This window comes from Phoenix dactylifera, chromosome 15, assembly GCF_009389715.1.
Source record: "Phoenix dactylifera cultivar Barhee BC4 chromosome 15, palm_55x_up_171113_PBpolish2nd_filt_p, whole genome shotgun sequence".
NCBI classification, from domain to species: domain Eukaryota; kingdom Viridiplantae; phylum Streptophyta; class Magnoliopsida; order Arecales; family Arecaceae; genus Phoenix; species Phoenix dactylifera.
In genome coordinates, this window is record NC_052406.1 from 2,439,725 (window position 1) to 2,510,716 (window position 70,992).

The window sequence follows — 70,992 nt, forward strand, 5'->3', positions numbered from 1 at the left end:
CAAAGTACAACCATGAAATGGATAGGTTGAACAGAGTATGCTACAAAGCAGAGGAACAGAACCAGCAAAATAAGCCTATTTAAGCATGCCATAAGAGGACGACACATCAAACAAAACAGAAAATGGCTATATTGTAGAATCACCCAAAAAAGTTCCTCCTTGAATTCATTGAAGGAGCCAAAGAATGCCCAATCAATCATAGTTTTACAAACTGCCCTAATACAGCATGTACTGGCAATGATCGAAGTTAAATGTCATCCAGAACACAATCATCTGAAGTTGCTGCAGAACTTTTTTCTGTATATGGAAAACTGAATCAACAGCCAGCAAAGCCAACAACTGATCACCATATGTAGCTAGCTAGCTCACATTTGTAGCAAGTAATATTAAGAAACTGAAATAATTCTAGAAATTCAGAAACAACCAAGCTAACCAGCCAAGTATAAGTAGATGAATTTTTAAAAATAAAATGCTGCAAAATGATTCTTTTACAAATAGTTCCTACAAGTATATGGCCGCTGTCTTCCCTGCTTTATAACAATGTCAATCTGCCCACTCTTACAATAAACTATTCAAGATCCTTACCAAAATTATCATCTATAATGCAACTTCAACTCTCTAACCACATGCAATCAATACACCAATCTTACCAGGTATGGATAGTCAACTGAGTGCTTATTGTTACATAAGATGCGTTCCCTATTCACTTCCAAGATCTCATGAAATTCTATCAATCAAATGCTAAAAGCACCATAATTTACAGAAGAGTACAGGGGATTCAACAGGCCAGAATCCTCAGATTCATCAAATTTTACCATCTCTGTAACAACAAGAGCTGCTCAAACCAAAACTCTCCTCGATATAGTTAGCAATAGATTTAAATAGTAAAAAAGGGGCACCACTGCAAAAATGGACCTTCAATCGATTCACATGTACAGAAAGAAAGATGCCGATTAATAGCCAAGTCCATAAAAAACTAACAAAAATTAAAAATATAGGATAATAATACTGAGAAATCGATCACAGGAAGTGTTTTTAAGGAAAACAAAGACGAGAATCCATAACATAATCTTCCAGAGGTTCACCGAAAGAAAAAAAAAAAGCAAAAGAAAAAAAAAGCGGCAATGAAGGAGATCCAGGAATCGATCGATTCGACAAGAAACAACACAAAGGAGAACTGCTTTCGAAAGGAAACGAAATCTAAAACTAGGGTTAGGGTTTTGAGCAGTACCTCGGTGGAGGTCCGTTCTCCCTGCTCTCTCTCTCTCTTTCGACTCGGCTTAAAACCCGACGTCGGGATTGGGTCAGACGGTGTAAGCGACGGTGGGAGCGTATTATAGAGGCCTTGATGTAATCTTGGCCGCCCGCCTTAGATAAATGGTTTTGTGGCCGTCTGATAGAAGAAATCTGAGCCGTCGATTTACGCAGATGGTGGACTTCCGAAGATATTTTTTGTTGGCTTTTGTTTCGTGCTCCTGGAGAACAAAATTCTTAAGCCTGTTCCGAATCCGCACGTGCAATTCACGTGCAGATAATGAGGCCAGTCACGCTTGATAAATTCTGAACTCTAAAACAGTTTTTATTGAGTGTTCAGGGGTTAATGAATTTGTTTGGTTGCGAGAAAAGTTATTTGATTAATTTTAAATATAAGATAAATATTTTAAAATTTTTGAAGGTTTTTTTTTTGGTATATGGTGTTATTTTTTCACAAAGTAAATATATAAACTTTTCTATACTAATAGGGTGAGGTGATCTATTCCAGAGTGAAGAATAAGTTCTTAGCCAAAAAAAATAAAAAAAAGGAAAAAAGAAAAGAAAAAAAAAAAGAAGAGAGAGAGAGAGAGGTGAAGAATAAGTTAATATTCTTACTCCATGTTAGTTTATTCCACAAGCTAATGCAATGTTTTATGTAAGAGAATTGGAGCAACAAGGAAAGGATTTTTTTTGTTAGAAATCCTGAAAAAGATAAAAAAGGAAAAATGATGCAGAAGACTTGGAGGCCGGTAATACAAGAGATGAGTCTAACAAATTAAAATTTAAAAAAAAGGAGCAAACGTAACTATCAGCATTCAGGAGATATGAAAAATGGAAAGGTAAAAAGAATAAGCATCAAATCCAGCATTCTCTTCTACACCTCTTTTCTCTAAAAATATAAGTTGCTTTAAAAGTTTGGAGAGCTCTTATGACCTGCCAAATATAATTCTCTTATAGTATACCTTAATCCATTGGACCGCATTAGTGAATCTCCCCCATGCATGCATAGGAAGCATTACAAATATAAATATTATACCTAGGGGTGCAAATGGGTTAGGTTAGACTGGATCATGAGTGACCTCGATCCAACCCAATTTCTTGTTCGGGTCCTAATATTGGACCCAGACCCAACCCAATAGAAGATCGGAACGGATCGAGTTAGGTCCACAGCTAAAAGTTTTGACCCAATAAGTCAATCGAGTCAAGTCGGGTTTATGTATAACTCAGTCCCAACCAAAAAAATTTGAGTCTAGGTCGGCTCCAGATCAGGATTGGGTCGGGTTACTATACTTGTCATTCCCTGTACTTAGTTTATTTTACAATAAGTGAAAACTTCAGAAAGCAGGTTATGCAAGGCTTTATAAGTGAAAGTGCCTAAGCATCAAGGATTAATGTCATTATAAATTAATCTAATAATTATAAGATCAACCTTATTAGCTGCAAGAAATTTTTCTATTAACGTATGCAATGCTTTTTTTTTTTAGTAGAAAAGAATTGTATCTATGCTAATCTTTTTTACTTAACAATGATATCTCTAAATTTGTTAGAATGCATCTACTACTATTACTACTAGAAAATCATATATGGGCTAAGATGAAGAATATATTTTTGATAATGACACGTGACCAAGTTTAATAGCTGCAAGGTATTCATCATGAATCCATCTTTCTTCCACATGGCAAAATTATACTCTATTTTGCCTTCATTAGTCTGAGCCTCCTTCTTAGAAAAATAGTGTTCCCATTTATTGTAATCAACCTAAGCTTTAATATAAAATTCATGTCATTTGATAGTACACAAAAGATGGTATCTTCTATTCCTTCCGTCCTCAAATACAAAAAGAGATTAGAAAAATAAAGAGTTAGAGATTTTTAAGCACCCCTACGGGCCTAACGATGTACCAGGTTTAGGACTGGACCGATTGTAAGGTAGGAAACCCAAAATTACCCCAAAAATCAAACAGATCAAATTAGGTCAAATCGAATTAGAATTTAGTAAACCCAAACCTAACTCGAAAAATAAAATTGGTCCAATTTTAGATCCGACTTGACCCCATGGATCCTTTAAATTGGATCGGATCGAGTCTAAATGAGTCGGGTTGGGCTAGGTCATAGGTCAACCCGGCCTATTTGTAGCCTTAAGTGTACCATAAGCCTTTCCAAGTAGCTTTAAGCTCCGCTGCTAACCTAGAGAAAGGGGACAAGGACTTGGAGGCTACAAATATAATTTTTTCGACATGATTCTTGATGAACGGAAATAGCCTCTTAAGAACAAGAGGCTTATTCACAAGGATTTGAATAGTCAACACCAAAGTTGGGAACCACTTTTATTTTTAAAAAAATCATAAAAATGAGGCAAGAAAAATATGTTTAATGCTATTTATTAGCCTAGTTGTTGACCGTATAAATCTTTAAAAAATCTCTCAGATTATGCAGCCAAATATTCAAACGATCATCAAAGAATATTCATAAAATTATCAAAGCATATTTCTGTAATCTATTATTGTATATTTTCTATTAAGGGATCACCATAGCATATTCTTGGGATATTTGTAGAATCCTCAATATTATGTAGAATTTCAGAGCATATTCTTAAGATCTATTATTGTATATTTCCATCAATGTATCTATTATCATTGTAAGCAGTTGTACAAAAACACTATAAGAATACATAAACTTTCTCACCAAAATAGGTTGAGAGAGAATTTCCCCACAACTCTAGTTTTTTTCAATATTGGCTTAATTGTTTACCGTATAAATTTTCAAGAAAATTCTAAGATTGTGCAGTCAAATGTTCAAAAGATCATAAAAAATACTTACGAAATTATCAAAGCATATTTCTGAAATCTATTATTATATATTTTTTTTATTCTTGGAATTTATTACTGACATACAAAGCCAATCACGGCCGCTAGTTCCTATTAGATACGCGCTCGATGAATGGAGCCTGAAGAAACTGGCTTATTGGTGGCGTGCACAACGAAGTGGTGCAATAATTTTTGGTATTGGGGATTGGAAGGGAGCTATCAACGACTTTACATAATTATCAATGGATGAGGTGAATCTCCTTTTTTTAATAAAAAATTTATAAAAAAAATATCCCAGCAATCTCTAAATATAATATATAAATAAATAGAATTGCAAGTTGAATGAACAAGTTGAACTAGCTCGAGCTTGGCTCATTTACTAAACTGGGGTGTTGAGATTCATTGTCAAGTCCTAATCCTATTAGGATTCTTATTTAATTGGTCATTAATTTTAATGATTTTAGAATTCTATTTATAGTTTTATCCTACTCAATTATTCTTTCTATAATAGTTATCCTTATTTTTTAATAGTTATCAAGTTTTATCTCTTAGTGAGTGTTGATTTTTGAATTTGAATAGGAATCAAACATCCCACTCATATGATGCTCTATTTAAAGGGATCGTTGGTGTCTCCTTTAGTATAGCGTGAAAAAAGAGAAAGAAGGAGAGAGTGAGTTGCTCTTCTTGGCAAGGAGTAAGAGAGAGCTTTTTTTGTTTGGCTCAATTTTTTAATAAAAATATTTTTTTCTCTTGTAATTAATTTGCTTCCAGCATCTCTTTTTCATTTTTTTATTTGGTGTTTGTTTTAGATCTTGGGTTGGCACAACCGATCTATTCCACATAACGTTCCATTCTATATGGTATTAGAGCCATAGGCTTAGAGATCAGTTATTTATGTGTTCGTAGCTTGGCATGGTTGAAGAGCTTGTAGTAATTCACTGTGCGACGGTGTAAGGAATTATCATGGTTTGAAGCTACTAACATCTCTAACATTGGGATTAAAAAATTGAAAAATACTAATTATGCGTATTGGAAGGCCTACATCAAATCTTATTTGATCATGCAAGAATTATGAGAGATTATTAATGGGACAGATATAGTGAAGCCAGCAAAAACTTTTAAAAATGTAGAAGTGAGAAAAAAGTGGAAGATCAAAGCTAAAAATACTGTGTTTATTCTCATGACTAATAGGAATGAAGAAAATCATCAGTATATTCAAGATATAGAGGAATCAAAAATAGTATGGGATATTCTTGCTGCTCTCTACTCAAAGTCTAATAAGGCTTGGCTTCAATTTTTAGAGAACAAGGTAATCTTACAATTTTCCTATATTTTCTTAAAAAAAAAGAAATTATTTGATGAGCTTGGTATGCTTGATCCAAACTCTCGTTATGATGAAAATAAATGCCGTAGACTAATATCTCATGATTTGAATAATGAGTATAGTGGTTATATGCTTGCTATTTTTGGATGGGCTCAACAACCAATATTACTAGAGCTAGAAAATACACTTATTAATCAAGAAGCATTTAATACTCAGATATATAATTTGACTATATCCCCTCAAAAAGAAAACATCTTATTTTTTTGGAGTAAAAATAAAAATAAAAAGTGAAATAACAATTTTATTTTTTTAAAAAAAAAGGCAAGTTGGAGAATTTGAGAAGGATAAAAATTCTAATCAAAAGAAAAATTACAAATTGAAGGGGAATTGTCATAGGTGTAGAAAGTTTGACTACAAATTTTAAGATTGCATGGTGAAGCTCAAACAATCTAATATTGCATCCTCTATTGTAGAGCATGGGGGAGAGAAGAAAACTAGTAGTTGGGCTCTCACTATTACTATTGTTGATTTTAGTTATCTTGATAGCCAGTATGCTATATTGGTTCATATGAGTTATAAGAGACTTCAAGATTTGAATCGGGGGAAACTTGATCAGTTAGATACTGGTTCAAGTTTTGAAGACTCAGGGCCGACCCAGGTGTCTCGGAGGCGCCCTCCACATGGTCTCAAACCTCCATGGTTGCTTGGAGGAAACAAAGAAAAATCTTCCTTTCCATCTGTGGATGGACGATCAACTGGCGATCTTTCTGAGAAAAAAGTACCACCAGCTGCTATTCTGAATATGCTTTTCTAAGATAAAGCACCATCAAAAAAAGAACACTGAGGCTCGGATATTCCAAAGAAAACAAAGAGAAAGAAAACAAACTAAGATCCGCCAGGAGTTCGGTACCAGCTGGGTTGGAACGAGGTTGTAAGATCTCATTAGTTGTACAAAGAAGGGGTAGAGAGGAAGACTTAGCCCAATTTGTAGGGTCTCCTTATACAAGTCGAGCCGAGAAAGATGTGGGTTGGTTACCCGATCCCTAGGGCCATCGAGCTCAAAGGTGAACTTGGGGGCACAAAATGCTGAGCTCGGATGAGGTTCATGTTTTTTGGGTAAGGATGGACGCCTCATAATCCAAGCCCGACTGGAGCTCAGACTCAGCCTCACCCAAAGGCGACGACTGCCAAGCTCGAGAGAAGTGATCAGCCGACCGACTCTCCTCCAAGGCGTTGGCCTCGACCCCGCTCATAGTGGTAAGGAAAAGATGAAGAAAAAGTCTGGAAAAAAAAAAGATTAAGGACGAGATACAAAAGAAGACAGAAGCAGAGAAGAAGACGAAGGAGAGTGGTTGAGTAGCCGAGCAGAAACCCACCAAAAACTAGGGAACATGGAAAGTGCTAGAGCCGGAGGCGAAGGACTTTGCTGGAGCACCACCCAGGGGCCTAGATGCGTTGGTCACTTAGAAGGGGTCCGCTCTTATATAGGGACGCAGACGGCTTCGCTCAAAGCGTCAGTTCGACTGTCTAAGCGGATTGAGCCATGTGTTAGTTTAGGACACGACAAGACGATCCTCTAGAATTGCTGCAGTAATGACTTCTCGAAGAAAACCTGGCAATGATGATGCTTTGGGACACCCCGGATACGACGATGCTTCGAGAAGAGCGATCGACACATTTAGTGCCCCTGACAAAGGTTTTGCTCTCGATCGAGGTGACGACTCGACTTCTGCCGCCCAAACTAAGATGCAGCTCAACCATGGAAGTAGGAGGCAAGTGATGAAAAAAATATTGGACATCTCAACCTCGAACCAGAGCGACCTTCTTGATCTGGGGCACAAATCAAGGAGAACATCTTCGGCCCTAGCCGAGCGACTTCACCTCGATCGAGGAACCCATCAACACATATCGATAAGGACTGATAATCTTAACAATCGACAGCCTTGGCAGCCCTCAGTCGTGACGACACTGCAGTTTGTGCCCGACCAGCATTGCACGCCGCCCATGCGGCCTGACTCCACCCCGTGACCGTACCATTGATCATTATCTAGCCATCAGTGTATACCACGTTAGCCCATATAACGACAAACAGACTTTCCTATATAAAGAGGCAGCCCCAGGGATCTTAGGTACGCATGCATACCATATTACTCATAGAGAATAAAACTCTGTCAAACTCTCTTCCTTCCATAATGTTGTCACTATATTCTGACTTAGGCATCGAAGGATCTTCCACCGGAAACTCTTTGGCAAGCAAACTTTTTACAGGACACTAGGGAAGGAGACCGACGCTCGACACTCTGACCAGTCTGTTCAACTTGCCTTCAACTGACCTCAAAGTCGTCTGAGCTGCACTCCGACCTCGGTCCAGATTCGGCGGCAACAATAACAATATTGGCAATGACTGCTGTAGCATTTTACAACATCGACAATTTCAATATAGTTGGCATAGACTTTGCAATGAGAAAAAGTTTGAGATTAATTGCAAAGTCCTAATCCTATCAGGATTCTTGTTTAGTTAGTTATTAATTTTAATGACTTTAGGATTATATTTCTACTTTTATTCTACTTAGTTATTCCTTCTAGAATAGTTATTTTATTCTTTATTAGTTATCAAATCTTATTTTTTTAGCAGGTATTGATTTTTTAATTTGAATAGGAATCAAATATATCACCCATATGATGCTCTATTTTAAAGAGATCGTTGTTGTCTTTTTTTTTTTAGTGTGAGGTGAGAAAAGAGAGTACGAGGGAGAGAGTATGAGTTGTTCTTATTGGTGAAAAGCGAGTAAAAATAGTTTTTATGTGATTTGATTTTTTAATTAAATATTTTTTAATTAGTTTTTTCTGATTTTTTTTATTTGGTGTTTATTTTAGATTTTGGACCCGCACGCGATCGATCTACTCCTCCGCGTAACATGCTGTTTCTGCAAAGGGTTCCAGCAGAATTCTGAGCCGAGCACAAACCAGCTCCCCTCCCCTCCCCTCGATCTTTTCGTCCTCCTCGCCGCGGAGTCGGATTCCTCGGCGGTTGCCAGCGCGATTCCGTTCTGTATTTGGGACCTCAGAATTTTTTACCCCACGAAAATTAGATGCGCACTGTCCTTCTCCGGCTATTTTTGGTTGACGGCGATATGTTCACGGCGGCTGCCGACGTGATCTTGGGTCGGATTCACAGCTCTCGATGGTGTGGTCTCGGCTTCTTATTTACGGAGAGAAAGCCTCCGTTTGCTTTCTTTCTAGCCTGCCGTACCGAAGAGAGGCAAAAATAAAATAAAATAATAAAAACAAAGAAGACCGAAGAAGGGTTCTGAAGCCAGTGCCAACGGTCCAATTTTTGTGGGCTCTCGTCGTCAACTTTATTAGAGTTCAAACTCTCGTGGGGGTGCTCTGCTCGTGTTTCAGTGTTAAATTTGAAAGACTGACTCGACCGTTGCTTAACCACCCAACGGTCACAATGCCCATCCATCCTTTTTATAACCACTGCCACGCCCCTTAAGAACTCATTCCTCTCTCTCTCTCTGATTTCTGATGGATAAAGAGCACTCAGCGCTTGGTAAACAAACTCCTCCGTCCATTGGTTCTCCAATGAACGAGAAGCCTGATGGGATCTCACACAAGGTGAATGGCTATAAGAGTATCACCCCTGAAGTCCTTCAAGTCCCCAAGACCTTCAAATTCCCTGACAGGTGAGAGTTTTGTCCTGGATCTCGCAGAAGGTTAATGGCCGTAAGGTTCTCTCATTTATCTCTCTGTTTTGGTGCTTCTACAGTAGAAGATACTTGAGCCCAACAGATCTTATCATCTCCCCTGTTTCCAAGAGGTTGCTTGCTAGGAACCAAAAGGTCACAACTCTCTCAATGCAAGCAGAAAACCCTTTCGTGGTATTAATTCTTTAACTCAATGTTGCTAATATTAGTTTTATGTTAATGATCTCCATGCCGTTCCATGTTAATGGTTATATAATTTGCCATTCTTTCCTAGCAAAAGTACAAAACTATAGTCCTTCTTATAGCATGTGTGGAAGTTGCGAGAATCTAAAATAATATTTCTAAAATGACATCAGGGGGTAGCTTTAGATATGACAAAGTAATTGGTGAACAAGGATGTACAGAGCTGATCCCAAATAGTAGTGCTTATGGCTATTTCTCCTACAAAACAATCAAGTTCTCTCTTTAACCTACTTCCTCTACTCCAGCCTCTCAATTTGCATCTATGACACTTGTTTTGCTGTATGGGTATCTCTGCTATATGTGCCTCTCTGTTTATACTAAATTAAAATGATCATTTTATTTTATTCCTTCTTTGGTTTCTAGCATTGCATTGCATACATTGTTTCAATGCTTTCAGGAATTAGGTCTCTTTGGAACGTAAGTCTCGGCATTCATGGACAGAAGAGTTCATTTGCTCCCCGTCTCAGCGAGGAGGATTGGAAAGAGATGACATCTTTCTCCTACCAAGTCGTGGGATTGTAGAGGGAGATAGAGGGAAACTCTGCCAGCTTATGTAATGGATCCACAGTGTTTTCTAGTGCTTCTTAGAGTGAATGAAATTAGAATTTTTAAATGTATGTTTACTTTGCATATAACCAAGCTGAGCAAAACTGACAATGCATTCGTTCAACATGGATCAACTGGTATCTCTTCGAGTTCTTGATCGGGTAGAAAAAAATTGGATTCTCCCTCGTCCACCATCGACCAGAGTGGAGAGGTCCAGTCTCGCAATCATCCATGGGTTGTCTCATGTATTCAATATATGAATGGCTGTGGTTGCAGGACTAAATCTGGTTCAATTTCAAACAAAAAAATATAATATTAAAATTTATAATATATATATACACACACACATATACATGTATATAAATATATACATATATACATATACGTAGATATATAGAGTATAAATTATATGTGTTGTTGTTTTAAAGAAAAACTTAAGGCAGTCAGAAGATCACATCTCTTCTCTTCTATTTATTTAACAGGGAAGCCATGGATGGATTTTTTTTTTTAAAAAAATTATAAGTGGATTACCCTTTGCAACTGGACTTTTGGAGAATTTTAGGAACACAATGAGCTATTCTTTAGTTGGGCTCTCTGGAAGCATCTGAGATACAATATATCTTTAATCTAAATGTGAGTGTGGATGATGAAGGTAATATGGAGGCAATCACTCATCTAAGATCCAGCAGATATCCACAGATGGATTTGTGATCCATCTGAAAATAAGGGTGTCAAACTACTATAAGTGATATGAGATTGTGTCAATCAATAACACTCCCATGTACAAGTGATATGCCAAACAGCAATGGTTTGAATCGAAAGGCAATTCTTAGACTCCATGAGCATATAAGCCTATTCTAGCAAAAGCCTATTATAGCTCAAAAAATGAGCATAACCCGGAAGCTATAATCCCAATACTGTCCAACCACAGCATCCTGCATGGTGTCAAGCCCATAATGTTTACAAAGAAGTAAACTACTGTGTGAAATATCTCCACTGCCCATCCTGATGAAACTAGCAAAATATCTCTGCTATGCTGTAGAAAAATCTAAAGATCGTAGTATAATTATGAACACGCAATTATGCACCACGTTTCTTCCATGTGATTACAAACATGATAATTTTTTTCTACATGAATCTAGGTATCAATACCATTGCATTACAAACATGAGATTTTTTTTTTCAATCGTCTTGCAAACATGGGATCTTTTTATTATTAATTGTTTTTTATACATTAGGAGGGCGATGAGAAGATCCAACTCAAGTTGAAGGCAGTAACTTGCATTCAGCATCTTTTCTGAGTTATTGTGGCACAATCTGTGTACATGAATGATGGGAGGCAGAGGATTACCATCTGGGCTCAAGCACCATAAGATTTCTCTGCTGAAGTCAATATATCTGTTTGGAAGAGAGATCCAAGATGTCCATCTCTTAATCCAACTATGTTTTCACAGACATGCCTTTTTTGATTAACTCCTCTTTAATGTACAGAAGCTGGTGTTTTCTTGATCATATCATTAGTTCTTGCTATTCATGGTTTCTCAATCATTTTGTTGAAGTGGTGAGGCCTTGGATCAGGATATGTATGGAGATATATTCTTTTCTCGTTGGTTAGTTCTACATAGAAAAATCTTAGATGTTCAAAGGTAGAGAGTTATCAAGCACTGCAAAGAGGATCATAGGTTAAAACAACAACAGTCTCTAGGACCTGTATCAAACAAACAGGATATTTGGCTTGGCTGAGTTTTACATTATAACAAAGAACAGTTCTAGATCCATCATTTGTGATTATTAGAATAGATGGGTCCTGGTTATTACTGTCTTACAATAAAACAGAGCACACATTTATTTGTCATTTTGTTTGCCAAACTGTTCTAGGAAACTTGAAGGGATGCCAGCTATTCCACATAGACTGGTGGTTAGCTGGAGACTAATAATAGTCCAGAAAGGAGCCAGCTGCATTGGGTTTTAGTTCTGTGCATTAACAGAGGAGTCTAGTAATCAGTCTATCAGGGTTTGCTGACATTTTCTAGGTATCAATAAGTTGGTGTGGCAACACTTTCCTTGTTCCTAGACTGAAGGTTGTGGTTCCTAAGTGAATGGGGAGAATACCTTTACCCAATTATAGTTGTAGGGAATATTATAGACTTTTGAGAACTAAAAGTCATCAACCCATTAGTGTAACTATTCAGTATAGATGATAGCAAAAAGACTCAGCTTTGGACCTTTGACATTGTTTACTTTCTAATGATGTGGGTGGTGTTTCATTTCCTTTCTTTTTCTCCAAAAAAAAAAAAAAAAAAGGTACAGCTTCTACATTGGTATCAAACTTTTCCAAGCCTCTTCTCTAAGACCCTTTAAGGAAGTATATTCAGAAAGACACTACGACGAATTAGGTAGTTTCTTATATGGCCAGTCTCTTCGGAGGCACCCTATCGGTTGGAGATGGGGAGCTGCCTAAAGCGCTCCGAAACCTTTTATTTTCCGACTTTATTGGATGTATTCATACCAAATATATATGAATCATCCGTCTTAACAAAAAAAAAAAGAAGAAATCTTCGAGGAAGTCGGCATTGGAGCTATAGTGGTCATCGGTAGGTGGAGATGGTCAAGTATTGTGGTCCCGCTCTTTAAGCAGCCAATGTTGTCATCCATCTATCAATAGACTAAGAAGCTCCAACTAAATCTTACAAGACTGGTTGCACATTGTCACATGTATTGTTATAAGTGATCTCACATGTTGGAAAGATACTTTGCTTACTCTAATGGATACATCACTTCCACCTTAGTATTTCTCATGTATATATCTTAATCTCATACTTAATTATCTACTATCAATATTAATGGATACATGCATAACGCTTTACACATTACTTTGCACATATTGTTTGCCACATACTGGCCATACTGTAGGTTTTGCATTTGCCTTTCTGGAATCTTCCATTCCCAACAACCAACTTGGTTGGTCAAGGTTCTTTTCATCACCTGTCAATTGATGGGCAGAGATGACTATTACTTTATTTTATTACTATATCCAACAAAGAAGATAATTTATTTATTTAGAATACATTAGCTCCTTGATGCCACAACCTTAGCTCTATCTCCATCGTCAAATAGAAGTGGGAATGGGGATTGTAGCTATAAGTGTGGGCCCCGTGAGATATATAAATAGAAGCAATAAGTAATAGATAAGCATATTGCGGGATAACGTGGTGGGCCTCGTGGCTCTTTGCGAGTTTATCTCATAAGATTCCCACTAGTACAACCTCGTTTTGAAATAACAACCAACCTCATAGTCATTATGTAATTGGTACATCTTACAAGCCTTCATTCTATAGTCATATGTAATTTGTTTGTGGTCACTAACAATATCATATTTGAATGTTAATTGTGGGTGGAAAAAATCGAGTATCATTAAGGCATCAATTTACGAATGCTTCGTGGAGTGTTTAATAGTTGTATTTGCACCAATAGGTGATGCATCATTAACATTTTAAATAAAAGACTTGTAATGCCTCCTTAGTCAATATGATTTATTAAATTAATGATTGATCTTCTAAGTTGGCAAAATTTTATCTAAGTAGCGTCTTTGATTTATAAAAGAAAATTCTACTAATTGATGCAATGTTAGATACCAATCTTTGCTCAATGTTAGTGCTGCTTCTTAAATAAAAAATGAAAACAAAAAAATAAAGGTGATTCACGTGGCTAATGCTAGTAGTGCTCTTCGATGCGTGAGCCTACCTTTGCGAGTAATCTTATCCTTTGTATTGGCTTTAGTGGTCCAAAATCCAATGTCCCGGACCCCTAGTCTACGGCTATACACGGGCTTATCAAACTCACGGTTCCGATCCATTCTAAATCATGATGATCAAACGTTGAATCGTTCATGAGACGGTCTGCGGGGACTCTCAGTCACGACCGACGAGGAGCTCGCCGGGCCCCACCGAATCACCGCCACGTGTATTCCGCATGGCCGTCCCTCATCCTCCGCAGGCCCGAACGGGAGGCCGCCGCCCGGTTGACGGATTGATGACAGCGTTGACCGTTTGTGGTCCCCTCCCGGGCCCACCACCCCATTTCCTCCAAAATATTTTAATTTAGACAATAATAAATAACGTAATTTTTGAAACTGGGACTGATGGTGGCCAGATCCCCACGAGCAGCAAAAAAAGAAAGCGGCATTATCGACATATCGCCAAAATGAACCCACTCTCACACCCCCTATTCTAGGGCCACATAGAAGGCATCTAGGTCTAGGGTCGGTGAATGGGTGTCAAATTGTGTTCAATTGATGGAAATGTGTTTACAAATGAAGGGAAAGGGATGGAAAAGTACCAGTAGAAGAGGAAGTGGAGGAGGAGAAGTAGAGAAGGGAAGCAAAGCAGAGAAGAGGAAGAGATGACGCATTTCCCCCCCTCAATCTCTACCCCCGAAATTTCTGATATTTAGTTTTAAGTCCCTCCTTTCGCCTCTCTTTCTTAGGGTTGTCGAGCTCGTGGGCTAGTTCTCCAGCTCCTGTGACCCGAGCTAGTTAGGGTTAGGGTTTTTCTCCTTCGAAATGCGCTGCCCGTCGGCGATGGAACGCCGCCGGGGGATCATCGCTGCAGGTACTCTAGTCTCCGCCCTCCTTTTCCTCGTCGCCGCGGCGGCGGATGACGCGCGCGCCGCCGAGAGGCAGGCTCTTCTCCAGTTCAAGGCTGCCGTCTTCTCCGACCCCGCCGGATTCCTCCGCGGATGGTCCGACGCAGCCCCCGGCTCCGACACTTGCTCCTGGCCCGGCGTCTCCTGCGACGCGGGATCCAGGGTAGTGGGGCTCAATATATCGGCCAAAGGTGGCGCCTTTTTCCCTTCTTGCGGCCGGTCGGGACCGCTGTGGAAGAGTTGCCCGGATCTCGCACGGAGGATGGCCGGAAAGCTGAGCCCCGCACTTGGGAAGTTGGTGGAGTTGAGGGTTCTTTCGCTACCTTTCCATGGCTTTGATGGCGAGATACCCGGTGAGATCTGGGAGCTGGAGAACTTGGAAGTCCTCGATCTCGAGGGGAACTCGCTGTCCGGCTACCTTCCCTCCCGCTTCATGCGCGGCTTGCGTGTGCTCAATCTGGCCTCCAATCTGCTCCAAGGTGAGATTCCACTCTCGCTCTCAAGCTGCACGCATTTAGAAACCCTAGACCTCTCCGGAAACCTGCTCAACGGCACGATCCCTGGGTTTCTTGGTGACTTTCCCAAGCTGAGAGAGCTATCTCTGTCTTTTAACCGGTTCACCGGTGCGATTCCTGATGAGCTCGGAGCTGGTTGCCGGAGTCTGGAGCATCTTGACCTGTCGGCAAATCTTCTAGTTGGTAGCATTCCTGGTGGCTTGGGGAATTGCAGTGAGCTTCGGTCCCTGTTGCTATTTTCCAATTTGTTAGATGACGTTATTCCTTCAGACCTTGGCCGCTTGAAAAAGCTTCAAGTTTTGGACGTTTCAAGGAACAGCTTGAGTGGCTCCGTACCTGTGGAGCTTGGAGGCTGTGTCGAATTATCTATTCTTGTTCTTTCAAATCCATACTATCCGATGACCACTTTTGATAACTCGAGCTATGCTGATATCGATGATTTCAACTATTTTCAAGGTGGAATTTCTGAGAGCATTACAACCCTGTTAAAGCTTAGGATCCTCTGGGCCCCAAGGGCGACGCTGGAAGGTGAGATTCCCGGCAGTTGGGGTACTTGTGAGAGCTTAGAAATGGTTAACTTAGGTGAAAATATCCTCACCGGGCGGATCCCGAAAGTGTTTGGGCAGTGCCAGAATCTTAAAGTTTTTAACTTGAGCTCGAACAAGTTGAGTGGCTGGCTGAGTGAGGAGCTTCCTGTTCCTTGCATGGATATGTTTGATATTAGTGGGAATCAGTTATCTGGCTCCATTCCGAAGTTTATCCCAAAAGCATGCTCTTCATCCCAGTTCCTGCTTGATGATCTGTTCTCTGCATACTTTTTGTACTTTTCATATGGGAGTCAAGCTGGAATCTCCTTGCTTACGAATGAATTCGATGGTGAAATTACAGTTTATCATAATTTTGGCGGGAACAATTTTACCGGTAATCTGGCATCTCTACCACTTCAAGCCGACAAGTTGGGAAAGCCAATGGTTTATGCCTTTCTGGCTGACGATAATAATCTTGTCGGGACGTTAGCAGATGTTCTTTTCAATACATGCAAGGACTTGGATGGATTGATCATTGACTTCAGCAACAACTTCATTTCTGGCGCAATTCCAACAGAAATTGGGTCCATGTGCAAATCTCTTGTAGTGTTTGATGTTGCTGAGAACCAAATTACAGGTGTGATTCCTCAGAGTATTGGGTTATTGAACAGTCTTGTTGGATTGGACTTGAGCAGGAACCATATTCAGGGCAATATGCCAGCGAGTTTGGAGAATTTGAAACATTTGGAGGATCTGTCCTTGGCCAATAACAACCTCAGTGGTTTCATCCCTGCTGGCTTGGGTCAGTTGCATGCTCTCAAGGTGCTGGATCTTTCTTCCAACTCTCTCTCAGGAGAGATTCCTAGTGGTCTTGCCAATTTTAAGAGTCTCACTGTCCTTCTTCTTGATAATAATAAACTTTCTGGAAATATTCCTTCTGGTTTTGCTAACATAACATCGCTCTCGGTGTTTAATGTGTCATTCAATAATTTGTCGGGGCCATTACCTTTAAATGCTAGCACCATTCAATGTGATAGTGTTCTTGGAAACCCTTTGCTCCAGTCTTGTCATGTATCTTCTCTCTCTGTTCCGCCATCTGACAATCAGGGGCATTCTGGGGATTCACAAGCATCTAATGATTCACCACCTGGAAGCCCACCAAGTGATAGTAGCAATAGAGGGTTCAATTCTATTGAGATTGCTTCAATAGCGTCAGCAGCAGCCATTGTTTCAGTCCTTTTAGCGCTGATTGCCCTCTACATATACACCAGAAAATGTGCACCAAGATTTGCAGGTCAGTCTTCGAGAAGAAGAGAAGTCGTGATTTTCACAGAAATCGGGGTTCCTATAACTTATGAGAGTGTTGTGCGAGCCACTGGGAATTTTAATACAAGCAACTGCATTGGAAGTGGAGGTTTTGGAGCCACGTACAAGGCTGAGATTTCACCTGGAGTTGTGGTGGCTATTAAAAGACTCTCAGTAGGGAAGCTCCAAGGTATTCAGCAGTTCCATGCAGAGATCAAAACCCTTGGGAGGTGGCGCCACCCAAATCTTGTTACTTTGATAGGCTATCATGTCAGTGAGGCAGAGATGTTTCTCATATATAATTATTTGCCTGGAGGAAATCTTGAGAGATTTATACAGGAGAGGGCTAAGAGACCTGTTGATTGGAGGATGCTTCATAAAATTGCTTTAGACATTGCATGTGCACTTGCTTACCTGCATGACCATTGCATACCTCGTATCCTACATCGGGATGTTAAGCCAAGCAACATTTTATTGGACAATGATTATAATGGTTATCTCTCGGATTTTGGTTTGGCAAGGCTTCTTGGGAATTCTGAAACCCATGCAACTACTGGTGTTGCTGGGACATTTGGATATGTTGCCCCAGAGTATGCTATGACTTGTCGTGTTTCTGATAAGGCTGACGTATACAGCTATGGTGTAGTGCTGATGGAGTTGATTTCAGATAAGAAAGCCTTGGATCCCTCATTCTCTCCTTATGGAAATGGTTTCAATATTGTTGCATGGGCATGCATGCTGCTTCGCCAGGGCCGGGCTCGTGAGTTTTTCACTGAGGGGCTGTGGGATGTAGCTCCACATGATGATTTGGTAGAAACGTTGCACTTAGCTGTCATGTGTACTGTTGATACACTTTCAACCAGGCCCTCAATGAAGCAAGTTGTACTACGGCTAAAGCAGCTTCAACCCCCAAACTGCTAGCATCAATATCACAAGAATTATTAACCCATTCATCCTTGGAAAGGGTAAAATGAGTTGTAATTTGTATTTTATTTAGTCAATTTTTCTGATCACCCCTTAGACTTGATTCTTAGTTGTAGTCATTGTCTTTATATTATAGAACATCTTCTTTTACCCCATGTCTCTCTCTGGGGTGGCTTACTTACTGATGTATCTGCAAAGGAAAGAAAATGCAGATGTATCTTAACCAGATCAGCTTAAAAATATGTCTTTACATGTATTTATGTAAATTTTATTCCATTTAGACTTGTATTTGTCATTTGAACTTCTGAGTAGTTTTCGAAGATTATGATTGATTCCTTTTGTAGAATTCTGCTTTCTTTTCTTTTTTTTTTTCACAACTGCATGTGAAGGACTTTTATTATGCAATAAAGTTTGCTAGTGATACTTTATTACTTTATTAATCAGGAAATTTGGTAAAATGTCACGTAGAAATCATGTTGCTAGGTTTTGTATTGAGAAGAGTAACTTCTTTAATAAAGAAGTTTGGAGACATGCTCCATCATGCAATTGTCAAGAGAGCAAGAAAAGAAATTAATTAATGTTTGATTTTTTTCCCCTCAAGATTATTCTATAAGAGTTAGAGACCATGCTGTTTGAAGTAAATTATATAAAGACATCTTTTCTATGTTTGGAAGAAATAGAAGGTTCTATCTATTTTGGACTTGCTATACTATTCGAAGAGCTTGTGCTTCCTTTGGATATGCATTTTGTTCCATTTTTCCACATCATGAACAAGTTTTGAATGACATGGGAGGTACTACCTGCCACTCTATGCTGACTTTTTATTTCTCTCTTTTTTCTTTTAAGTTAAGAAATGAAATATGTCCATCAGATGACGACGTTGAAGTTTTGAATGTATGGATGCAGGCAATACAGCTATGAGTTCCTTAAATTTTACTTGTTCCAAAGCAGGTAAATGATATAGAATAAGACTTTAGTCTCGCATGCATACTAAGTAGTTATATGAACATCATATATATTTTCCCCATGTTTTATTTTAATTTGCATGTTTATGTATGCATTACTACATTAAGGATTACTGACCATTTCAGTCAGTCTCTATCTCATTATAATCATTTTGAGATTCCAAAATAGCTTATATAGGATGTATGCGGGCATAATTTTGTCCACAAATAATATGTCTTAGTTAAATACTTAAAAAAATAAATACGTTGTCTGTTATTGGTTATATATGTATGGGAAGTACATGGTCATTATCTTGATTCTTTGTGCTTAACTACAGAAGCAAAAATTGACAAGTAGTCATCAAATGCGCACATTCAGCAGCCTTTTTCTCTTTACAGAAATGGAATCTCATCAAATTGACAATCATACATGGCACACATGACCTATCTCATCTGTTGATGATACCACATCACCTTTTTCTTATATTATGTCGGTCAGCTTCAACAAAGTTAATGTGGTTTTTCATCTGAAACAATGATATCAAGTTTGTTGTAGTATTTATAAGTCAATTTTGTCACAGATTTTTGTTACTAATTCGATAAGGAACTCAACAAGGCTTAATGTTCTCTTTGGCATCATAACACATGAACTGCATTTAATGCGAATGCATTTCTATTTAAGTTGATTCATGTATATGATATGTAACATGTAAATAAGTATACACTGGTATTTTTAACTCTATAGGTTTTCTAGTCAAGAATGTTTACTTGTAGATAACCTGTGGTCTAAAACCTCTATGTTGGAATATGTCCCAATCGGTGGTTTGAACCATATTGTATCATTCCAAAACCAACCCAGAATGTTTTCTTATGGGACCCATCCCAAAATGAGAAATAATAACTATGTAGTTTCCATTTTCTTTGTAGGGACCGACAAACTGGGAATTCTGGCATTTTACTGTCACTGTAATACCATAATCTAAATTCTACTTCCAGTGCAAATTTTATTTAGCAATTTTACGTGTTCCTATGTATTCCATGGAAGCTCTCTGGTTTTAGTCTAATTTCATGGAAGTTAAAAAAAAAAGAACAACGAGAACAACATACGTAAGTTAAAAGAAAAAAAATGAAAAACATAAAAATAGATGTATAGGAAAAGTTGTTAAAGATATTCAGATTAAATGATGCCTATCAAAATAAGCTTTTCTAGTTTGATGATGTTAGTGTTCATGTAAATGGAAAGGAAGAAAGAAGATAGGAAGGGGGAATTTCTTATTGGATGGGGAGTTTAGGGCACTGAACAATCTTTAACATGCGAACTTGTGAGGAGAGAATAGGTTATTATTTTCAAACCATGTTCGCTGCTACATGTAACTCAGAAGCCAGGGGTGAATTTGCTCCCTAACTACCTAAAGTGCTTAAGAATGGTTCAGAAATGGGAGAAAGAGGTCCTTCATTCATTCAGCTTTGTAGGGTCATGTTAGTGGTGTTCTTCATTTTCTCACCAGGGTGGCTGATAGGGGGTTTGCATTCTACTTTACAAATATATTTGGACTGCTGTTATCCCCCAATATCAAGCAGAAGTTTGGGATCCAGATTTCATACTGTTGAATTGGTCATGTGCACGGGATGTGCCAAGTAACATTTGTTTGGTCAATGGAATGGGAAACATCCCAAGATATTCTTTTTTGTTGATTTGTTATCTGCATCACATGCCAAGTGACATTTCACTGTTTGACAGAATCACAAGTGTCCATCCAGTACTGCATTGTCTTCAAGCAGCCACGTATTACACATAGAGTGTGATGTTTTATCATTGGATGGGATCTGACTGTTCACTAAGTATTTTCTTCACTTGTTTGGCTGATGGGCTTCCAGCGCTCACCTTAAAACTTCTGCCTTTCATGGTTGGAATCCAAGTTGTCAATTTGATACTTCATCTTTAATTTGTCATGCACACCACATGTAACAGGTAAGATATCTTTCATTCATTGATGGGATTACAACAATTAATTATATTCTTTCCTCTTGAATCAGTAATGGGCCTTGTAATTGCTGAGTAATGTATAGAAGCTATTAGAGATGGAAGTACAGGATTCAATTTAATGTAGTTTTAGTTTGTTTCCTTGGTTATGTTGGTGGTCATGGAATTGAAAATGGAAAAAGAGAGGAGCAATTTCTATTTGAATGGAAAGATTTGGGCATCAACCGACGTCAAACCTGGAGCACATATGAGAAAAGAAGATAGAAAAGTTTTTGAAACACGTGGTATTTCAGCCCCATATTATGAGTTTAATATGGACCGCCCTAGACTTTCTTGGTTACCCATATCTCATGGTTCAAATAGAATTAATGGACTAAAAGACAACCATACACACACACACACATACATACATACATGTATAGTGGAGTGGATTAATTCTAAAGAATATAACCTAATGGAAAGTATAAGAAAGAAGACCAAAGAATTCATATAAACTAAATAGAAATTAGAAAAATATGGATTATTTGGTTATGCATATTTATACAGCCACTTAAAATGATTATATGGAAAGTGCACTCATAAATATCAATTTGGCAAATCCAAAACAGATAGTTATACTCCTTATATAGAAAGAAATTTTGATTCACGCAAAATGAGATTGAGGTCGATTCCTGCTTGTAAAGTCTAAGTATCTAGATATTTGCCACCATTAGACAATTCATAAACAATGCCTTAAATTAGGTTTTCTTGGTAGTACAAGTCAGAGCTTAGCACACAAGCTTGGTACCCTCATGGAGGTTTTAGGTTCAAATCAAGAATTTAACTACCAGTGATATGGCCTATGCACCGTGCCATGCATGCTGATGCATGGCATGCGGGCATGGGCATAATGGCATTGGCATCCCAAAATTGGTATTAGAATGGTAGTACAATTCATAAACAATGCCTTAAATTAGGTTTTCTTGGTAGTGCAAGTTAGAGCTTAGCACACAAGCTTGGTACCCTCATGGAGGTTTTAGGTTCAAATCAAGAATTTAACTACCAGTGATATGGCCTATGCACCGTGCCATGCATGCTGATGCATGGCATGCGGGCATGGGCATAGTGGCATTGGCATCCTAAAAATGGTATTAGAATGGGGTCTTTTTTGGGTTTCTTTTTAAAATTTTATAGTGTAAATTCTTAGATCAGTTAAAAGGTTTTTTGTACATTGAAATTATATTTTAAAAAGCTATATATTATCATAAATCAAGAATGTTGTTATGAATGCTGCTGAATACTGTGGATACGTCTATTAAGCTATTATAACATCCTAGTAATGCATAGCATTGTTTTAATGACAATTATGGATTGAAATAGGCAGATTAATTCATAAAATTTTGGATGTAAAAGTTTTTGGAGACTAGGATTGAAAAAAATAAGGCATATATGGGTTTTGAAGTGCAGTGTGTCGCTAACATGGTATCAGATAAAAATTTGGAGGCTAAGACATAAGACTTCTCTTACCGGAACTCTTGGTTCTTAAGAATATCTAAATATATAATAGAATTTATGAACTTTTAAGATTCAAGAATTTTCCTACTATTTAAAGGTTGCTATATTGACACCACCAAAAAATCTGCCTTCGTAGATTTAAACCAACACAATTCAAAAATGGAAATTCCAAAATTCTGGAGTTTGTTCTTGAGTTGGAAATTTGACCTTCTTATTTTGATGGAATCTGAATATAAACTACTTGTATTGAAATCAAATCTGTTCCTTATTTGCATTCCACATCTTAAGCAGTTTCATTTTTTATTGGAAAACCTAAGTGAAAATTGACATAAATAATATTCATGTAAATGAGGTTTATTTGCTTTCTGAGTCATAGTCTTATCTGAACTTACACTTACCTCCATCTCTTTAAATGATGGGAGAAAAGGCCCAACCGCCTTTTAGTCTCGTTTTTTAGCAAAACCAAGCCATATTGAATTCTGCTGAATTGACGTGGCTCGGTATATGTTGATACCTTGAAATACTGAGCGGTTACTTGATACTTGCACTGACTCTATGCCCAATGCTGGCACTAGCCCAGCACAGACTGGCTATTGATGTCTATCCTGATTCAAGTTTGTGGTTTCTAGAATACCATGCAAATTTATGGAAGTGAAACTTGCAAGATGGCCAGAGATGAGCTAGCAATGGGTAAGTTCGAACATAAGGTTGAGGAGTCATCATTCTTACGAGCAGTTCACCTGGTTGCCTGAATTATTGCCTGGAATGTAGACAGGCCTCAAAATGCCTAGATGAGCATCACTTGGACCATCTATATAAGTACATACAAGAATTACCTTTATCTGTATGTATGCACTGATTGTGTATCTACGCATAGTTATGTATGCACATATTAGACATATACATGCGTGAATATTTGTGTATACATTTAATTTCATGATTATGGAAACCTGTGTATACAAACATATAAATACATACTATGTGTATAATACATACATGCATATGCTTGCCTATGTAGTATAAATATTTTCTTGTAAATTATTTTTAAAAATGACGTATTTGTGCTATAGGGAAGTGAGATACATCTGACAACTAAGATTGTGTTATAAACAAGTGAGCACAAAAGTTGACGTATTTAAAACCCTAAAGCCAAGCTTTAGCATCCAGCAAGATTGACAACCGAGGAGTTTAGCAATCTTTAAGAGAACTTATATGCCAACTTATCAGCCTAGTATATGTTATGCGATAGAATGCTTACTTGTAGTAATGAAAAATAATTGAATGACTGTACTGTCTGTCATCAGGGCAATTGCCTAGTCAACCTCCTTGGCAATCCATCACCTGGAAATGCCTGGGCAGTTTAACAACTATGTTGAAAAGATGGCTGAGCTTGAAATGAATAACTTGTGGCCTGAAAATAATTATATGTGTTTATTGCATGAACATAGAAGGTTGGTTATTGGATACGAATCTCTTGGATTATGGAACAGTCCAGATGGGCTGTTGGCAATCCACACAAACTTTAAGACCTCTTGGGTTGAATTGGTGGATTTGAGTCTTCTGTTCTAGTCTATACACATATTTTGCAGCTTACATGCTGAAAAATGAGCACAGCATGATGTATTATGCACTGTTTATTCATTTCCATAATCTATATGCATCTCCTTTCTGCATCTAATGCACGAGGCTCCCACCACTGCAGTGTCTAGGGCGTGTTGGATTTACGCAGCCTGAACCCTCCTATGTGAAGAGGCTGTTTCCGTGTTTCGAATACACGACACGTAGGTCATGATAAAGCAATCTTACCGTTGCGCCAAAGCCCTCCCTCTACCAAGCTCATTCTTCTATTGTTTGACATACAAGCATCTTCATCACTTAAACAATAAAGTTTGGAAATGACATGAAAACTAGAGAGAGAAGTACCCCTGCATGGTGTAAGTGATTTTAGCATTTAGAAGCTGTTTTATAGCTCCAAAATAAAGCTTTACAATTTGAACTTATCTGCTAAATTTCAGAAAGTTTTTTAAACAGAATTGACTTCGATTTTATGGAGGTTTTGACATCAAATGGAGAAGATAAAGTCTTATGTTCCACTTGTACAGATGGTAACCATCCCTTTGGGATTTCTACCATGATTGTCCATATAGACAACTAATTCCTTGACAACACGGTGCAGTAGTTCTGATTGCCATTTCTTCCTCTGGAGTATTAACATTTTGTCCATGAGATGATATTGAATTCCATGAATTCCACAACTTTGTATATCCTATGAATGGACAGGATTCATCCACATTATTTCAGCACCTAATTTCTTGATCCTTTTCCAGATACTAAGATTCTCAATTTCTCTATTTTCAAAACCTCCAGATTTGATACTTTGAGTTGCGCCGTTCCAGAAAAATGATGCTGCTATATTTGTAAATCAATATTCCCAAGCTCTTATCATAAGCATGTGCAGGCAAGATGCAAGATGGTTCATGGCAGCTTGTATCACCACCAAACAGCGACATGGGATGCATCCAAAAAAGTTTGGTCTGCCTGGACTTGGTAAATTCAGCAAATATCACTATTATTTGTTCCAGCTGGTACCATTAAGCCTGTGAATAATACTGGAGATATTGATTCATCGCCAATCAGCAATTATGTTCTGCAAGAGAGGACGTTCAATTGATCTCTAGGATGTAGTAGAGCAGCCTGCCTATTGAATAAAGCATTGGAGACTCTGATTGGCAATGAGAAGCAGCTGGTCTTCTGAATTGATGCTTAAGGGCCTGATTGATCAAGATAGAGAGCCATTTAAAGACTCCTCTCTGCTTTGTTATGATGAAATGAATATGGTCTGCAGCTGATTCTCTGAGGTTCTTCTGAACACTTGCAAAGGTGCTGAGCACCTTTCACAGGGGTTTGTTCATCCTGTCAGGCATATTGATATCATTCTTCACAACACCATGCTTTTATCATCTCGTGTTCTCTCGGTGTTAGACACTCGAGACTCGTTAATGGTGAAGATGGCTGCATAACGCCTCTATTATATGTATAAACAGTTCAATTATGTAAGTGCCAGTACAATTGAGGAACATGAGTTTATTGATGGCTTTGAAGCATCTTCTTTGCTGTTAACTAAAACTGGAACGAAGCATGGTGATTCTGGTTCTAAGCATTCAGAGCTCTTGACTGGTCATCATAATCCGGTTTCAGAAAAGTTAGGAGGAACGCATGTTGTGAAAACACAAATGCATTGCTATTTGTTCGGAAATTCTTGCTTGAAATCATGTGAGCAGTTGTTTTGCTCAAAGTTATAAATTTTCAAGCCAAGCTATGCAGAGATTCCCTCACTGTAGGATCCACACTAGTTGTAGTCTGGATGAATGCCAAATAAGCTGTGTTGGAATAATTAGGACAGGGCATGTGGATCAAAAGTGTGGTTTCTATTGAAGGCTCTCTTTGAACAGGAATCAGGGCTCCCTTAATATCTGTGCAACGTTCAGGCAAAAGATATCCAAAAGAAAAAACCTTTTGCTGATTAACTTTTGGAGAGGGTTTACCAAACCAGAGAATGCAGAAGCTGAAGGTTCCGATCATGGTATGCTGTACTATATCACGACGGTATGAGGTGTATCATATCGGTTTAGTATTGATATATGGGACGGAGGTATACCGATATTTTATAAGCTAAACCGATTCTATACCGTATATTAATACAGTAATAGTATAGCATAGGTATGGAGTCAGGTACCGGTATCGAGACAATGTATGATTCATAAGCTATTTTTGGTTGTAATCTCTTGAAGTGTTGCACAAACAAGAATGGTTAGAGTGAATCGAGATACCACATTGATGGCATTTGTTGGTGCTTCTCTGTTCTGCAGATATTAGGCGGGAACAAAGCACCCTTGCTAACTTGAAACGGGTATTGCTATGGCTGGCAACTGAACTGGTAAATAATGCTCTTTTGCCCGCAGACAAAAAGAGAAAATAAGCTCAAACTTTTCAAGTAAACTGCTATATGAAATAACTGATACTGGACCAACATGAAGTAGGAAAAGAGGATCTTCATTCTAGATTCTTTTGTATCTGAAGGCTCCACCACAATTCTGAATTTTGCCAATGTCACAATTGATGCTAAAAATTATACAATGAACCAAAATAACTGGAAATGGAACATCTAGTTGACTTTATGGATTATAGAAGTAACATTTCTCCAAACCTACTGGACTAGACTGCAACATAAACACTAGGTTCTAAATAAATATGTGCTCCCTTCCCTGGTCTTTATTAGTTTCAATCTGGGTTTGTAATCTGATAGCAGTGGGCGGGTCATTGATCTTTGATATTTCCATTCCAAGAGCAGAGCTGTGAGTGATCTAGATAGAGATTACCTAAGCGATGCAGATTTTGGGGGCTGGCTATATTACGATCGAGGAAAATTCCGTGACGATGATCGGCTGGAACCAGCATCGGACAATGTTCAATGCTGCTCATCTGTTCTTGCTTGATAACTGGGGGTGCTCAAGGATGTGCATCTTGGATGGCCAGACATATTTACTGTGAAATGAATAGTGTTGTAGACTGAATTACTTTTTCTTATAATGAAGCACTCTGAGAAGTGCTTTAGACAAACTTGTCAGCTGTCCAGCGATATTTTATTTTTTGACTTTATTGTATGTAGTCATACCAAGCATATATTATCCGTCCATTTTATTAAAAGAAGGAGAAGACTGGCAATGAATGTAACTGTTTTATGGGCAATCAGGTTAGTGGAAACCTAAACATTTTTCTCAAATCATATTTTAAAATCAAATAAGCTCAGACCAGAGCAATCCACACCTATTGGTGCTCAGTAGTCCTCGTCATCCAATTCAACATGGCGGCCGGAGGAACATTGTCTAATCAGGAGCCTCGTCTCACCTGCCATGCTAGTAACCATTCCAAAAGAGTCCAAATTGGAGGGCCATCAAATTATTAGAGACATTAAAGCCACTCAAATGATCCTTACCAACCTCATAGGTGATAGACCACCAGGCCCTCTGGCTTATGAACTATCTCAAAGTGCATTTCAATTATTAATAAACCATTGATAACCATCATTAAAATTATCCTTAGTTAATTGACATTCCCATAATTAATGAGATAACTTATTAAAAAAAAAGTGAAAATGGGACAAAAGAAAACTCTAATGATTGACTTTATTTCACCCTGAAATAAAATTTATCAGGTTGACTCTTAGACCGATAACCTGTCCTCAAAGCAACACATAACCAGCCAGATTACTAACTACCAAAGCAACAAAGAAACCTATGGATCAAACCAGCCTAAACCAAGGATACTCTTCTCCATGTACATATCGTTGATTAACCCTTTCTCTAAACCATTAAAAGAACCAGCAAAAGGGAGAAGACACAGAATCCATAACTCAAAGAGCAGATGTGAGAATCTCTTCATTTCTACTTTTTTCTTTCCCCTTGAATAAAAGCATCCTTCACCCATGAGGAGAAACCTCAACTCTTGCTTGCCAAAGAAGAAAAAAACAAAAAAAAAGGGAGAAAGCAACCCAGAAAAAAGAGAAAAATAACTCTCTATGGGTGGACATATTAGGGGACCATTATCACAAGAAGGCAGTTGGGGAGGGGTTCACAACAATATGCCTAAGAGGGTGGGCGACGTCGCCGCCTCCGGCGTGCCTGACAAACTCAGCAGGGGTGAGGAAGCTGCCATGGCACACACAAACTATTCTCACCTCTTCTCCATTCTTGTATTTGTAGAGGAAGCCTTCAATTCTTCTCCCATTAGGACCATCTCCCCTGGTAGACACACAAGGCATCTCTTCCATCATGTTTCTCTCCATCTCTTTCATCCCACTGGCCCTCCTTGCAATCTTCTTTGTAGGATCCTCCTCCCCTCCTCCGACGGAGCCGACAGCTTTTCCAACAATTGTTGTTGGAGGAGTGGCTGCCATTTTATGACTGGAATTTTCTGGCAATGACTGGATGGTTAAGGGACTCCTGACTTCAGTGCAGCTGCTAAACCCGGAGATGTCGAACCCTAGGAGACAGATGCAATGTTGGCATTAGTTGTTGGCAATTGAAATATAAGCACCATAGATGTGGATAAATCCCCTTGTCTTCTCATTTTTGAATTTCTTCCCACTTCAATTTTCCACAGGTAAATTTGGCAAAACATAAAACATAAAAGTGCACAAGCAATCGACCGATATGAAGACAGTAACATGTTGCAATAAAATTGTCCAACATTTGCTCTCTCTCAAGTGGGGTGGGTTACAGCACCATTCAAAAAAGGAATCCATTTTGAAGAGGTTTGCTTAATTGCTGATTCCAGCACAAATGCTCCATATGTATTTATAAGGCCACTTCAACATCCTCATTCTTGTGTATTCTCAAAAGAAAAAAAAAAAGAAGCTATCCTCATCATTATGAAGATACTTCTAAACATATCATTCCATGTTGCCAAGAATATTCCCTATATCAAGTAGTTTCTATTAGGTAAATGGTAGGCTAGAAATGAACACTAGATGCAACACTCTTGCCATTTGTGGCTAGTACTTCAGTACTGATATGAACTTGAAATGGAAAGAAACTCTGCTAATCATCAAACACATTTGGATAATAGGATTCAAAGTTAGGTCGCAGGTATAGTTAGACAGGGGGCATTGACACGATATGCCCGAGTTGACCGAAAGTTTCAATCTACCAATCTCATTCTTGATTGGATCCTCGTCCAATGGCATTGCAAAAGTCAGATATCTGTCGGAAAGTTGTCGTTCACGAATGCAACATGGAGGTGTGGTGGATCATTATCCACCAGAGCTTGCTGCATACTCTCCATTAGATGGATAAGAAGACTAAGGCCTTACAGTTACAGCAAAGAATTCTGCCATAAGTCAAACATATAAACCCTTAACTTCCCATGAAATTATGCGCAGTTTCTGCAAGAAAACAGGCAAATACTTGAAGCTCCCAGTGATTCCTACTTGAGTATCAGATCATTTGACTAACTTGAAAATTTTCCCTTCCAATCTTTTGTGAATTCAAGTGATTCACAAAGTAACACCAGACCAAATAAGAATAAAAAATAACTAGTCACTACAAGAGTTACAGAAATGTAAACCTCTACGGGCAACCAGAAAGTAGAATAAAAAGATCAGCAAACTGAATTAACGACCTCCCTCCATCAATAAATAATTTCCTAAGAAAGGTTAATAACTAGCGCATTCTATAGTAAAGAAAATCCAATTTAACAGAAGAGAAATCTTTAAAAGAATTGTGGAAGAGGGAAGTAGTAACCAGTAAAAACCTCCTAAAGATCTTAACTATACATTTTGCAAATGAAGAACAAAAATCATTTTAACAAAAAGCACCCAAAAAAAAAAAAAAAAACATTTCACATTAACTATTATGGCAGGACCCAACCACCCTCCTACATAATTCCCCATGTTGTGGGAAATAAAGCAATGAAGGTTATCTCCCCAACCCCAGTTAATTAAACAGTAGACCCACCAACCTCAGATTCCGACTGTGCCAACCTGAAACAAAGACCAATTAACTAACAGTAATGCAACACAATCATTCACCATCAACAAAATTCAAGAGAAAAAGAACCATTTCTCCTTAAGCAAATCAGCAATAACTCAAGAATCGAACATAAATTTGAAGCAAGACAAGATCTTACACCTTGCATCGGCGGGCTCTCGTACTCGGACATGCCGGAAGAGCTGCTCCCCTGCGATCCAATCGATCCCTGCGACATCGGCTGAGAAACCATCCGGCCGGATCCGGGCGCCCACCCACGCATCCCTGGAGGAGCGGCGGCCCCATTCATCACCCCTCCAAAGTGACCGCCACCGGAAAATCCATGGCACCCATTGAGCCCACCCTCAAACTTCCCCACCTTCACCACCATCGGCGCTCCCAAGCTCCGCCCTCCCTCCTCTTCCTCGTCCGCTCGCCTCCCCTGTTTCAAAGAATTCCTCTTCTCCAACCTCTTCCTTTTAGCCTCCATCCTCTTCAAGCTCTGGAGTTCCTTTCTCTTCCTCCTCACCTCCTCGGTCTCAGTTGGAAGAGAGCTCGTTCTGGTGATGGCGGTGGTCACCGGGGATTCGGGCTCTCTCGGTGACGACGAGAAGGAGGTGATCGAGGAGGAGCGGACCAGCTTCTTCCCCTTGGGGTCGGCGCAGAAGCACTCGCCGAGGGAGAGCCCGAGGCTGAGTTCGATCTCGTCGGAGTCACCTCCGGTGGCCTCCGGCTGCTCTTCGGCTAAGCTATTGCCGGAGAATCGCTTCAGGAAATCTCTCGGATAGCTCTCATTCCGCGAACAAATCCGCTCTATTTCCCCCTCTGTCGTCTCCTTCTCCATAGAACAAAACAACGGACTAAAGAACTCTCAAATATAAAAAAAAACGAGGGAAAAAAAGCGAAAGACCTGCACGATTTCTTCACCCAAAAAAGAACTACACGATTTCTACCAAAAATTTTGCCTTTTTTCCACAGGTTCAATCTTTTTACCAAAGTATAAGAATTCTTAGCTCCAGATTCGGCTTTGATTCAAGATTTTACGGGAAAGTTGAAGAAAAATGAATAAAAATCGCGAAACAGAGCGTAGAAGACATGAGACGAGATAAAAGGAGAGAAAGAGAGAGAGAAGAGATCTAAGAGTTCTCCTATCGATCGAAGAGAACGAGAAAACGATATCGAAAAGAGGAATCGAAGAGAGAAGCCATTAAAGATTTTAGAGAACGTAGGGAGATTGGAATAGAGATGGAGTTGGAGGAGGAGGGAGGGAGGGGGGAAGCCCTTCTCCTAGTGCCCCTGGGAAATTGTGGGATTCCCGAAATACCCCTCCCCGCGGCCTGCGATTTCTATCGGTGCGCCACGTGTCGATGCTGGAGGGCGCGAGAGTGGACACGTGGCGGATCCCGTAGCCGGAGTTGTCGCCGAACGAGCGGCGCCACCCTTCAGGGTCGCGAGCGGCTATCGGCTGTTGTCGGGGCACGTGTCGTGACGCCGGAGGCCCCAGTGTACCGCACACGTGTCGCTCTTTTATCCGATCGGCGTCGCAAACTGGCGACGTCTTGCACTCTTTTTTTAAAAAAAGATTAGCTGTCTCCCACCCGGAGCTAATTCAAATCTTGCGTTTATGCCACCCATAATACTTTCTATGCGGTAGAACGATCACCGTTGGATTTTCTCCTCTCAGTCCATCATGAAACGTGGACGGAGGCGCTTACTACCGTACAAAATTGTCATTCCCCTTCTAACGGTTATATCCGAAACGTGCCGGCGCCGAGTTTTGACCAGGCTCGACGAGTCGCGCCTTGAGTCGCCGAGTAGGACGGGACCCCAAACCGGGGCGATTGGCGGGGATTTAGATGGCGGGAGAGCGGTCGTATGACCCGACACGTAGTACTTCAACATTTCTGACAGGAAGTGGGGCCCACCAGCCGGCTTTTAAGGAAGTCGTGGACGCCGCATCTTCCGCCACCTGTACAGACAGGGCTCTCTGGACACGTGTTTTTCCGGGCCCGCGGGCCCCAAAACAGCTCATCCCAGTGGCCAACTTGCCCGCGGGAGTCGTACGTGTCGAGCTCTCGGGCCACAAGGACGCCCCCTGACGTCACCCAGCGTTTGTCGCCGCCCGCGCACGATGTCGCCACGAGATCTTCTGCGGATAGCCTGCCGGCCACGTCATTGATGCTGACGTGGGAGGACGGAAAGCGACCTTGTCGTCGCGCCACGTTTCGGAAAAAAATGCACGTCCCGCCTCGGCGCGCCGGTCAAGTGACCGGAATCCGGGGGAGCTACCGCCACGTGTCGCCGGTGCGTGGGAGTATAGGATCTTCTCCAAGGGTATTTTGGTCAGGAGGGTAGGCCGAAAGTAACCTCATCATCAGCCGTATAATGTCCACTGGATGGCTCTGATGATGAGATGACTCAATTCCATCTTTGGAATATACCTTCATATTCTTAGATGGTCCCCCCTTGAATTGGTAGACTAGTTTCAATGAAGTTGGTGTATGTTCATCCAAAAATGCTAGCTGGGATGGATGCCCTGTGGCATCTTCCATGCTTGTATAATTGGCGCCTTATCTTGTGTGTGATTGTTGATTGATGATGCCACCTACGAGTCTAATAAGTAGCGAGCTAGCTGTAACTTAAATCACACCCATCGCAATCGTCAAATTGCACCACTTGTATCAATTTTCTTAGAAAATGACTCGTCTTAAGGCATCCTGCATACCCATGTTGCTCATCTCGTTTGAATCCACATAGGGCAACTAATGGGTCATGTCGGGTTCAGGTCCAACTTAATTTAGATTCATTGGGGTCCAAGAATTGGATCCAAATCCAACATATCCCTTTGTGGCGCGTGGATTGGGTCAAGATTTATGTTAAGAGGATCCTCTATTGTTACATCCGATCAATCAAGTCCATTTGGTTTTCATTATAGTAGGGGTTCAGTCCCTTAAGATCTACTCTTGAATAAACTATCTAACCCATGAATTTAAATTTTAGACATGGTTTGGTTTCTAAGTTAATATGTTTACCCAATCCACTTATTCCCTCAAACTAATGTACTATTTGTCATTCTATTTTATTCAATTACCTTAGGTGCCAAAGTCATGCACTTTTGCTAATCTTAAAATGACTCCAATGATGGCATAACTATTAGACGACAAGATAAAGCTTAGAGACCGTTTTGGAGGAGAAGATTGTTAACCTGAGTTTGCATGGAAATTGAATGCAAAAAAAAAATAAACACACACACACACACACACATTGAGAACTTCATCACACAAATTGCATCATCATCATCAACCAGGACAAATAAACTTGTAAAAAAGGAAATAATTAATCAAGCAACAGGTTCTCTACATTGTCAACCAAGCAACCAAGTGGCAATTTAATTATTATTAGTTTAAGGAGAAATCTGCAGCTAATTATGCCACTTGCTTCAGTAATGATTTGCGTAGTAGATCTAATTCTGACGATCATTTGGCACTTGTGTACATGGCTCGTGTGCTTTGGTGATGGTTCTCGCATGCACATTTGCTTTAGCTTTATGTTAAAGGAGAGGGAAGGTAGGGGAGCAACACAAATGGGGAGGTTGGAGCTATTAATTTCCTTGAGCGCTTTGAAAGGGTCCATCAACGGCACAAAGTATCTGCCCCACAATATATTTGCTTGCCTAATCTTTTTTGGCAAGCGAATGATAAAGACTCACCTTCCACTCTCTTTAATTGTTCCATTTTTTTAATACTTTTTACCACTTAGACCTTTGAATATTGGATGGATGTCGGACAAATGTAACAACTAGCAAGAAAAAAGACATAAATATATCGTTGGAAGTATGAATTGCTTTTAATTGTCCATATTTAAATGAATATTTTAATCTAAATTTTAGTTTTTAAACTTGTAGCATTTTTACTTTAGCATGCTAACACCGATCCTCCCCTCACGCCGAATGGTTTTCAATGTTAAAAAAGTTTCTGCTTGTATTGGTGATATCTTTTCTGATTGTATAAATTTTGTAAATAATATTAAGTTCCATAGTATTACTTAGAAATACGAAATTTCTACATTATTAAAGTTGTAAAAGAGTCCAAAAAATTAGTTAATATAAACACATTTAAGTTACTAATATTAAATATATTAAAAAAGGCTTTATAATTGACCGGAAATGAGGAATTCATCTATAATTTTTCAAGTTTTGAAAGGGCAAAATTTTTCTAGTTTTATGGATAATATCGCAGTAGAAATCCACCAAACGTGTTAGATCATTCGATGCTAGGATTTTTATGCCTCTCCCATATATCAATGTCACTATCAAGAATATCTTTAGATTAAGATGTAAGCGGATGGAAGGACCAAAAGATTACAAAGACCAAAATGGGGTGGTTAACACAGAACGATGAGAGGAAGATGACAAGGCGAAGAGATTTTGCTAGTTTGAAAATGGTATATATAGCAACCTATCGTCTCATCAAAAAAAAATAGCCAAGAAATATTATTTATTTTTTTTTAATTTGAATAAGCATCCAAGATCTATCAAGTGCATAGCTAATGCGAAACAAAATACACAATCATACTTTCTCTATTTAAGTCCTGACATTTTCGTCAAACTAAAGATTCAAATCCATTCAAATCTAGCAACAAATACCATAAATTTAATCTCGCAAACACTATGATCAACTCATAGTCAGTGCAAAATTAAGGATCTGTGCTGCGGTGTCTCCTAATCCATATAAGCTATAGACTGGATTTGTTTTAATACAATTTGCAGCAATCTAAGATCTCATCCAAAAAGACTAGACATAAGGTGTTATTTGGATTTTTTTGATTCTGTATACGTACACAAGATCTACCCTATGCACGGTCCATATGAAACTAGATATATGTCAACATGAATCTCCACACTACAAAAAAAAAAAAAGGAGTATTCATCCACCTAAGTTGAGAGTACCCATGAATTAAAAAATTATTTATTGATATTGGTTGGCATAACTAGCTAGGTATGATGTTAATTTGGGATGATGGAAAGTGAATAACAAGGCATTATATATAATTTTGATAAGATATTGAATATGATATTAAAAAAATCCCAAAATAAAATATAAAGTAAGAAAACATCATGCCTTTGATAATATTTTCAAAGAAATAGATATAACTAAATGGAATAATCATGATATAAAATGTCTAGACCAAGCATTGCAAAGAAGGTTGATAATTTTATCAAAATTTGTCATTTAGCATTAAGTACTCCTAGACAAATAATGCTCCAAATTCTCATAGTATCTATCACAAAGTAATACAGAAATATCTTTTTTCCGACGATAAGTAATACGGAAATATCAAGGCCAAAGCCTCGCAAATTCGTTCGCTATTTCCATCTAAATTTACAAGCTAGCATTTACCACTCCTACACATGCGAGATCCACAGTTTGCGCCTCTGATCACCTGGCATCATGACCTGAACAGAAAGCCAATCCTATCTATAAATCTTGTTCTCATAGTAATTTTCTCATAACTATGTTTTATTTCTTGGAAGTAAAATATGAGAGTCATCATCGATCATCTTTCGCTTTGATATATCGTTTTCTCTTATATGATAATAAACTAAAATTGATGCAAAGCCATCGAACTTTGGCTTGTTTCTCAACTTGTGTATCATCCTGGCCATGCTAATCTACTCCAAATGGTTCCATTTCCTGGGCTTGCTGTACCTGCAGTAGCTGTCCTACGTTGGAGCCAGCGAAAAGGACGCTGGTTTTCTTTCCCTCTACCCACTTGGTGTAGGAAAATGACTGCTTGAGGACTTAATGATTTACCTGCTTAAGGTCACACACAAGATTAAGTTTAAGAAGTAAAAAGGAAATCCAACGTCAAAGATCAGCAGACAGAGGGAATACGGAGTCCATATTGCAAACCAGAGAGATCTTCATCCATGGGGAAAAGAGATGGATTACAACAGTGACTTCATGGCTCGATGGGACTCCTGATGCTCAAGGATTCGTCTTCATCAAGTTGGAAAATATAAAAGATAAAGGTCACTACTCAACAATTGTGTTTGCCATGTATCCCATCGCAACCATCTTCCAAAGCAGGAAAAAAAAAAAAAAAAACATGAAGCGTCCATTCTACCCATATCTCTTCATCCTCTTCAAGCCATCCTTTTCTCTTCATTCATCCATAAGGTTTTTCTCCTCCTCCCTGAGTCTTTTCTCTTTCTTCGAATTCCTCTCAATTTCGATGCAAACCTAGCAACAACTTAATACACACATCCAATTAAATAGGTACATACTTTTTAAAACATGATGTTCATCTGTACACGGTACATAACCAAGTGATTCACAGATTAGTTACATAGCGTTCCAATACATACTTTCAGATGAATCGATATATAGTTTCTAGAACTTCATTTTCACCAATACATTTAGTACATGACCAGATGATACATACTCATCAATTTTCTAATACATACTACAAGCTCTTTTGATATATACCCAATAATAATCTAATATACATCTCTAGATAAATCAATCAATAGTTTTCAAAACATGATGTTCACCAATAAATAGTATAAAGCTAGGTAATACATACTTAATAAATTAGTCATCCACTAACCTAATATACATCTCCAAATAAATCGATACAAAATTTCTAAAATATAGTATTTTTCAGTATATAATTCATAGCCATGTAATACATACTTAGAGGCTCGAGAGGAGGATGAAGGTCTCATGGACGAACAGTTGACAAGAAAAATGAGAAATGGACAGGATAGATGCTTCATATATATATATATATATATATATATATATATATATTGATTTTTAAAGTCACTAGATGGACGGTCTCCAGGAGTTTTGAACCATTTTGGCTCTTCAGTTTCCATTTTAAAATAGCTGTGATGGGATAGATGGCAAAAAAAAAAAAAAGAAGACTCCAGATAATCTTCACGGGTACATATAGCAGGATTTTTGTTCTTTAATTTACCTCTTAATGGATGTGCTCTGTATGAATTTAATTAAGGGACCATTTTGAGAGGCAAGCTCTTGTTCATATCACCTTGTAAGCAACCCCGCATAGGCATTCTACGGTTTCTAAGCTGAAAAATGAATAGGAATGCATTAAATGCATGTTTCAGCAAACAGATGCAAATATTTGAACTATAGCAAACTGGATATTTTAATTTTAATGATCAGATCACTTCATGTGATATGTTGACCATCCTGCAGAATGACCATATCTATTTAGAAGAATGTTAGAAAAATGTGTCTCATAGGCATATATTTTGGTGATTTAGGATTCAGTTCAGAATTTGCAATTTGCCTTCCTAACAAACAGGGTTTGTTTAGAGTACGATGAGAAAACTTATTTTTTATAATTTGTATAATTAATTATCAAATTTTGTTTTAAGTTATAGAAAGACTTTTGAAAACATTTTTAGTAGATAGTAAGTTGGCAATAAAGCTTTTTTCCGCATTCTACATTCGACCAACTATATCAGGACCTGTTCTAATCATAATAATTTGCAATTGACTCATGATTTGGTAAATATCAAGTAGCTACATTGTACGTGTCTCCCCAGTTGTTTTTCTTATATAGGGGAGCCAACCTTGTCGTTACCTAAGCTGGCGTGACGTGCAATAACGCCAAGGCTAATGGTACAGCCGCGGTGTGGCAGTCAGTCCGTGTAGGCAGAATGCAGTGCAGGTCTGACGTGGGATGTGGGGTTACCATGATCATGGACTACACAGCTGTCGATTGTTGGGGCTATTGGTTATTGGGGTTGTCGGTTGTTATCGACGCGTGCTAATTGTTCTTTGCAGCTGGTGACTCATTGGTCAAAGTCGAAGTCAATCACTAAGCCAAAGTCGTTCGCCTCAGTTTATGTTTGAGAATAGTGAGGTCGGTCAAGCACGCGGTTGGAGTGTCTAATATTTTTTCCATGGTGCTCATGAAGGAAAGAACGTAAAATTTGACACAATCTTTTGCTTGGAGCTCTAGGCCTTTCAAGTATCGTAAAGTGACACAAAACCACAAAGGACACAAAACCACAAAGGCAACTCTAAATTGATAGGATAAAATTTCTGGCTTGCTCTCTAGGTCACATCTCTTTGCTTTGCAACTACAAGTCCTAGATTGGATGGTACATCTCAAAAAAAAAAAAAAACCGGACCTGGGGATCTCCCTCCCATTCTCACTCGCTCGGGAAAAAAAAAAAAAAAACACGTACAATGCATAGATATATCAATTCTTCTACTTAAATTTTTGTTAATTTTTAAATAATATCTTCATTAAAAGAAGTCAAATAACTTATTTAGTGCAAATCTTACAAAATTGTCTACTTGCTTAACTACCTCTCTTAGACTAAGTTTAATCAATCTTTTCTTATTCAGAATTTTATCACGCTAGCTCAATTAACCATGGATAAATCTCAAAAGCTTTTGTTTCTAAGTATTTATTTACATGTGCCAATATGCTAGTATTTGAAAAGATATAAAACACTGTGGCATGCACATCTAACACTTTTTTCAACATGCGTTTTATTTCATAAAGTTGTTCATCTGATAAGAAGCAGGCAGTCCTAAATATAGCATAATACTCTTGCATATCCTTAATATTTTATGACACCAATATCTCCCTCAATGTTTGACTCATAAACTCTAATATCTTTACCAAAGTCATATATTGTTTAGACTATCTGGAATGCCTTAAAGATCGGCGCTCTTTTATGTCAATACTTTTAACATATAATTTTGCTGATGTAATAAATAACTTAATCTTGGGCGGATTTAAGTATCTCTTCCACATACTAGACAAATTTCAAAATTACAAGTTAAGATCGCAAGTGCAATGTCAAACCCATATTATGCTTGTCTCAAGTCTTCAAAATTCTTGAAAGCTTCATTTTATTCTAAACCAAGTCATAGCTTATGGATTTCCGAGTAATTAATGTGATTTTATGATGTAAAGATCATCTGAACAATCCAAAAAGAAAATCTAGCAATTGCTACAGAAGGCCGAAAATATCTCCCGAGAATGTACACCAGAATACAACTCCCATAAAAAAAATTATCCTTGAAACATTATTATTCCGTAGTTTCTGTAAAACCAAGTAAAAGTAGGCTAATTATAAACTAAAAGTACAGAACCACAGATTCAGCATATTTGAAGAGTTATTGAAAACTTGACTAAATTGAGATAAGAATGGACTGATTGGTAGAATAAGATCAAATGGTGCCTTATGGACATGTCTTCAGCTAACCCGACCAATTTTTAAATTATGGAAAAGATTACCAGGACAGGTTGAGAAGGGAAATAAATAGGTGAAACGGACCCAATTTGCAGTATAAATGTCAAATATTGCTCAAACTCTGGCTACGCCTCAGCATTTTCTTCTATTTCAATAAACTTTGACCTAAAGAACTTGCTCGAATCCTTTAGTTTTAGGAGAGCTTGCACAAAGTATAAACCTGCCGATTGAACAAAGAAAAAAAAAACATGCAAACCTGTTGGTTCTCTTTCCTCTCCAGTGACTCCCATAGCCTCTGGTCCCCCGCTTCATTCACAAAACGCAAGCTGGGGAATTATAGTGGAATTTTTTATTTGCTTACAGTCAGAAGACAAACAATAACGCAAGATCAAGCCAAATTCACAATATTATGACACAATCAAATATTCCAAAAATAAGTGACAAATGAATCCCTAAACTTCACATACACTCAAAATGGAGACTAGAAATGAGGACTTGAACCTAAAAAATATGCTTCTTGCCACGTAAAAAAAACGAGAGAAGATATATTTCTGAAGTGAACCAAAACTTAACCCAAAATTCGTTCAAGTACAGGCACAAGGAAAAGAAAAGAGTTTGGATACTCAGAATGCTTTGTCAAAAAGTGTCAGCAAGCTGCAACAATTAAAGGTAAAATGACGAAAACTAACCATGCAAAAAGAGCAGTATTCCAACACCAAATCGTCTTTCTCAACTACCATGTCCAGCTAGTGGCTATTAACATTTCCACGATACTGATAGTTGACTGAAGAAATAGAACGGGTTAAAATCACCATTACAGTAAGATTCATGAACAGAAAATCTTATTTCACCAAAGAAAAATTGAATTTAGAGTGACAGCATGTCTTTAACCAGTGTAAAGTGCTTATACACGAAATCCAATGCCTATAAAGACAGTATAAGGAATCAACTTAGATGAATGTAGTCAGAGCAGCATACATACATTCCGTGCCATAGGATATCTTGAAATTATTCAGATCCTTCAACTAGAAATTACTCACCTAGGCAAGCCTCTTGCTTCATTAATAACCCAAGCAAATTATTCAAAAGAACTGGGGAAAGAATATCACAACTAAGAAAATCAATGCCATGTATACATGATCCAATGAATTGAAAAGGGTGGACATGTCAATGTCTGCTGCATAAGTTGCTCACTAGTTGGGCTTTCACATTTCCCAGGATAACCAAGGGCAAGATTTTTCAAGTCATGGTGCTAGAAAACCATCGATTACCTGAGAATATCTTTCAAACCCCATAAGATGAGTTAATGCACAGTAATAATTTGGTAGGAACTAATTTGATACCAAGAACCTCTACTGAACCCCAAATTCAACCATGGTCATGCTTGGTACTCAACCTAGATCTTAGTCAGAAAAGAATAAGGATGTCCTCATTCAAAAAAATCGAATTTTTGTCAACAGTTGTTAACAACCAAGTCAAAATGGTTTCCTTGGCATGGTTTTGTAGTCATATATCACATTGTTCATTGAAGAACAGACAACCTCCCTGTTAAAAAGGACAAAAGTCACTGGTTTTGGTCGTCACCAAGGTTCCCCTTCACTCAAAACTTTCATGCAGAAACTGCAATTTGCTTCAGCTCACTGCCTGGCCAATCCTGTCATTCCCATTCTGAAAAACCCGCTGCTGATAAGCATCACCAATACGGGCTGCTTGGCCCCGACCCCAGCCTGTGTGCTCACCTCGGTTCCTGAATTCATTCCTCCTGTAGCCCATGTTGGCTCCAAAGCCTCCACGTCCCCTAAAACTGTCATTTCGAAAACCACCCCTTCCTGACAGGAAGCGCCCTCTCCCACTGCTACCATTGCCACTATTGGTAACGACGCCATTAACAACTGCAGATTAAAAAAGCATTAGCATCAGTGTGAATATCTTGGCAAAAACAAACTCATTTGCCACCAATCAATCAAAACATCCATGTTGAGTTAAATAAACTAGTGCTCCAGTGATAAAATATAATAGCAAACTGATAATATCATGCAACTTTAGTTTGGATAGCTATTGAACTTGGCCGAAGCTCCCTGCCAAAAAATTCAAGATACTAAATGATGCACGGTCACAGTTGACATCTAACAACAACATTACATGTGGGTTGAAAATCAGCCACCTACATAAGCTATTTTTTTCAGTTCCAAGGCACATCCAGAATAACAAGAAAAGAACAAATTGATATTAGTGTGAGCATATGCAAATAAAGATATCAGCCAAAGTGAGAATGGAAGCTCGGCTTAGTATCAAGGCTCAGGAATGAGGATACAGGACCTAATAATTATAATATACCTCATGTCAAAATAATCTTTAAAAAAAGAAAATCATGCATGGACTGAGGGAAAGGTCCTTGATGAGCAAACATCATGAAGGCATGAAGTATCCATACAGCCCACCGCAAATTGTGATTTATAAGTCTAGTTTATGAACCAGAATGATTGGACTTTCAGAATTTTATTCTCTTATTTTATCTTATATATTTTGGGTTCTTGGGGAGGAAAGCTGATTTTTTTGTTGGTGAGCGAGGGGGGAAGGGGGTGTTATATTTTGATATTCTCAAACTATCAACAAATTGCCACATCAAATGTTTTGAAAGGTTAGGAAACAACAGACCCATCCCATACAAAACACTTTTAACTGACTGCCCATTGCCATTTAGAATATTTAAGACTAACCTCAAATAAACATATAAAACCTCAGCATACATCTTCATACATCTTCATACTCATGAATTTTTATAAATACTTAAACAAATTCCAAAATTCCCATGATATCATATTCTAAATTTGAACAATATTGAAGTCTTCTCACCAAGTCATGAAATTAGAATTATCATGACACATATTCCTGCAAACTATACTCCAGTAAAGAAGAGGAGAAAAAAAGACACCTACCTCGTGTTGTGGTTCTCTTCTCCTCCACATAAGCTTGACGGCCTCCAATCATGATTGGTGATGCCTAAAAATTCAACAAAGGGAATCAACAATGAGATATGAATAGATCAGCAACTTAATACACAAATATATAAAAAATAAGGCTTACTGAGGGGTACAAACTTATGACCTATCACCTAAGTTAGTAATGAACGAAAATATATGATAAGCCAGCGAGGATTCAATCTTAGATCAGAAAACAATAAATGTGTTCAGTATTTCAACATATAGGTGTGTATAAAATGATGTATACAATTGAGGATAAATAAATAACAAGAGAAACAACCCTATTTGTAAGAACACAATTTGATCCCATTGTAACCAGAAAAACTACCTTGAAAACAAGTCAGGCTCCTACCTTATTTCCAAAAATAGTTTTGGGGTAAACCTGAGATAGCAGTTTCAATCTACAGCCATCACACCTGCAACTAATAATTTTATAACCCATTATCTAAGGTTTTAAACCTCGTGGGACGGGGCTGTCCCGGTTTGCCCATGGAATGCAATGCGCCACTGTCCAGCCCCGTCCTGACACTTGGGATAGAGAACGTCCCTAGATGTGCCGATCAGGATGCTAAGACAATGGCGGGACGATCCTGTCCCGATGCTCGAGACAGTACTCTGTCCCGGTGTCCTGCGAGATGTCCCACCAGGATTTGAGACAATGCCATCGTCACATTGTAAGGACATGGAATTAGTAATAGCATTATCTATTTCAGCAAATAAATAAATTGCTCAAGAGATAAAGAATCTCGACAAAAAAGAGGAAAAAAAGAAATTTTAAAGTCGATGGTAAAAAATTAGAGCACAAACACTATCGAGGATCAAGGGTAAGTGGGATTCGACTCCACAAACAATGCTGAAACACTCTTGAGAGACGTTGGTGAGGTTTAACATAAGAAACTGCAAATTGATACGGAAAAGAATGGTATCATGGCAATAGAAGGACGGGACAAGCTTTATCATTTTTTTAAATATTTTAAATGCACGAAGATTTATTCTCCAAAATGTAACCAAAAGTTCTAATCCTTATGCAAACACAGAATAAATAAATTACAAACAAGATTTTAACACATCAAACTATGGCTCTCCAATGGTTCAACAGTGTACAACAAATCTGGTTAGTATGATTTCAATGTAGAATAAATCTGGTTGCTTCTTAATTTAATGTAGCATAATCACATGATGGTGAGAGTCAATGGAGAGCAGAGTACATCACCAATGCACCTCCTTTCAGAGTTTGTGTAATATAGTAGAATAGATGTAGAAGAAATCCAGTTGCTTCCTAATTAATGTGATGTTTGCCTGCCAAACATGGAGAATAAATGAAAGAATGCCAAGACTCTAGTTTTGGGTCTCACATTACTCCCTCACAAACTTGACCGGCAAAGAGTTGTTGGTCGGTCTGGAGTCAATTGTAATAGGAAATTATCCCATGCTGATCTAGAGCAATGCTATTGGAAACACTGATACAATACAACTACAAAGAGAAGGAATTGACATTGGAGCCATTGCTAGCATTACAAATGAAAGGGTGTGATATGTTGGTACAGTAATAATTATGTAGGGTTTATTTTAAAACAAATTAAGATTATATCTATTTGTCCAGGTCTTTTGGCTAGACACTCAAATACTAACTAGGTAAGAATACTTACCATTTTTAAAAAACAGATATATTATATGAAACATCGAAGCAATAAACCACCGATGGTACAGGCACTGACATCAAGGTATGGCTCATAAGGACTAAATGATGCCCCAAATAAAACAAGATGTTGCCACTAAATTTTTGTGGTAAATAGTTATTTGACCATACCAAGCAAAAGTATACAAGTTCATGAGTTCAATTTGATGTAATACGAAAATAGAACCACATATAAAAAATCCAAGAAGTATGGTGCAATCCAGTCCTCAAGTTCTTGCAATTATGAAACTATTAGAGGTGTTTGCAATGCAATGTGCATGACATGGAAGTTCCATGAACTAATTTTGGTTGGCCCAAGTGACCAAGTACAGTAGGGCCTAGTATCCAGCTGTTAAGGCTCATTTACCAAGAAGAGGTCTTAAAATTAGCCAAAAAAGCTATTCTGAGCTATTACAATAAATATCTAACCATCCAGCAAGAGATAATCTCTATGATTATTTGCACTGATATAACCTATTTCTTTTAAAGTTTAACACATTTCAAGTAATCTCAAACTCTCAGCAAAGACATATTGAGAATAATTTAACTTTTGAAAGTAAATCAGAAAGTCCAAACAGCATACCTTGATTGCATCTTGCATGGATTTTAGTGACTCAAACTCAACAAAGCCAAAACAAAAGCGCTCAATCTGGAAGATTAAGGATGTTGTGAATCAACTGAAACAGAGACAATGCAAAATCACAAGAAGATCTAGCAACCTTATGGCTTCTAACTTGGACACCACCAGGCTTAATAGGTCCGAATCTTTTAAACTCTTCCTCAACTTGCTCAGCTGTTGCATTCAAAGGCAGGTTGCGGATGTAGATGGAATGACCCTCCACTGCAGAGCCAGAAAAGTCTAATATTAGGGGAGAATGTAAGAAAGTACAATTTTAGGAGAATATACTATCTCACAGCAAAATGCTAAGCATACCTTCATGAGAGTTTTTCTCAGGGACAGTTTTGCTATTAGGAATTGGAGTTTCAGAGGCATGAGCAGGTGCTGTGGATGCAGCTGCAGGTTTCTCAGGGTTAGCAGGAGCTGGCTTTGTCTTATTAGTAGGCACATATACCGGTTTTGGTGATGAGCTCCCCTTCATAACCTTGACCTGCCAGCTCATTAAAATTAGGTAAAAAGAAAAGAAGCAAAATAAATAATGGCATAAGAACTTAGTCTACGACATTGCTAAGTTGAGGAAAAACTTTCAGTTTGGCAATTAAAGGCCATGTTTACTTTAAAATCAAGATGTATAAAAAGAATAAATAATTTCCAGAAGCATCAAATAAAATTTTTAAAATTTCAAGTTCTGCAAGGGAATGATTGCCTAAAGAGCATTCCATGATAATGATAGAAAGCAAATTTTCCAATAATGCACAAAAAATGTCAGGAAACATTGCCAATAGTAAAATTACAGACCATCTATTATTTCTAAACATACAAATTAGTCTTCAAGGTCAAGATAAATGCTCACAATCGATGCATAAGACTTCTTAGGTGCATCCTCCTGGACCACAGAAGCAGTAGTTTCAGAAACTGGTTGAGCATCACTGTGACTCTCATGGACTGGTGGATCCACAACAACCTCATCCTCAACTCCTGAATCACCGTTCTCTGACGGGTTAAAAACTTCCACGCCATTGTCAGCTTCCCCCTCTGAGAGAGGAGTTGCAAGGTCTGCCACATGACGCTCCTGAATTGAAGCTGGTTCTGTGAAGTGAAATAGTTAAAATAGTTCAAAAAGGACTTCGAAAAAGATGGCATATGGAAAATTCCTCATACCTGGTTCAGCAGTTAGAGGAGTTTTAGGGTCATCATTGCTGGTACCATTTGCTAGTGCCTGATTAATTTCTGCTGGTTTGTTTTCATTCACAAATCTAAACACATCATTTAGGACAAAATAACCTCCATTTTCCTGTGGAGCAAGGAAGAATGACTGGGCAAATCTGCGCCAAACATTATCTAACCCAGTCAAGGATCCAGTAACAACAATGAACACACCATTCTTGTAAGACATCTGAGAGTCTACAGTCTCTATCTTCGTAAAATAGTCCTTGAATTCTAACGACATAATCTTGTCATTGATAGCCTGAAACAGCATAAAAAGATAAATGAACATATATTTAATCAATCTTTTGTAGTAGTGGAAATGCATTTTGGAAAAAACAACATCAGAACAGATGGAAAAACACTACTTGGTTATAAACGGATATGGAGACATCTACCAGAAATATATCTTAACTACAATATAAAAAGGGTGCCGCCTCAAATCAAAAAAGCAACCAGCTGATGCAAATTGATAAGAATATAGTCGATTATACCATTTAATTCAAAATATCAATAATCAATCAAATAGTGATTATGATGCCTTTTCAAACCAATGTTTCCAAATATGCCTAAGGCAAAGGAATGTGATTTGTGTAGACCATCAAAATTCCAGATGTTCGCTCTGATATAGGCCCTATAGACATTAAAAAACTATACGTATATTTCAAATCCAAGCATATTCTACATGCATAACTGTTCAATTGCAGAGCAAATTTTCATGAGATGGTTACAAATGAGCAAACATTGGTAGAACACACAGTGATCCTATAACAACAATGCTCAACCGTAAATCCACTACATGAGAGGTCAACTGAAAGAAGTAAAACAAAGAATTATTGTATAATATATGGACCCATGACATAAGAAAATTGTGCAAAATTTTTATCTAAGCCACTTAACAAATATCTCATGATCAAGCATCACAAAAGCACTAGTTCACGTAGAATTAACGAAAGCGAAATAAAGCAAAGAAAGGAAGTTTTTTAAAACTTAGTTGAGAGGTTTTGAAAAAATGAAAATCACTCTTAGAATCTTCAGATGATTTAAAAAAAATCAGAAGAGTATATTTTGCACTATTTTGAATCATACTTGCAGCGTTGTTACTGAAGTCATCATGCCATCAGAATCTGGGCGACTAAGAATGCTGGAATCCTGATAAAACCTATAAACCTGTTCTGGTGTTTGATGAAGAATATGATAATATTGATGAACAAAGGCACTGCCAATCTGCAGAAGCAATTACAATCATATTAGACACATCGCAGAAAATATAAAAACTATTAAAAAGGGAGTGAAGGAATAAATCTATACCACTTGCGGACTTGGCAGAGGAACAGGAGCTGTAGTTGGCAATGCCATGTCTGTAATGACTTTAGCATCAGTTAGATACCATAAGAAACATCAATTAAGACAAGCATCTTGGCAACAAACAAAACTATACACACATGATATGCAACTCGAATTTGTGAACAAACAATCTAGAATGAAGTCAATAGAATTAAGGGAAGAAAATGACAGACGCTGTACATAGAAATAAAGAAAAGGGTTTCAAAGAAGTAGTAGGAAATTCTAATTATTGCTAACAATGAAAACATGTATACATGCGCGCACAACTCAAAATCTGTAAAGGAGACAGACAAACTATTATGCAATCAATAGAATCAAGAAAAGAAAAATAGAGAGATGATACACATCCAACAATGCAAAAGGAACTCAAAATTTGCAGTGTTAACAAACAAACTTTTATACAATCAATGGAACTAAGGGAACAAAAAGAGAGAGATGTTAAACATCCGATGACACAAAAGGAACCAAAAGAAAGTTCCTTTCAGAGAATAAAACAAGGGTCCCAAAGTACAAGGAAATTCTAATTACTAGAACCTAACAATACAATATGGTGCACAGGCAAATGTATACAGACACGCACATGCAAAGACATAAACAAACAAATCTTTGTTGACCAGCATGCACAAATACACAAACATTATACAGAAAAAACTTATTTGCTTAACTACATATATCTATGAATGCTCATGCATATGTATGAACGTGTATATGCATGTATGTAGTTATGTATGTATATATTTATGACTGCATATATTTATGTATGTATAGGTTTATGTATGAATGCACAAACATATGTCTGTATGCATGTACATTCATATAAATAAGGAGATTCAAACAAACTCTAGACCACGGTGTAAGCAAAGAAATGCAAATCAGGGTGCAAAGATCCAGCTTTAGTTTCAAGGATTGCTAGATTCAAAAAAGTAAAAATTACTTTGACATCTTATCAACTCAAAGTCAGTTTCACCCAATATCCCTCGAGTTTAAAAAATTTCAAAATGGTCCCTGAAGTTGTTAAGTGGTTCAATATGGTTTTGCCATCCATCTTCATTTACCTGGACTCACAGGATTCCATAATGTGATAGTCAAGTGACTATTAAGACCAAAATACTCTTTCTTGGTGGCACTTCCTAATGATGCTATGGTCGAAGGCAGTGGGGTCGAAGGCGAAGGTGTGATCCTTGATCTCCATGCAGCACATGACATGGTTGGAAGATGGAGAGGATGACAGCATTGAGGAGGGCAGTGTAGGGGATGTCGCAGACGAGGTTGAAAACGGCAGCAAGGCGGCAAAGAAGGGGAGGTCGGAGATGCAAGAGGGGAGGGAGGAGAAGGATCAAAAGGGGAAGCGGGTGGAGCTCGGGACCATATTAGATGGAGAAGCAAGATGTCAAGGAGGGATAAGGACAATACTACGATTTAGAGAGGATAAGGAGGAGGTGGTAGGAGTGGGTGGGGCTTGGAACTAGGTTAGATGAAGAAGAGGGATGAGGACGGTGGCAGAGTTTAGAGAAAAGTTCAATGAGGAGGAGGTGGTGGGAGTGGATGGGGCTTAAATGGGACCATGATAGATGGAAATGAGGGATAAGGACAGTGGTGGTGTTTAGTGAGGAGGAGGAGGAGGAGGTGTTGGAAGAGGAGGGGGTGTCTAAGTAATTTTTCCTTCCAAAAACAAGAGAAACCTAAGAATCTATAAAAGTACGTAGGTTGAAATTCAATATAAACTTAAAATCAAAAAGAAGATGCAGCATACAAGAAAAAACTTCTGTTTTGCCATAAGGTCCTAATTGAACATTGCAATACTTGCACAACAAATTATAAAACTGTTACAATATAAGCAAGATTAAGAATAAAAGTACTTTGGTGACCTGTAGCAATCAAAAACATGAAGTGATTAGAAAAGGCATGTCAGTCATAGAAAGAAGCTGCAGCTATCAACATATTGCAGGGCAAGATACTCTGCAGATAGTCCGAGAGACACACTCTAAAAGCTTCAGATACAGAGATGACTCAGAGATACCTAATTGATTTATGTAGCAAGCACCCTACAAGCTATTCAACAGCCTCAAGTGCACAAACCCCAAAAAACCCAGGAATATAGAAACAATTTTCAACGCCACCAACACCATTCCCACTAAACAAATGGACTCGACATAAAACCCTGAAAATAGATTGAAATCTTTTGGATTGTAGCAGATAAATTCAATGTCAGCACAACTTTAAAAAGAAATTCCTCTATCACAAAAATGATCAATGCATCAAAAGAAATCCAAAGTTCCAAAACCACAAAATCCAGCTTGATAATACAAACTCAATCCATTAAAAAAAACCATGTAAAACAATAAAAACCCTAAACATAAAGTAGGGCAGAGAATATGTACAAAGTAGAAAATTCAATTTTGCAAAAACCAAGCTACAATAACTGATTTGGTTCCTACATATACCTAAAACATCTACAAACTATTAGCGATAAATAAGAGAATATAAGTACACAGGCAATGCAAAACTGAGAAACCCTTAAAATCTTAAATGATTGCAACCAGTCGGAGCCAACAATGATGAGATACATTCTTTATCACCCAGCATAACCTAGAGAATTAAGACCTACTACAAAAGAAATTGGAAGGCACACAAACAAGCAAGAAAAACACTAAACCTAAATAATTTTACTGCCAGGGTTAAAGTTAAACATCCCTACAAAGAAATCACGTGAAAACAACAAATCTATATATGTATATATAAATAGCAATAAAAGAACCAACTGAACAAGCAAGGAAAAAAGTAACCAAATGCCCAAGGAAAAAATTCTACTCAAAGGTCATTTTGTAATACGGAAAAACCTCGCTCAAGCGCCACAAAAGAGCATATTCGCAACCAATCATACCCAAAATTAAACCCAAACCATGAATCACATTCTTCTTCACTCAGTAAACCTCCGATATACCAAAAGAACCTCGAGAGAGCACCCAAACCCTAGTTCAAAAAAAGAGTAAAGGCACACAACAAGAAAGATAAACCCTAAACCTAAAAATCTCGGCTGCCAGTAAATATAAATAAACAAATCAAGAAACAAAACAATCAAGCAAGCAAGTGGTCTAGAATATTAGAACCACTCAAAGGCCCGGGAGGGGGGGGGGGGGGGGGGGGGGAGGGGGAGGGGACGATCTTGGGCTTATCGTTGCAAGCAAATCAATTAGAAACGAAATCCCATCAGAAAAAGTGGGAGAAAAGGAAAATTCCCGAAAATACATGGAGGGCGCACAGAACCAAAGAATGGGAGCAAACGTATGAATCGGAGAGGGCGGAGAGGAATCTTACCCTCGTCGGAAGGCGGCGCAGGGGAAGTGGAGCTCCGATTCGATCGGAGCCCTGGAATCGCGAGAGAAGGAGAAGCGACCGCGCAGAGAGAGAGAGAGAGTGGCGGCGAATGGGAGCGCGGAGCAAAGACAGCGCCGCACAGAGCTTTTAAAAGGGGAAGTGGTTTGGTGGCGAGACTGGGTTTTGGGTTTACTGCGAACGAACATCGGTTCCATGTGAGTCTTGCACACGGACTCTCCCTTGATTGTAACTACACAAGAATTATTTTTGAGGCATGCAATCCCCATGCCGAGCTATAATCCAAGTCATAGAAAAGAAGTATATATTTCTCCTTTTTAAGTTAAAACCAATTTCCTAGGTACATTAGATACAATTAGAGTTGCATGACTGATAAATTTTTATTTTGTATCCTGATCATCGGAATTTCATATGACTAGGGTTATAGGAAATTTGCATTCGACTTGATGTATATTAATATATCATTTTTTTTTTTTCAATATTCTCAAACTAAATGTTAGGTTCGAAGTTGCAGGAAGAATTCTATGTATACGATATAGATACTTTTCGTCTTGGTTGAAATTTTTGATGAAACATTTATGTATATTGATCTATTTTCGCTATATTGCTTGATATTAAAAAGTATTGCTGATTGTACTTTTATTGAGATATCTATCAGGTTTTTTTAGAAAAATTCTTCTACCTTCTGGCTTAACTTCATTAAAATGATCTCTTGGTTCATTGGTTTTCATTGCCTCCAAAAAAACAGCCTATAATTTATGTATAGAAAACCATGAACATCTCAATGGTTAGTACCCTTTTTTTTAAGTTAAAGGTCATTGGTTCTTGATGATCATTTGTGTAAGGTTATTCATTATTTAGCTTGATGTGACCATACGCATTGTTCTCTCTTCTTTTTGTTCTTTTGCGAGTGGAGGTGCAAGGGAAAGGGTAGAACAATATATGTAAATTATTTTAAGTTCAAACTTTGATTATGCTTCCCTTCTCTTTTTATTAAGAATAATAAGTGCAACTTGTTATTTGTATTATATTATGAAAAGGAAGTTTTGAATTTTTAACTATTCTTCGTAGGATTCCATCCATTAACTTTTTTTTCCTCTTCTTAAATGTTGGCACTTTTGCATCACACAAATTGTAGTATTTTTTATCACTTATATTAAACATGCCAAATACTATTAAAAGAAATGATGCGTGTAATTTTGATGGAAAACAAACATTCTTAGTGTAATTAGATATCCGAATGAAGACTATGACATTGTATATGTTTTTCTCAAAGTTAGCTGATAATAGACATTGTAATTTCAAGAATATTCTCCTTTTTTTTCATAATAGAAACACTTGTCTTTATGAATCAAAGTAATCGGGCTTCTTTACCTAATCATATTCTAAAAAATAAAAGAATTATTTCTTATGATACATATATCATGTTCTTACCTACTCGATTGCATTTAGCAGCTGGTTCACCTTCAAACGGCATTATTTCCAAGCACCACTGCAGCGTCGTTCTTGTACAATTTCAAAAAATTATTGATATGATATCATTACAAGTTTACCAAAATTTTTTATATGGCTGGGTTCTTTCAATGATGAACATAGTCAGCTTGAAATGTTGACAATTTTGCAACATATATTACACCTTACGGCATCAGTACCTCATGAGCATCTATAAATGTTTATCTTATTCTTTGTACGAGATCAGAGCAATAATTAAATTACTTCATAATCTTTAATGGGGAGTTATTGCTATAAGATACACAAAATCTAATCAAGACTGAAAAAAAAAAGTTCACATGCAAGAGACGGATCTGAATTTGTAGAACTTGAAGGGGTTGGATTTATAGTGGGTTTGGGTGCCAAACCTAAATGTTGTGACATTTATATGCACCTCCAATCTAATTTAAATAATTTTATTAGCTAACCAATCAATGAGTTCATAGCTATTTTCTATAATTTAATCATTTGTATTACGTGTCTACTATTATTTATAACCAGCATTCAAGTGATGGAAGCGACCAAATGTAGGTGAAATGTCTGGAGATCGTGCAAACCATGCACACGTGTGGATGAGCCTTGTAGCTGCCTTCATGTCCCATCTCAATCTAGAAACTCCTCGACCGAGCTTAAGAAAATAAAAGAATCCTTATTTATTCTCCTGTTCTCTCGCTATTAGCCACTCAACTTCCATCACTCTCTCTCTCTCTCATCGCCATGGCCTCCTCCGCTTTCTCCGCGGCCAAATCCTTGTTCCAGTCTTTCAAGAGGTTCTTCAAGAAGCCGTGGGAGATCACCGGTCCCTGCTCCGACCCGGAGTACCGGAGCGCCCTCCCGAGCGCCCTCGAGTACCGCCGCTTCTCCCCAGCCACTCCCCCCGCCGAGGCCTCCGTCCCCACGGCGGACCCCGCCCACGTCTTCGACATCCAGTACTACTCCCGCGACCGACGCCGAGACCGGCCCCCGCCCCGCCGCACCGTCCTCCGGAAGCCCGACGTCGAGAAGATGATGGCCGAGAAGACCTTCACCCCCGCCGACTTTCCCAGGGTCTACCTCACCGACCGGGTGGTCGAAGACGACAACGCCAGGGGCGGCGGGTACCAGAAATAGGCCAAGGGAAACGATTTCTCTATCAAAGGCCGGATTTTTATGTCTTTTAGCTCATAAAGTTTGAATCTTTTTAGCTGATAATATATATGAAATTGGCTTATTACTGCAAAGAATTCTCTTGTAGAAGGCTTCTGATGTGAACTTTTTTATGCACTTGTTCTGCTTGTAGAATATGGTTGGTTTCTGTCGTTGTTCTTGTAGGTATTGGAGGGAAGTCTCTGACTCTGTATCCAATGGCCAAATCCTTATTAAAGACAAAGCAAGGTTATGGTTGATGTGTGTAATGCATTAGTATAGAGGGGCTAGCAAAGGCCAGATTTGTAAGTATGGTTATTCTCTTTTAAAGGGCTCCTGATTGTTAAATTATTTTCTTTTGGTACTGCTTCTTTGAGTCTGGCTAATATCAGCTGTTCATGTATGAAAGAAAAGTATCTGATTTAACCTCATCTAGGAAGCCAAACCAACTTTCTAAATTTAAAAAAAAATGGAATAGCATTTTTTTATTAAAAAATATATTAGTTTCATTGTACTCTACAATTTTTTCCCCTGAGGTAAATGTTGCCATGCACCTCCTTTCATTGAGAGCCATGAAATGATGACAAAAGGAGGTTTTAGAACGAATCACCTCGGAAAGAGGGAAAAGAAGGGGGAGGAAAGAAGACGGGGAGAAAGAGAAAAAAGAGGAGAGCAGACCGAGTGCGAGAGAGAGAAGAGCAACTAACCGGGCCCAGCTTGCTCACAAACTCATTGTACTTTACATATATCATTCTGGAATTGGCTCAAGTGGAACTTATTATGTCGTTAATGCTATGCGCTATTTTCCCCCGTTTTTAAGTATTTGGAATTATATGTAGATTGTGGCTGGTTTAACGAGTTCTGATGTTGGCTCTACTTAGAAGAGGTTGTCAAGCTTGTGGCTATATTATGCTACAGCCACAACACATTTTGTGATGGCCACATCGTGCATTATGAACAATGAGAAGGGACTTCGCCTATGCTTTATTGTATGTGAAAAACATTTCAAAGTATCTATGACAAGTTTTGGTGCATTTCAGAAGACACTTATGCATGGTGCAATAGCTAAATATGATAATTCATCATTTTGCTCCAAAAAAAGTTAGCTAGATATGATGCATGAAACTCTGTTTTCCCTTAGGAAGAGTCTCAGCATTCTCTGAAAGGAAGAATGTTTCTATTGATACTAGATTTGCATATATCTATGAACGTCGCAATGCATGATTTAGAATGGAAACTAAAACCTGAAAGACAAGGTAAGATGAGAAGCTAAGGTTAGCTTGTGGCTAGGGCAATAGTTACAAAAACCAAGGACACTGAATATTTGTGTGGGCTATAAGAAGTGGACAAGCTAGGATTTCAGGCCGCTAGACCAGTAAGAGAAACTTCTGAACCTGTAGGAAGCCAAATCCTTTGCCAATGACCCACTGCAAGGGTAATGTCTATTACAAGCCTTCAACCCCTCATCAAAGTCCAGTGTGAAATGGTGATATGGACCTGAATAGATAGATGAAGCTTGCATAAGTTTGATGGTTATGGTCTTTCAAATCGTCGTCCATCTTTGAAATGAGCAGTTACGTGTTGTATAATGACTTCATTCAGTTTCTAATATGAAAACTCAAGGCTGCTGATGCTTCATAAGATGGTGAAATTCCATGGTAGTTGAAATATCAGCAACTATGTATGGTTAAAAGGGCTTGAAGTGCAACACTAGGTTATGCTTACAAAGAAATTTTTTCAGCTGACCACAAGAAAGATCTGTAAAGAAAATTCTGTACACCCTTACCTTTTATAGTATTTTTTATCGATTGTGGTTTGGTAAAACTCAATAGCAACATGAGCTTCTCTAAATTGACAGCATGACAAGCATGAATGAAGTTGCATGTAAAATGATAGAAGATTTTTTCATCTTAAACATTCATATCCATCTCTTTGCTTTTGTTAATGACTTGAAAGAAAGCTTCTTGGCACATATCATTAACTTCTGTAGTGCCAGAAAAATTATTCTTATCTATCACATTACCAAGTTATGGGGCTCTGCAATTGTACGCTGGAGGCAATATGCAGTCAACTTGCAGAAGGCTTGCTTAGTTCTTCTTGATACGTTGTAGGCTTGCTTAGTTTTTCTTGATGCGTCGTAGTAAGGATGTTATATTTATGTGTGCATGCATGCATGCGTGTGTGGACACGCACAAGCATGTACAAACGTATACACAAATCAAATCAAGCCTACTTAGAATCTGGAAATACTTTGCCGAGACCTACCTCTTTGATGTTCTTCTTACTGAAGATGTCCCCGCGGGTGGGCTTTAGGGACATCTGTAAGTATTGCAGTGGCATGTGTGGAACTAATAAAATCAAATATTTAGTGCCTGAGTGTTATATAGCATTTAGTTCTATGGATTTTTTTTGTTGTTGTTGAAACTTTAACAAGCAACAGAACTGACCTCATGGTTCTCTCAGCTTTAATTGAAACTAGGAAAGGTTTCTTGGGTATCGCAAGGCTGCTGAAGAAGGGAAGTCATGTCCGGGACCAGTATGGATGAGGGTCAGCAGGTTGACCCTGATCACGAGGTGGTGATGGACCCTATGGCCCAGAGGGTTGATGTGCCTGTGGCCAACCTCTCGGACTTTTCCCCATGAGGATTCTTGCGTAGAACTGTAGGGGGGCGGCAAAGCCGGCCTTCATGTCATCCTTTAGGCGGTCAGATCCATAGTCCGAAGATCTGCCTACTCTATGAAACACGACTATCCGGTAGAGGACTCAGTCGTGTTTTACGGCGGTTAGAGGTTGACTGGGAGTCGTATGCTATAAATTCCCAGGGGTTGTCGGGGGGCATTGTGGCTCTGTGGAAGCGGGGTGTGGCTAAGGTTGACGTATTCCACAACTGCTCCCAACAGGTCATCATGATCATCTCGGAACCTAATGCTGCACCGTGGGTCTTGTGCGGAGTGTATGCTAGTACAAACCATCGGACTAGGAGGGTTCTGTGGGACGAGCTCACCCACTTAATCGCACAGGGACTTCCGTCTGCGATGGTGGGTGACTTCAATTGCATCTTGGAGGAGTGTGAGAAACGAGGAGGCAGGGCCTTCACTGACTCTGTGGATAGGAGGGAGTTCCACGACTTCCTCTCGCGGAACGGCCTAGTAGATCTGGGTTTCTCCGGTCCGCGTTTCACTTGGTGTAACAACCAATCCGGACGAGCTAGGGTGTGGGAGCGGCTGGATAGGGTTGTTGCTTCCACTGACTGGCTCATCAGATTTCCATCCTATAGGGTTAGTCATCTTTCTCGGATTGCTTCGGATCATTGTCCTTTGCTATTTTCGACGGTATCTGGTTCGAGGCACCAGAGCCCATTCCGTTTCGAGAAAGTCTGGCTATCATTCCCTCAATCCTGGGACATTGTCCGGGGAGCTTGGGGCCTGCCGGTCCGCGGCGACGCCATGCAGAGGGTTTCACGAAAACTGGAGTTGACCAAGCGACGGCTACGTCGCTGGAACCGGGAGGTCGTAGGTGATATTTTTAGGAAGCTGGAAGATGTGGAGGCTGCGATTGCTGACCTCCAAAGTAGGGAAGATCAGGTGGCCGTGCTCCCCGAGGCTGATATGGTAAGCCTCCGGGGACTTCTCGCCACCCATCACTCGATCCTGCGTCAACATGAGATCTTCTGGAGACAAAAATCCAGAATTCAGTGGGTCAGAGAGGGTGACCGGAACACTAGTTTCTTTCACCGATCGACGGTTATTAGGAGACAGAGGAACACTATTCGTTCCTTGCGGGATGAGCGGGGTCACTGGGTGGAGGATGACTCGGCGATCAGCCACATCCTACTCGAGTTCTTTCGCTCCCGTTGGACGGAGGATAGTGGGTCGGATGTCGCCAGCCTGCTCCCGAGAGCTGAATCCCAAATCGGGGTGGCTGAGAATGCACTGTTGGTTTGACCAGTGACGGAGGGGGAGGTGCGAGAGGCTGTCTAGGCACTGGGTGAGGACAGGGCCCCGGGCCTAGATGGCTTCCCCCCTTTCTTTTTCCGGAGATACTGGAGTATCGTCCGGATCGTAGTGGTAGAAGCGGTCTTGTGTTTCTTTAGTCGGTCAGGTATGCCTGATGACTGGAAGGCCACATTTGTCACGCTAATACCTAAGTGAGCGGACGCGTCCGAGCCGAGCCATTTTAGACCGATCAGTTTGTGCACTACTTTATACAAAGTTGTGGCAAGAATACTAATGGATCGTATGAAGCCCTTTCTCTCCGGTATTATTTGTCAAGAGCAATGTGCTTTTGTTGGAGGTAGGAGTATTTCCGATAACGTTATGGTGGCCCAAGAGATGATGTGGGATCTTCGACGGGCCCCAAAGCGACGAAGCCTGATGGCTATCAAACTGGATATGGAACGAGCTTACGATAGAATCAGGTGGAGTTTTCTTAGGCTAGCTTTGGAGAGTCTGGGTTTCCATGAGACCTGGATTGGTTGGGTTATGGGGTGTGTCCGGAGTCCGTGGTTTTCCATCTTGACCAACGGCTCTCCGTCCCCACTCTTTAGTTCTATGATGGGGCTTCGGCAGGGATGCCCTCTATCCCCGTACCTGTTCATCATCTGTTCTGATGTCTTGTCTCGATCATTGCGGGCTGCGTGTGCTGCCGGAGAGTTGGAGGCTTACGTCCCAGCTCTAGGGGCCTAGCCGATATCACATTTACTTTTTGCTGATGACTGCCTCCTCCTGACGCGTGCTCGCGTAGCAGACGCCCAGGCTATTAGGCGGGCTTTGGCCGCCTATTGCTGTGCATCCGGTCAGAGAGTGAATGCCCAGAAATCCTCCATCTCCTTCAGCCCGAGTTCGCCACCCGGGGTTCGACGTGAGATTCGGAGGATTCTGGAGATGCCTGAGCAGGACGGGACTTGGACATACCTGGGTGTTCCGATTACAGGTAGGAGACTGCGTGTATCTGAGTGCTCCGGGATGGTGCAACGGGTCCAGAGTAGGCTAGAGGGCTAGCGAGCAGCGTCTCTATCTATGATGGGTAGAGTTCTGCTGATTAGATCTGTTTTGGGCTCTATGCCTATCTATCTCATGACCAACACGGTGGTACCAAGATCAGCCCTTCTGAAGATCGAGCGACTGATTCGGGGCTTCTTATGGGGCTCGCTTGGTGGGGGCCGTGGGGTGCACCTGGTGGCATGGGAGAGTATTTGCCTCCCTCTCAGGGAGGGTGGCCTTGGGGTGTTGTCTCTCCTGAAGAGACGAGAGTTGCTCCTCGCCCGGCATGCTTCCCGCCTCATCCTGGAGCCGCAGGGCTTCTGGAGCCGGATCATGACTGCCCGCTATGGGGGGGTAGGCCTGGAGGGCGGGGTTCGAGGAGGGCGGAGATGCTCCTTTTTATGGCGTGAGATAGCAAGATATGTGCCCATGGTGTCGGATCATACCCGATGGCTGATAGGCGATGGCCGCAGCATCGATGTGACCAGGGACCCATGGGTTGATGGCCTCCCCTTGTGCCGTTGGCCGACTACTGTCAGTGTCGAGGCTGGGGAGGGTTTACAGGTCTGTGATCTTATGACCCCCGGAGAGGCCGGTTGGGACGAGATTCGATTAGCCCATTTCTTCGGGGAGCATCTGGCGGAGCGGGTTCGCTCCCTCCCTCTGCCACAGAGCGGTGAACCAGATGTACGAGTGTGGAGTTCCTCGACCAGTCCCAGAGTCAAGATGGGCATCCTTTCCCGCATTCTTAGGCGGGAGTACGAGCCTGGTCCTGATTGTGCCTGGATCTGGCGATTGGGCCTCCTCCCGAGGGTTGCGTTGTTCCTTTGGAAGGTGGTCTGGGACCGTCTTCCAACGAGAGCAGTACTTGGCGGACGAGGATTGAGGATCCCCCTGGAGTGTGGGGTTTGCGGTGTGGCCGAGACGGTCGCCCATGCCTTGTTTCGGTGCTCATGGGCGAGGGACACTTGGCGTCTGGCAGGGGTTCCGCAGCCGGTGTGAAGCTGTAGGGACCAGTTCTTATAGGCCATGCGCCAGGGCTCGGAGTCCCCGGCGCTTCGTCAGGAGGTGACTCGAGTGAGCTGTACTGCCTACCAGATCTGGTTGGCTAGGAACGCCCGTATATTCGGTGAACGATGTATGTCGCCGAGATTTGTGGTCGAGAGTGCCTGTAGCCAGGCGGCAGAGATGTGTCACACCTCCACCACCGGAGGGACCTTGACAGCTCGGGACATCTGGGGCTCCCACCCTGCTTCGGCAGTATCCCACACGGTGTTTTTCACCTGGGAGCCCCCACCCCCGAGTTTCCTCAAGGTCAACTTTGATGGGTCAATCCTGGATGGTGGTACGAGGGGAGGTGCGGGTTTCGTCATTCGGGACCCTTTCGCTAGGGTTGTGGCCGTTGGTGGCAGTCATTTATTTGACACCTCGGTTCCGAGCGCGGAGCTGAGAGCTGCCTGGGCGGGCCTTCGACATGCCCGGTGCGTGTTACAGGCTAGGTCTATCATCCTAGAGGGTGATTCAGCCACCGTTATCAGTTGGATCCGAGAGGGTCCTAGGGGTGACGTCAGTGACCACCCATTGCTTCGTGACATATGGACTATGGCGAGGGATGGATGGGCCTTTCAGGCTAAGCATATCTACCGTGAAGCTAATGGTGCTGCAGATTGGGTGGCTGCGTATGTAGCTCGCCACTCTGGAGATACCTTGTGGACTGGAGATGGGGAGCTGCCTTTGGCACTCCGAGGTATCCTATTTTTTGACTTTATTGGGTGTATCTGTACCCGTCGGGTATGATCCACCCGTATTAGCGAAAAAAAAGGGAAGTCTGAAATTACATAGATAAAAAAGACGTGAAAAAGAATCTGAGAAAGATGGCAGTAACCGATGCTGCATCCCTTGGTAGTTGGGTAGCTTAAGTTGCCCATATCTCTATCACATATTATTTGCCACGGTCACTTGCTTATGAGGTTAAGTTGTCTTACTTCCCTTTGGGATACATTTTTAATGAGTATTGTTGGGGGGAAAAACCCCAAGTCATCGCCACGGAGGCGCTCGGCTAGGGAGCGCCGACCGGAAAGGCGCTCGGCCAAAGAGCGCCGACCAGAGAAAGCACCAAGAGGCGCCCAACCGAAATAACAAAGTAGGGATGCTCGGCTAGAAAGAGCCGACCAGCGGGCGCCGACCAAAGAAGCGCTCAAGTAGAAAGCGCTGACCAGAGACAGCGCCAAGTAGAGGCGCTCGGCTAGGAGGTGCTCGCCCAGAAGGCGCCGACCAGGAGTACTCAAGCAACCCCGCCACAGGGTGCCCCATTGGGCGACCAGCTCGGCTCGGCACCCTTGCCGAGCCGATGCCTTTACCAAATAATTCAACTCTCGCTTGACCCTCTAAGGGACCTGACAACTCCACTATAACCTGCCGCTATCTTCAAGCCATCAAGGCATAAGATCTCCGCAGGTATTTAGCACGACCTGCCATTAATGCACGAGGCTCCCTCAAGTCTCCGATGCACTCAGTCATTTAATGAACACGGCCCAAGACGATCTCCGGATCACTGAACCATCAGAGCGTATGGCTCTCCCTGACCGCCGGTTCATTCGGTAGTAAATGCACTTACCATCCACGGACCCCAGGCCCACCACGGCCGGCGGTTCAACCACTTCAACAGGTTCGATCGACCGTGACAACTCCCTGATTCCGGTCTGATCCGGTCCCGTTCTCCATCACGCCATTAATGGGCCAAATCGTGCCCAATTATTACAGAACGGGACAAACCTACTGTCACCTCCCAGGTAACCGAATCCTCCTATAAAAGGGAACCTGGGGGGAAGAGGACTGGACTGGGACTGGACTCGGACTGGACTCTGAGGACTCTCAGGACCCTTGGGACTGAACCCTCTTGGACAGCACAGATACAATGGATGACATCATCTTCTTCATCTTCTTGATCTAATCCAAATATTCTGGCTGCTCTTTCCACATACGGGCTTCCTTGCTCTCTCCACATATTGGCCCCCTCTGACTTAGGCATCGGAGGGCCGGCGCCGGGGAGCCCGGCCACCGGTTCTTCCTGCAGGACTCGCACCCCACAGTGGAGGACGCCACCAGTCGGCGCACCGTCGACCACCCTTCCAGCGGCGGAGCTCTGCCCCTCCAGGAGGACGCCACCAGCCGGCGCACCGTCGACCACCCTCTCGGCGGCGGAGCTCTGCCCCTCCAGGAGGACGCCACCAGCCGGCGCACCGTCGACCACCCTCCCAGCGGCGGAGCTCAGCCCCTCCAGGAGGACGCCACCAGTCGGCACGCCGTCGATCGCCGCCCCTGCGGCGGAAGCCCCTCCTTCCCCGGCTTCGTGGCGGCCCCCGGATCCAATTTCCAGCAACAGTGTTCTATTTTTCTCCAGGAGATGATTAAAAAACAAAAAGGCCAGAGAAGTACATAAAATAAAACAAGAGAGTATTTGCATAAGCTGAGAACAAGCCGACACTAGTTGATCGAAATAGCCAAATAGCTAAAGAAAGATGAGGGTGCAGGAGCATGTATAAGAGAGCTAGTAGCATCAGTTGCTTTGATTTGGATGACGGATTTGGATGATATGGGATCGATGGTTCGCAGGATTTGCATGAAGATTTGTGATGATAGCCTATGATGCATGCCGGACTGTCGCAGATGTCAATGGTGCGTGATATCTGTGCGTGGTGGAGCTCCAGATCGATGCCCATGGTGTTAGAAGCTAGGTGCTACGTCAAAAATTTTCTAGTGTTCCGCTGATATCGCTTGTCTTGGTGATGGCTGGCATTTGGGCTTGATGCATGCCATCATGGCCTACAGGCCGTGCAATCTCCAATTCAGAATCAACTGCGGTCAGAGGGGAGAAAAAAGGGCTGCGTGCTGATCCATGCAAGGTTGGATGTGTGATACCATTGATGGATGTGTACGAATGGCTGAAATGCCTTCATTTTGTTCACTCTCCTCTCTCTTTACCCTCCAGGATCCATCGATGGATGCTGCCCCCTCATGTCCCCCGTCGCCAACCTCTCCGCCTCTGCCCCTGGATCAAGTGAGTCCAAGGGCTTGGAGCTTCTGATCTCCTTCAAGAGCTCGCTACCCAATCCCGAGGTCCTCTAGAGCTAGGATCGATGCGAGCCGGGGCCCTTGCTCCTTCGCCGGCATCAACTGCAAGGCTGGTCGTGTCGCCCTCAGCATCGGTTTTTGTTCCATCTCTTCTTCTCTCTTGAGCCTTGGAAGTCTCCAGAGTCTCTGCCTTGGCTCCATTACCACGCTGGAATTCTCTTAGCGGCAGGGCCTCGGTGCGATAGCCAGCTCGCCGTGCTGGGACCTCGTTGTTAGAAACTTTGAAGAAAAGTGACAGAAAACAGAGGAGAAGGAAAAGGCTGAAAAAGATTCTATTTTCTTCCTTCCTTTATGTACAGATTTCAGACGTATTTATACATATTCAAATCAAATTAGTAGGCAACTAATCTGAGTATTAAGCAATACTAAACTGTAACAGAATGCAACTAATCATAATTAATTTTGTTGAGGTGTAAGAGTGGAGGTGGAAGAAATTTCCGAATAACAGTTTCAAGGAACTGTTTATAAACAGTTGTTATGAAATGTTGAAACTTGCCTGAAATGTTATGAAAACTGTTATAAAACAGTTGAGGCTGCTATGAAACTGGTGGAGTTGTCTTTCTTGAAACTCCCCCTCCAGACATGTATATTTAACTGCCCATCTTGGATGGTAGAAAATGTAGTGCGGCAGCAAGTAGAGCTTTAGTAAACATGTCTGCCTGTTGAAATTTTGAAGTAATGTGCACTGGTGTAAGAACTTTGGCCAAAACTTTTTCCCCAACAAAATGACAGTCCAACTCTATATGCTTAGTCCTCTTATGAAAAATTGGATTTCTGGTAAGATGAAGTATTGCTTGATTATCACAGTATAGAAGTGCAGGCTGTGGATGATCAATTTTGAAATCTTTCAACAAAGCAACCAACCAAACAATCTCATGGCTGGTATGAGCTAGAGCTCCGTATTCTCCTTCTGCAGAAGATCGAGAAACGGCGGCTTATTTCTTGGATTTCCAGCTAACCAAGGAGTCTCCAATAAAAATGCAGAAAACAGTGATTGATCTTCTGGTATCCGGAAATGCTACCCAATCCGAATCACTATAGGCCTTGAGGTGCAGAAGAGATTGAGAGGAGGAAAAAATGCCTTGACCTAGGGAGCCCTTTAGGTACTTCAAAATTCTGTGAGTTGTATGTAGATGAATTTGTGTTGGCTTGTCCATAAATTGACCAAGAATATTGACAGCATATGTTATATCTGGTCTTGTGATTGTCAGATAAATGAGTCTCCCAATTTATCTTCTATAGTTTGTAACATCAACTAATAAATCTTTGGATGAGTGTGATAGTTATGATTGGGCTCTATTGGAGTTGTGACTGGTTTGCCGCCGAGAAGCCCAGCATCTTCAAAGATTTCAAGAGTGTATTTTCCTTGGCACAAATAAATACCAGCAGCCGATCTTGCAATCTCTAGTCCCAAAAAATATTTCAGGACCCCTAAATCCTTGATCTTAAACTGAGTGTGTAGGTATGCTTTGATTGATTCAATAGCTGTTAGTTATTGCTCCTTACAATAATATCATCTACATAAACTATAAGAGCTATAAAACCATGCTCATCACTTCTTGTGAATAAGAAATAATCATATTTGGACTGTTGAAAGTCAATGGTAGTGAGAGAAGAGGAGAATATTGAATACCATTGCCAAGAGGCTTGCTTGACGCCATAGATAGATTTATGTAATTTGCAGACTAACTTTTTATTTCTGTTGAATGACTCTCCCTTAATCTGAAAACTCAGAGGTAATTCCATATATATTTCTTCATCTAAATCACCATGAAGAAATGCAATGTGGACATCCAATTGGCATAAATATCAATTATAGATTGCTGCCTAAGCAAGAAATACTCTGACGGTTGTAAGCTTAGCTACGGGACTGAAAGTTTTTTGATAGTCAAAACCTTCCCTCTGTGTGTACTCTTTAGCTACCAATCTTGCTTTGTATCTTTCAATAATCCCATCTGAATTGAGTTTGGTTTTGTAAACATACTTGTAACCTACAACTGTCTTTCTCTTTGAGGTATAGTGGTGATAGTCTATGTTCCATTGGCTTCTAGAGCATCCATTTCAGCCTTCATTGTATCTCTCCAATGCTGAGAGATCACAGCTTCATTATAGGTTTTAGGTTCTTTGGTTAGAGAAAGGGAGAGTGTGTAGGCTTCATGGGATGGAGACAAGTGGTCATAGGATAAATCTTCATGTAGAGGATGGACAGTAGATTGGGAATTTGAATGTTTAGTGGATGTAGTAGTGGCTAATTTGCAGTGATAATCCTACAAATAATTTGGTGGATGTCTGACCGTACTAGACCATAGAGTATGGGTGACTCAATTGGCACAGTTGAGTTTGCACATGGAGAACTAGGTGCTGGAGAATGAAGTGAGAGGTTGTTTTCAAGGTTGGTTTCTGCGTGAGTGGGATAGACAAATAAATGGATATCTAGGATGGCTGGAGGTAAGACCAGATCAGATGAAGGTGAGGAAGAGAAAGAAATTTTTGTGCTAGAGTTCTGAAAAGAGAATGTGGATTCATGGAAGATAACGTCCCTGGAAATGAAACATGACCGATTTTCTAGGTCATAAACTTTGTAGGCTTTAACCCTGCCGGATACCCAAGAAAAATACATTTCCTAGCTCGAGGATCAAGTTTAGTTCTATTATGTTTGAGAGTGGAGACAGAGCATAGACACCCAAAAACTCTTAAATGAGTGTAGGAAGGAGTTAAAGTAAAGAGAACCTCATAAGGTGATTTGTTGTTGAGAACGGGAGTGGGTGTTCTGTTAATCAAATAAGTGGTAGTTATGATAGCATCTATCCAAAACTTGATTGGAAGAGATTTTTGAAAGAGAAGAGCTCTAGCAACAGTGAGGAGCTGTTGATGTTTTCTTTCAAAGACTCCATTCTATTGTGGAGTATAAATGCAAGTCTTTTGGTGTAAAATTCCATTAGAACTGTAATATTCAGTCATGTGAAAGTCTACTCTATTATCAGTTCTAGCTTGTTTTACTTTGGCATTGAATTGTGTTTGAATCATATAAATGAAGGACTGCAAAAGAGGTCTGACTTCATATTTGAATTTCATGAGATTTGCCCAAGTCACCCGGCTACAATCATCAACAATAGTTAAGAAATTGATGGCCTTAAATGGATGCTTGAGAGTAAGGACCCCATATATCACAGTGCATCAAATCAAAAAGGAGAAGAAGTGGCTGAGGTACTCATATGAAATGGTTTTTTTTCTATTTAGCCAAATGACAAACAGTGCATTGCATTTCCTCATTACACTTTACATCAGGAACATGAGATTGAATCAAATTCAACCTCTAGTTAGATAAATGTCCTAATCTAAAGTGCCAAAGATCAAAGTTCTATTCTGCATTAGCATTGAAAGCCCGACTATTGGGAGGTGGAGTATGCTTGGAAGGAATAGAATGATTGACAGCAGAACTTGGAAGAAGGAAGTAGAGACCATTATGAACTCTAGCAATTTTAATCGTCATCCATGAAGAGAGGTCCTGTATGAAACAAAATTTATCCAAAAAAATAAGGTAGAGAGAAGAGCTGTGAGTGAGTTTGCTGACAAAAAGAAGATTAAAAGTGAAGGAAGGTACACATGGATACCAGTAAGAGTTGGAAATTCTGATATTTTCACAGTGCCAATGTGAGTCACCCTTGCTTTAGTTCCATTAGGCAGCTGAACATAGGCTTGAGTCACACATGCTATGGAGGTAAGATAAGAAGTAGAGCAAACCATGTGGTCAGTTGCTCCTGTGTCAATTATCCATGGAGTGGATTGTGTGTTGGGTGACACAAAATGCTGATGATGATTGGCAGAAAAAATGGAGAAAACAGAAATAACAGAGGTATTAGAGAGACTTGTACCTGCCATATTGGAATAAGACTAAATGTTTGTTGTGTCTGTGGGCATAGTCGGGCTGGAAAGCAGTGGCTTAGATGTTTGAAGAGAGGACTACTCACTTAGATTAAGCTAATGATGCGTCTGAGCATTGACTAGAGCAATGAGCTGCTGAACTTGAGCTTGAGTGAGAGGCGATTGGGATGGTTTTATCAATTCTTTCTCTTGGCCTTGAGTGAACACCTAGTTTGCTAAATGTTTGTTTGTAGAAACACCACTAAAATACCCAGATTTAGTCTTAGTAAATTTAAAATTAGGTGAAAATCCTATCAACCTGTAACACCTTTCTTTAGTGTGCCCAACTCTTCCACAATGATAGCAATTGATTTTAGACTAATCTTTCTTTTTGGTGTGAAATGCAACAAGTGCAGAAGACTCAGAGACAGGTAGCATCAATGTGCGTGTTGCCTTCGTCTTTCCTCTTGTAAAATCAATGAAAAGATTTTATCCAAAGAAGGCATGGGGCTCATGAGAATAATCTATCATCTAATGCTATCATATGAATCATTTAACCCCATCAAGAACTTGAAAACATAATCTTTCTACTGAGCTTTACTAATGGTTCTTACTGCATTACAAGTTCAATGTCCACAAGAGCAAGAAGGCAAAGGTCTGTAATTGTGCAATTCTTCCCAAATGGCATTAAGTTGAGTAAAGTAATCACTTACAGACTGTGTTCCTTGCACAATAGAGCTGAGTTGATGCAGGGTGTGATAAAGTCTGATATTAACCGGTTGGGCAAACCAAGTCTTAAGCTTCTTCCATACCTCCTCTGCAGAACTGATATAAAGAACATTTGATGCAATTCTTTTGAAATAGAGTTGAGAATCCAGGAAAGAATCAAGTTGTTGCATCTTAACCAGGGTGTGTAAAGGAAGCTGGTTGAATCTGAAGTAGGGATAGTTCCATCAAGAAAACCCAATTTATTCTCAATAGAGATAGCCAATGTGAAAGACCGATTCCATGAGAGATAATTGGAACATGTCAGAGGAGGTGTAATCACTATAGTGTTAGCATTATCACTGTGATGAAGGAAGAAGGGGATGTTGAGATCTTCAGAAGGAGAAGGCACATGAGATGATGAGCAGAATGGGGAAACAAGGTCTGAAGATTTACCATCAGCCATTTGAGAATGATCTTGAGAAGAAAAACGGATCAGGGAACAGAAGATCCATCTTACATAACCTCCAAGGGAAGAAAAAGAAGCAAAGGATGTTCCTCCATGATTCTATCAAAACCACAAAGCTGGCTCTGATACCATGTTAGAAACTTGAAGAAAAGTGACAAAAAATAGAGGAGAAGGAAAGGCTGAAAAAGATTCTATTTTCTTCATTTCTTTCTGTACAGATCCTAGGGGTATTTATACATATTCAAGTCAGATTAGTGGGTAACTAATCTGAGTAGTAAGCAATGCTAAACAATAACAGAATGCAACTAATCCTAACTAATTCTGTTGAGGTGTAAGAGTGGAGCTGGAAGAAGTTTTAAAATAATAGTTTCAAGGAACTGTTTATGAAACGGATGTTATGAAACATTAAAACTTGTCTGAAACATTATAAAAATAGTTTAGGCTATTGTGAAACTGGTAGAGTTGTCTTGGCTCTGTAATTCTTGAGACTCATCGGTAATGGCGTCATAGGGTAAGTCGTTGATATTTACAACCTTGCCACCACATGCATAGGGTTGAGATAACTCAATCTCTCCCGCAACTCCATTGGGAAAAACCCCATCGGAGGTGGTCGGTTCTCGCTGAAGACCCTTGACCTCTTCTTCAACAAGATCTCTGGTGAGGCCGAACTTCGATGGTTACTCTCAAGCCTCGACCTCCTCTAGTGACTGGACTTGACTGGAAACTAGCTCACCAGGAGGAACTCGGCAATTAGCAACTGCTCCAGACTTCAACATCTAGACCTCTACGAACGATGATGTGGAGGTAGCAGTGTTGGAGTATTTCTTTGGTTTTCACTTCAAAGCTCGGTCAACATCACACCACCGCCACATCTAAATACCGTCGAAAATCAGGTAAAGACCCGACCCCCTCGAGCCTCTCTCTCTCTCTCTCTCTCTCTCTCTCTCTCTCTCTCTCTCTCTCTTTTAGATTTTTTTGGAGCCTCAATGCTTGTTGGTGATCGCCAAATTTTGGCCAAGAAGGAAAAGTCTCGTTTTCCCTATTTTTGAAAGCATGTGCCTTCTTCTCTTTCTCCCATCATTATCCGCCACCGGCACTCATCGCCGAGGCCTTCCTCTAGTTTCTCGCAGTAGCTAGAAGCTATGGTCGGAACTCCGGCCACCAAGATGCCTTGGATTCCATGATTTAAGGGGTCGGAACTTCTATTTTTGTTGGTTTTGGTGTTGTCGACAGCTAGTTGGCCAGCCGTAAGTCCCTAACCTCAGGCATCACCTGCAGCCACCCTTTTTTCTTCCTCTTTCTTGGTTAGAGAGAGAAGCTTGTTCTCTCTCATTCTCTCTCTCTTCCCTCCTTTCGCTTTCTTGTTTCTCTCTTTGTCTATATTGTCTCACTCTAGGATTGGTGAACCTAGTAGGGACGTTTCTCGGTGACTTGGTCAGCTCTAGTAAAGGGCCCTGATCTATAGTCGTCGGGTGGCATGCCAGCCCCCCACCATGACACCTATTGAGCACATTTGAATTTCATCATCAATCTTTATTAAGATATCTATATTGTCGTCTGATTTTTGTTTCATGATTTGATTAGCTGGATTGGCTAGAGCAGACCGATTCGAATCGTCAAACGCTGTTACCTAGTTGACCCTCTCCTTTCTTCACTCCAACCACTGTCAGCTACTATTGAACCCACAATTGTTAACCCTTGATTTATTATCCTTTTCTTGATTGGATATATGTTTCTTGATCAGATGGATTGAGTTATATATATCATAAGCTGGCCTCGTACTTCATTCTATTTGAATCTATAATCAGCTCTAGTTTTGTATAGGGCTACAATCATTTGAAAAAGAAGAAGCCCAACGAGATTCTACACTTTAGTTCTAAATTGAGGTAAGGCCCTGATCCTTTATTTATTTAATTAAAGAAGAATAGTAAATATGTGTAATTCAAATATTAGAACTCTAAAATTAGGTAATTGCTGAATAATTGATTCATCAATATGGTGAGTGATTGATAAGGAATAAGTTAGTTTTATATTGATATTAAATTAATTGGACATGTTAGGTGTAGATTGGTAGTATTGTAGCTGCATTGGATTGCGATAAAGATAAAAATCTCTGTACTTGGTTACTAGTTTTATATATATATATATATATATATATATATATATATATATGCTTGTATTGCTGGATTTGCATCATGAGATTTACATCGATAAATTTGGTTTGGCATGTGATGACATGTTTTATATAATTTTCAGTACAAATATATTTGTATGGTTATTATGCGTATCAGATATTGAAAATATGAATATATGAACAAAGATACCTTAAATTTGAGAAAAATTTATTGTATAAGTGGAAACTAATTTGGCAAGAGTAACATGTAAATCAGACGAAAAAGATATGGCTTGGACTAACCTCGTCATGGGATAGTTTTTACGAGCATATGTGTAGAATAGCCTCCATAGGTGGGATAACGTCCATGAGCTTTTGCATAGGATAGCCTTTATAGAATTATGCATGAGATAGCTTCTACAAGCTTATGCGTGGGATAGCCTCTACGAGCTTATGCATAGGATAGCCTCCACAAACTTACGCGTAAGATAAGCTCTACGAGCTTATGCGAAGAATAGTCTCCACGGGCTTACGAATGAAATTTTGTCAGTCTTAGACTGGGTCATGATCTTGGTTAGTCTAAAACCGAAACTTAAATCAATAAGAAATATAAAAATTGAGTTAATGAGAAACGAATGAAATGACTTGAGAAACTGTTGTTGAATAATTAATTATATTTGAATTATATACATATGTGTGTGTATGCTTGTTTGATAAGATAATAATAAGAACCTATGTGCATATTATTTGAATGAGCTTTTCGAGTATTGATATGATATTCATTTACCTGATATTGCTAATTGATCATTTTTTTATTACTTATAGTATAGCGGTTTTGTATTCTTACTAAACTGTAAAGCTCACAACCCTCTTTTCCTTTTTTCTTTTCAGAGTTGCATATTGCAAGTAGCTTAATACTTGGCTATGGTTGAGATCACATAGAAAAGAGATAAATAGATAAAGCGTCATAGATACTGGTTGAATGATTACATTTTGTAATCGAACTAATTTTGTTATTTGTTATAAAATAAGATCATTTTGTTTAGTGATTTTGAGGTTGTGATAAATTTTCAAGCCTAGTATAAAATCTATGGTCATGTTATATATTCGGACCTGAGTATTGAGTTTGGGGCATGACAAGTGGTATCGTGGGAGGCCAAGATAGAGGAAGTAGGAAATTGGGAAGAGTGGGCCGTGTCATGGGATGCTGAGGTGGAGGAGGTTGGTGACATGGAGGGCCAGGGTAGCAGACAAGGGTATCATAGGAATTCCAATAGATTTTAAGACTCACATGCGATGGTTATAATCTGAGTCTTGGTACGTCTAAATATAACCTGGAAGCCTATTTTGAGATTTGTTAGAGATGAAGGGTCACACTGCAAAATCGGCAAACTTGAAGAGGTATAAATGTATTTTTCCTAAGACAAAATAATGTGAAAAAGAAAGACATTATTGAATAAAATCTCTTTGATATTATCTTTTCTTTTTATTCTTTCTTATTTTTGGTGTATGAAAAAGATAGCGGATCCCATCCATTTCATTTCCTCAAGGGAATGAAAAAGATATATCATAAAGCACCTGTACACTGAAAGGAATATTGAAAGTAGATTTTTTTACTCTCTCCTGAGAACTAAGATTGGTGGAAACCCGGCCAAATATAGCGCGAAGAACATAAAATCTCTTCTATCAACATGAGATTTCATCAACTCGGACATCTGGTTTTAACTGATGGTAGATTGAGAGATGATGGTTCCACAGCTGTTTTTCAAACTTTCAGTCCCTGGCCTTAACCAGGTCTCCTTAATAAGTGAATAATTTGCTTCCAAGATCACCTCCCACCTTCCTGTGTTGCTTGACTGTTAATTCACATGCTCTCCTCGCCCTTGAAATGGAAACCTCTATTGCTTGAGTAGTAATACACACAAAGAGTTCTAGATTGGAGCCACAC

General features: G+C 39.8%; 7 protein-coding genes across 12 annotated transcripts in view; 4 read left to right on the top strand and 3 right to left on the bottom strand.

Moving 5' to 3' along the window:
• The window catches only part of LOC103708259 (glycine-rich RNA-binding protein 2, mitochondrial), a 6,189-nt gene extending 4,859 nt beyond the window's left edge, over positions 1-1,330 (bottom strand). Inside the window, exon 1 of the mRNA XM_008793095.4 lies at positions 1,232-1,330. The gene's annotated coding sequence lies outside the window, so the exon portion shown is untranslated. The remainder of the gene's footprint in view (positions 1-1,231) is intronic.
• Positions 1,331-8,855: 7,525 nt separating this feature from the next.
• LOC103708260 lies at positions 8,856-11,371 on the top strand. 4 transcript variants are annotated; one of them, XM_039134092.1, is made up of 3 exons: positions 8,856-9,073; positions 9,160-9,268; positions 11,122-11,371. In XM_039134092.1, the coding sequence occupies exons 1-3, from the start codon at positions 8,916-8,918 to the stop codon at positions 11,182-11,184; spliced, it is 330 nt and encodes a 109-aa protein (XP_038990020.1). In that variant the 5' UTR covers positions 8,856-8,915; the 3' UTR covers positions 11,185-11,371. The 4 variants fall into 4 exon arrangements, with proteins under 4 accessions (XP_038990020.1, XP_038990021.1, XP_008791318.1 ...); XM_039134093.1 differs by lacking the exon at positions 11,122-11,371 and adding an exon at positions 9,735-10,014 and having other exon boundaries at positions 8,873-9,073; XM_008793096.3 differs by having other exon boundaries at positions 8,879-9,073; positions 9,157-9,268.
• Positions 11,372-14,225: 2,854 nt separating this feature from the next.
• Positions 14,226-18,144, top strand: LOC103708261 (LRR receptor-like serine/threonine-protein kinase RPK2). Its single transcript, XM_008793101.4, has one exon. The coding sequence runs from the start codon at positions 14,445-14,447 to the stop codon at positions 17,793-17,795; it is 3,351 nt and encodes a 1,116-aa protein (XP_008791323.2). The 5' UTR covers positions 14,226-14,444; the 3' UTR covers positions 17,796-18,144.
• Positions 18,145-27,629: 9,485 nt separating this feature from the next.
• LOC103708262 (ninja-family protein 5) lies at positions 27,630-31,025 on the bottom strand. The gene is made up of 2 exons (XM_017843092.3): positions 29,909-31,025; positions 27,630-28,262 (listed from the first exon to the last, which is right to left on the bottom strand). Exons 1-2 carry the CDS (start codon positions 30,588-30,590, stop codon positions 27,826-27,828), a joined length of 1,119 nt encoding a protein of 372 aa, XP_017698581.2. The 5' UTR covers positions 30,591-31,025; the 3' UTR covers positions 27,630-27,825.
• A 9,077-nt stretch (positions 31,026-40,102) lies between these two features.
• Positions 40,103-50,307, bottom strand: LOC103708263 (nuclear transport factor 2). Of its 3 annotated transcripts, none has more exons than XM_026805077.2 (10): positions 50,143-50,307; positions 46,789-46,838; positions 46,567-46,704; positions 45,433-45,739; positions 45,125-45,354; positions 44,587-44,761; positions 44,372-44,493; positions 44,236-44,301; positions 41,930-41,993; positions 40,103-40,882 (listed from the first exon to the last, which is right to left on the bottom strand). In XM_026805077.2, exons 2-10 carry the CDS (start codon positions 46,834-46,836, stop codon positions 40,623-40,625), a joined length of 1,410 nt encoding a protein of 469 aa, XP_026660878.2. In that variant the 5' UTR covers positions 46,837-46,838; positions 50,143-50,307; the 3' UTR covers positions 40,103-40,622. The 3 variants fall into 3 exon arrangements, with proteins under 3 accessions (XP_026660878.2, XP_008791326.2, XP_008791327.2); XM_008793104.4 differs by having other exon boundaries at positions 45,125-45,360; XM_008793105.4 differs by having other exon boundaries at positions 45,125-45,360; positions 46,789-46,847; positions 50,143-50,295.
• A 1,993-nt stretch (positions 50,308-52,300) lies between these two features.
• Positions 52,301-53,127, top strand: LOC103708264. Its single transcript, XM_008793106.3, has one exon. It carries the CDS (start codon positions 52,369-52,371, stop codon positions 52,759-52,761), a length of 393 nt encoding a protein of 130 aa, XP_008791328.3. The 5' UTR covers positions 52,301-52,368; the 3' UTR covers positions 52,762-53,127.
• Positions 53,128-55,812: 2,685 nt separating this feature from the next.
• LOC120113326 lies at positions 55,813-56,721 on the top strand. Its single transcript, XM_039134467.1, has one exon. The coding sequence runs from the start codon at positions 55,813-55,815 to the stop codon at positions 56,719-56,721; it is 909 nt and encodes a 302-aa protein (XP_038990395.1).
• Positions 56,722-70,992: the final 14,271 nt, after the last annotated feature.

Excerpts from the sequence above, each read along its gene's own strand:
- LOC103708260 (XM_008793096.3), top strand. The coding sequence starts at position 8,916 with ATGGATAAAGAGCACTCAGCGCTTGGTAAACAAACTCCTCCGTCCATT. Across the intron at positions 9,074-9,156 it reads ACCTTCAAATTCCCTGACAG|TAGAAGATACTTGAGCCCAA; the intron begins GTGAGAGTTTTG and ends GTGCTTCTACAG. Across the intron at positions 9,269-11,121 it reads AAGCAGAAAACCCTTTCGTG|GAGGGCGATGAGAAGATCCA; the intron begins GTATTAATTCTT and ends TTTATACATTAG.
- LOC103708261 (XM_008793101.4), top strand. The coding sequence starts at position 14,445 with ATGCGCTGCCCGTCGGCGATGGAACGCCGCCGGGGGATCATCGCTGCA.
- LOC103708262 (XM_017843092.3), bottom strand. The coding sequence starts at position 30,590 with ATGGAGAAGGAGACGACAGAGGGGGAAATAGAGCGGATTTGTTCGCGG. Across the intron at positions 28,263-29,908 it reads CGAGAGCCCGCCGATGCAAG|GGTTCGACATCTCCGGGTTT; the intron begins GTGTAAGATCTT and ends TCTGTCTCCTAG.
- LOC103708263 (XM_008793104.4), bottom strand. The coding sequence starts at position 46,836 with ATGGCATTGCCAACTACAGCTCCTGTTCCTCTGCCAAGTCCGCAAGTG. Across the intron at positions 44,494-44,586 it reads TGAGAAAAACTCTCATGAAG|TGGAGGGTCATTCCATCTAC; the intron begins GTATGCTTAGCA and ends CTGGCTCTGCAG. Across the intron at positions 41,994-44,235 it reads CCATGCAAGATGCAATCAAG|GCATCACCAATCATGATTGG; the intron begins GTATGCTGTTTG and ends TTGAATTTTTAG.
- LOC103708264 (XM_008793106.3), top strand. The coding sequence starts at position 52,369 with ATGGCCTCCTCCGCTTTCTCCGCGGCCAAATCCTTGTTCCAGTCTTTC.
- LOC120113326 (XM_039134467.1), top strand. The coding sequence starts at position 55,813 with ATGGTGGGTGACTTCAATTGCATCTTGGAGGAGTGTGAGAAACGAGGA.